The following is a 72089-nucleotide window of genomic DNA, read 5'->3' on the forward strand; positions in this document are numbered from 1 at the left end:
TAATGACAAGTATTTCCGGACGGAGAAATACTTTCAGGCACAGCCGAAACGTGCTTAATTACAGCTCACTTGTTTTGGCCCAATTGGCGCCATATAGCCCCGGTTATTTAAACGACGTACTGTGTCGTTTCCGAATCACAATGACAAATCAATAATAATAATAATAATAATCTCGGTCCCTCCTCACTTTTTTTCAAAAGAAATTGCTCAATTACCGCACGTTGTAATCTATAAGCCATGACTTTGCCTGCATGAGAGCCCAGCTAGCTAGCTCTAAGGCCTTGTACAATGGAAGGTGTTTAGAGAGATGCTTAGAAAAATAAACCGGGTTTTTTTGAAGCACCGGTGCCTATTTCTACAGGATAGACGCTTAACTAAGTGTCTATCTTGTACAAATAGGCACCGGTGCTTAAAGAAAGTTTGATTTATTTTTCTAAGCACCTCCCCTAAGCACCTCCCATTGTACAAGGCCTTATGCGAAAGTTAGCGATGCTACGCCTCCAGAAGCAGAGCGGGCATGCGTACGCGTGCTTGCTTGGTTGCGTGTATATGTACGTGTATTTCAAGGTGCATGAAACAAATCTCCTGCATACATATGTACATCTTTGTTATGTACGCCAACGGTTTCTAGAACGGCGTTGAATCAAGCCCATCGCACTAGCGTTTTTCGTGTGGAGTTTCTTCAGCCATCACTTTGTGAAGCCCTTGCTTGTGACCAGTGGCGTAGCCAGAAAACCTGAATGGACAGGGCCAAGAGCTGCTAAACTAGCTTGGGAAGGGTCAGACCAACAAAATACAGAGATAATACACTGTTTTAGCAGAAATACTCAGTTTCCTAGTGGAAATATTTGCATGTTGGCATGGGCCTGTCTCCGCCACTGCTTGTGACGGTCTGAACCTATTTCATTTTTCCCTGACCTTAATGGAAAAGACATGCAACCCTCTTGCATGTTCTTGTTATTTTTCTAAGCTCGTCTGAGGAAGGTAAGAAAAATTAGCCTAGAGGCATAGTGTCCTTGCTAATTACATGTTGGGTCTATCTGGATGGGACTCACAATCGTGTGCATGGTCATTTCCTTTTGAAGAGAAAAGTATATTTTCATCCAGCAAAGTTTGCAAATGGACCATCAAGTTCAACTGGATATTTTACATCCATCACTTGCCTTGAGTGGTTTTGCGCCAACGTGGCATGTTTTTGACTGCTAATCTCGTCGCCTCATCGTCCACCTCACCTCACCTCCCTGTCTCCGTCTCGTCGGAGGAGACATACCAAGCAACCTGAGGGTTGAAACTCATCCGTCGACATCAGTTTGGGGGACTAAGTTTTTCTTATTTTGAAGTTGAGGGACTATTTCTAAATAATTGGTAAAATCAATAGATGAAATATACTTTTGAATTCTCTTTTTGAAGGCATTATTCTTGAGTATTATGTTTTGTGGCTAGTGGATTTGCTCCGCAACATTAGTTTGATGGTAAATTGTGGCAAATATAAGTATTGCAGGGACAATCTATTGAAGACGTCATCTGTTTTTCTATTCTGGAAGACAAAGTTCTTGATTTTTTATGTTTGACTGTGCCTTAGTATATGTTAAGAAAAAAACCTGGTTTTCACCAGCTGTTAGTTTTGGGAACTAGGCAATAATCTGATGGTAGGGTCGCAGTGACACATCCCAATCAACTAGGGTTTAACTCTTGTTGGGGAGAATTTCCAACACCTCATCTAGGTGTGCTTTGACTTACTAAATTTCACATTGCTTCCTTGTTGCTGGATTTGTTCTTTATTTTGTGTAGTTTTTTTCATAAAGAAACTGAAAAATAAGGGGGTGATTTCACTCGTTTAACAACAAAAACACTCCCCATCATTGCAAATCCACCTACACACGCAATGGTTGTAGGCCTTGGGCGCTCACATAACAGTTAATGAATTGTAGACGTTTATAAATTTTAGTACCACATGGCTTAGAGACACTGAAAGGGATCTTTCCTCCGATTTCATTAAGGAAACCAATAGTCTTATACAACCAAAATGCAACCTGCCACCACAAGAAACTGTCTGGGAGAACAACTTACTCACACTCATCCCCTACTTTCCATCTAATCACAAGGTAGAGAAGTTGGACAAAACACATATGCAATTCCTCCTCAAGTCAGCCACCCTCCAGCCTCGGGATCCAAGGCGCCCAAGCTCCTCCATGCTTGGAAGAATTCATTTGCCACTCGATCCAGCAGTTTTGTGCACCGCCGCAGCCCCAACTTTGCGTCCTTGTTCACATGCAAAGAACTCCATTCATTAGCCTTTTTGGGAAAATCCAACGTGACATTCTGAAAAAAAAACACTAGGATCAGATGGCCAAAATTTCTGGAAGCAAGCTGAATTTCTAGCTTTCTAGTTACTCCAAAAGATAGCAGCAACTCCTACTGGGACTAATATCCCTTTCCCAGCCCCCATCCCACCTAGCCAGACATTAAAGCATGTTTTTACTGATACTGAAGATATGCTACTCCCTCCATCCCATAATGTAATAAGTTTTTTTGATACTACACTAGTGTCAAAAAACATCTTACATTACGGGACGAAAGGAATAGTTTATATGTTTTCTTCCATGGGCTTAGTGTAAAGCGATGATGATAGGTGCCTGTGCCGGTTGGGTCAGGTACTTTCTCCTGTATCTCAAGGATGAATTGGCGCCTCGCTGAGTTTTGTTGCGTGTTTTTTCTCTCTTTCTTGCCGTTGCCGTAATGGACACGAGTTTCGCAAAATGCACAGTGAATGCGATGATAGCGAATATAGAACAGAGTCTAGGTTAAGATGAGCAGGGTATCAAAGCAGAGCATGGTGGTAGATTAGTGGAGTATGCGTGGTAAGAAGTCGAAGCTTGTTCAATTCCTAGTAGCAATTCGTACAATTAGTTGACGATTGACTGCAAAATTGCTAACACCCACGAATTCATTACATCGATGGACTAACTACAGGGGCATGCATGAACTGTACGAGATACAGAGGACACGGGCTCGCTAGTCCGTAGTACTATAGTAATCAACTACTCGGCGTGTCTAACTAATCGAGGTATCCTTGAGACCAGGCCTATCGAAGGCTTGGGGCAAGAACCGCCGCTCTCGTGCTCCTGCTGCTGCTGCCGTGGGTGCTGGGCGAGCCGGCGGGGACTTGGGCGTCGTCGGCATCGGAGTCCTCCTCCTCGGTGATTGGGTCGAGGCAGCCCGTGGCCGCGCGACGGAGGCGCAGCCGCTGCAGCCGCATGACGTGGAAGGCTTCCGGCGGGGCCGCCTCGTCGGCAGCGAAGTGGACGACTGCGTAGGTTCTCGCGGCGGAGGCCATGGATCAGCGACGGGTGGCGTCTCTAGCTTGCTAAGCTTGGATCGGGCGCCTGATTGCTTGCCGTGCTTGTGGACTGTGGCGATGCGAGGGAGACGCAGGCAGCTTGGTTCGTTTATATAAAGCCGGCGATGGAGCGGTGGAGCACGCGACCGGCCGGCCACTGGCCGCCCGCGTACGTAGACATGGGTAGCTTCCTTCTTCCTTCCTTGCAGGTATGCGGTTAGTTGTTGGGTTGCCTTCACTTTTCACTCACTTTCGCTTGCTCCACGAGCAAAGCAACACCCACAGCTTCGGTGGTGCCACCTCCGCCCGTTCCTGTCTTTCTCCATCGTGCCACGCATTTTGCTCAGCCGGCCAATCTAGGCATCCCGCGATCTTGCTGCCTACTTCTGCACCTTCATTTCCGGCACGAGCAGAACGTGCTTGAATAATTAATTATTGGTTCGTTCATTACTTGGCCGGCCTGCAAAGCACTGTCACATACTACATGCACATGGTGGAGCTCCTTGTTTTTGTATGCATGCCACAACGTCGCCGTCAAATCAACTGAAATCTCGGCCGTCGTTGTTCTATGAGGTACCTGGCTGAACTACACGTCCTATTCGATGGGGCCGGGTGTGTATATGTCTGACGTGCACATGATGCAACAAAGCAAATTTATCATTGAAAGCCCGTGTTAATCATCGTTTGGAACACGGGTATGCAAAATAAGTTGGGAAGCGTTAAACCCTTTTCTCGGGCCGCATTGTATATATATGGAAGATGCCATGGCTTTTTTTTTAGCATCAGTACAGACACAAGCACTCATATGCACACGCATACACTCACCCCTATGAACGCACACACGCACACCCTACCCCTATGAGCACCTCCGAGAGACTGAGCCGGCATATCATCTTAAGATTTACGAAGTCACCGTAGGCGCCTCGTCATCGACGGGAACGTCTCCTCCCACTGAAAGCGCATCGTCGGAAATCCTGAAATAAATTCAGGAATAATGCAAGCACCAGGATTTGAACCCTGATGGGTTGGGGATACCACTGTCCACCTAACCAACTCAACCACAGGTTGATTCGCGAAGATGCCATGGCTTACAAGCTGAAGTTCAGTCGTACAGAGATTGTCCAAAGAAGGTCGGTAATGAGAATTAGGAGAGGGAACAGAAGAAGAGATAGAAAAGGAGTACAAGTTAAAAGCTAGTCCTATCCCTATTCAATTCTTCTAACACTCCCCCTCAATCTAAACCTTAAGAAACATCAAGGTTTAGATTATACTTAAACTCGTTAAGCCTTCTCATGGCAAGAGGCTTTGTGAAGCCATCAGCTAGTTGATCACCAGTTGGTATGAATCTTATGGTAGCTATTCTTCCTCTGACAAAATGGAAATCAACCTCAACATGCTTTGTACGTGCATGAAAAACATGATTAGCTCAAAGATAGGTTGCACCAATATTATCACACCATAACCTTGCAGCTTGTGGAGTATTAATTCCTAGCTCATAAACCAAAGTCTGAATCCACACAACTTGATCTGTAGCATTTGCTAGAGCTTTATACTCAGCCTCGGTGCTTGACCTTGAGACTATGGCCTGTTTTCTTGCACTCCATGATATAAGATTTGTTCCCATGAATACAACAAACCCACCTATGGATCTTCTGTCATCAGCACATCCTGCCCAATCTGCATCAGAATAGGCAGACACAAGCATAGAAGAAGACTTGACAATTTTTAGTCCAAATCCTTCTGACAATTTGAGATAGCTCACAATTCTTTTGACTACTGTCCAGCGATTAGTGGTAGGTGCATATAAGTACTGACACACTTTGTCCACAGAATAAGAAATATCAGGACGACTAAGAGTCAAATATTCCAATGCACCTACAACACTTATTTAGTTTATTGCATCCTCAGGTCCAAGTGCTTCTCCACTATCAATTGTAAGTTTTTCTAAAGTTGAAATTTGTGTACTTATATGCTTCCAATTTTCCAATCCTACTCTCTTCAGAATGTCATTAGCATAATTTTCTTGTGAAAGAATTATACCATCCTTTACCTTCTAGACTTCTATACCCAGAAAGACAGATGTTGGCCTTCAAAGACACCTTGGAGATATGTGAGTTGTTAGATTTAGGTTTTTTAGGTGTGACTTTTACCTCTGGTATTGAACATGAATATATTTGCGAGTAGTTACTTTTTTTCTTGAGCACATGGGAGAAGTCCGGTAATAAGTAATCATGTGAATTTGGTATTCATTCGATATTTTGACGATATGTACGTATGTTGTGATTCCCTTAGTGGTATTATGTGAACGTCGAGTACATGCCACTTCACCATACTTGGGCCTAAGGGAAGGCATTATGGAGTAGTAATTAGATGATGTGTTGTTAGAGTGACAAAAGCTTAAACCCTAGTTTATGTGCTATTCCGTAAGGGGCTGATTTGCAACCATATGCTTCAAGATATGGTTAGATTTATCTTAATTCTTCTTTCGTACTTGCGGATGCTTGCGAGAGGGGTTAATCATAAGTGTGAGGCTTGTTCAAGTAAGAATAGCACCCAAGCACCGGTCCACCCACATATCAAATTATAGTAACGAACACAAATCAAATAAACATGATGAAAGTGACTAAATGGATTCCCATGTGTCCTCAAGAACGCTTTACTTGCTATAAGAGAAAGTTGCACTGGTAGAAAAAGGGCCTATAGTCCCGGTTCGTAAGGGCCTTTAGTCCCGGTTCTTGAACCGGGACTAAAGGGTCGGTACTAATGCCCTGACCCTTTAGTCCCGGTTCAATCCAGAACCGGGACTAAAGGCCCTCCACGTGGCCGGTCCACCTTTAGTCCCAGTTGGTAACACCAACCGGTACTAAAGGAAACTTTCTGATTTTTTTTTTGAATTTTTTTTTGAATTTTTTTGAATTTTTTTTATTTTCAAATTTCTGAATTTTTTTAATCTCTAATCTCTAATCACCCCTCATCACTGCTCAATTTAATCTCTAATCACCCCTCATCATTCCAAATCATCTAACTTCCCGGACGGTCACGCATCCTCCCACTCCCCCAGCCCGAGCACGCTTAACTTCCGGGTTCTATGCTCCCTCGTTTCCAAGTCTGCACTCGTTGTTTTCCTGACAATAGTAAGATGTCAATCCTATTAACCCTCAGGAGTTTAGCTTGAGCATGAAGTCACATTTCACTGTTTGAGTTTGAAATTATTGTTCTAAAAAACAATAATTTTTTAGTAACACTAATAATTCTTGAATAAGTAGTTTGACCATTGTTTGACCACAGTTTGACCATAGTTTGACCAGATTTGACCAAAATTCAAAAAAGCTGAAATAATTATTTAATAACACTAATATTCTTGAATAATTATTTAGTAACACTAATACTTCTTGAATAAGTAGTTTTACCATAGTTTGACCAGATTTAATGAAAATTTAAAAAAACTGAAATTTGAGCATAACTTTTTTTCCTTTTGAAATTTGAGGATTCTACAAATTTGCAAACAGGCCGTAGGCTGTCTCCATCAACTGTCACCCATAAATTTTCGAGTAGATGATTTTTCATATAAAAAACTTTTTAATCCGAGTTCGTATGCAAAAGTTATGCCCATTTTACAAATTCCAGAGAGATTTTGTAAATAAAGTCGAAATTCATATTTGTAAATTTTCCCAACAACTAGACCACATATCACATGGGAAACTTATTTTATTTTATTTTTTGACATTTCCATCATTTTCTTTTGTTTTTTCTAAAACTGAAAAGGCGGTCCACAGGGGGGGGGGAGTTTGAAAATGGGACCTTTAGTACCGGTTCGTGCCATGAACTGGTACTAATGCCTGAAAGCCCATTAGCAACCGGGACTAAAGGTCTAACCTTTAGTACCGGTTGGTGCCACCAACCGGGACTAATCGGCATCGCACCCTTTAGTCCCGGTTCGTGGCACGAACCGGGACTAAAGGGCCCAGGTGAACCGGGACTAATGCCTTAGCCGCACGAACCGGGATAAATGCACCCATTGGTCCCGGTTCTGGACTGAACCGGGACTAATGGGCTTACCCGACCTGGACCAAAGCCCCCTTTTCTACTGGTGTTGCGACCTGTCCTTTGATGCAAAAAGGATTGGGCTACCTTGCTGCACCCTTGCTACTATTGTTACATGTTACTTGTTACAAATTACGTTGCTACCAAACTATCTGTTATTGATAATTTCAGTGCTTGTAGAAAATACCTTGCTGAAAATCGCTTGTCATTTCCTTCTGCTCGTCGTTGGGTTCGACACTCTTACTTATCAAAAGTAGTACGATTGATCCCCTATACTTGTGGGTCAGCAGCCCCGAATTGGCTTTAGGCCAACTAGCTGATTAAGTGCCCCTTCCCAATTCTATAATGGTTGGCTATCGACATACGACTAGGCAAAGAGTGGATAGGAGTGCATCTTCTTCCTCCTCCCCTCCTTCTCTCGAGTTGTAATTCGTATTCTTGGTGAACTCTATGGAGAAATGGATCGAGGATATCCATCATAAGTCGGTATCAGGATAGATAATAATTCAAATTTCACAATATCGATCCATCTAATCACGCAGAACATGACCGATGAGTCTCTGTTGCAATAACACAATTGTGACAGTATGAAGACCTATTTTAAATAACAAAAACTATATTACGAACACTGGAACAAAGAAAATTATTACCAACAATTTCTTTATAATGTTGTCTTGTTAAGAGTGTGCATCAGTAGTTTGTATGGTGCAGAACTTGGTGCATGTGCATATTTGCCCAGAAGCAAGTTAACACAGTTAGCAAAACTGATGAAAAACCACATCTCTTTCCATGTACATGTGGTTCCGGCAGTATAGTAAGTTCCATGATGTCTACTCTTTCTTGTGTTTCTTCTTACATAGTATAGTAAGCTGGGTAGATATGGACAAGATTTATACCATGTGTAGATATACATATGCAGGATTTAACAGATGCTCAAAATTTTATTCTTTGTTATGATGAATGTCAGAGGATTGGTAATATTGGTACACATTAGGAAATGTGTATGAACTATTCTTTAGAAGTTACACCACTTGATGCATGAGGTTTTGATTATATCAGACCTTTTCTTAGTTCTCATGGATATACTCATATTTTAGCCATTTAGTGTATGGCTTTATGTCACCTTCATTTTTTAGGTACATTTATCTCCATGGTGTTCTAGGGCATTGTGTCGCTCACATTCAAAAATATGGCACTACAGAGCTTAAATATGAAGTCTAACAAGAATGTACTATATTATGTCCTCTATCTGGAGAGAAAGGCCCTAGATCTTATCGGCAAGCACACGAAGTGGTGAGCTAGCGAGCTAGTATTCGAGCTTGACCTCTACCTATATTAATAATATTCTTAGTTCCTCCTAGGAACAACTCGGTATGACTTCTAATAGGATATTTCAATTGTATGCCTGCTCATTATATAGATAACGGGCTTGCATGTATTCTGGTGGGTCCTTTGTTAGGGTAGTGATAGAATATTCTACCAAGATATTTAGGTATTTGGATGCCACTACATATAAATTCTTATATCATATTAAGTTCGCAACTGAATTTATCTGTGAATATGGTCCATCATATGTACATATGTTTAGGGAAATGATATTATATGTTATGTTTGATCCCTCCAATCTTGGGACAATTTTCGACCAAGATATTGAGATATTTCGATGTCACAACATATAGATATATCATAATACATTTAGCAATACAAGTTAATTTATTAATCAATTCAAGTTTTGAATTTTCTAAGGACCAGGGAAAGAAATTACGTAATATATCAAACTAAAATCACCATAGAAAATATGTCTTCTACTTTTACCTTAACACAAAATGAGCATTTGTATGATAAATTGCATCCTTTGTACTTTTGAGAACTTCTTTGTTCACATGTTGGAGAGTGCTTAGCACTATCTTAGAAATGCTTTTTTTCTTGAACTTTCAAAAACAACAACAAAATAAAAATTAAAAAATTATATACATATCAGATGTGTTAATAAAAATAATATACAATTTGTGGTAACTAATTAATTATTAAAAGTAAAAGAGTTTAATATAAACAATAAATATGTGAAAACATTTTTACATTTGTATCACAAATGACCTGTTAATATTTTCAACGTTTATTTTGAAATAAAAAGGTAATAAAATTGGCTTTATTCTTCTGGTTTATACAATTTTATCAGCCTTCGTTTGTCCATACAATTTTCAGTGAACAATACATTCTTCTGGGCTCTGAATTACTATTGCAATGTCGCCCCCTATACCCATCAAAACTACAAGGTCTGGTCAAGTCATACTATTCTCCACCGAAACACAATATCCATCAATGCATGCTTGGCCCGGCTATACATCCCCGGCCGGCCACGTACTCAGTAACAACGACGTAGGTCTCGGTGTTTGTAGCAACATGCATCTTGGCATTTCTCTTGCGCCAGGTCAGCAACTAATTGTGATTAGGCCGATGCATGGGTCAGGCCAGCAACGATAGAGATTTTGTGTTTCTCTGTTCGGTAGAAACGTCACGGTTCGTGGTATTGCTAAAAAGGGTCAAATCGTGAAATAAAATCTGAGAGAGTTTATTTCATGCTAAAGTTTACTGAGAAGCTCAAAATAGTGATTTTGGCCACACTGGTGGGTGTCTTCTTGGGCGATCAATCATCGTTGCAGCAATGCAGAGAGGTTTCTTCGCCTGCCGCAGCTGTGCAGTGGTGGTGGTGCACGATGGGTTAAGCGGAGGAGAGCAGCTCTGTTTGTTTATATAAAGCCGGTGAGGCGGGCCGGAGACTGAGCAGATGGGCACCAGCATTGGCGCGTGCGCACGTTTGGTTGGGTCACTCTCACTTGCACCATGGACAAAGCAACCGAATATCTCGGCTGTGCCACGTAAGTCATTTCTCTGCAAGTATCTTCTTTGTTCTTTGTTCTACACAGTCCCACACCTTAATCATATGCACGTGGACGTAATACACATAGACATTACGTGGCCTAACTCGCCAGTTTCTAGCACGGGCATGCAAAACATGCTCAGTTACTCGCTCTTAGTCATGTGCGTGCTTGCGTATAGCTTCACCTGTTTTGGCCTCATTGGCGGGTCCGAATCACAGTCACAATCACAAATAAATAATCTTGGTCCTTCCTCACTTGTTTTGCAAGGTATGTACGTGAACCAAATCCCCTATGTGCGTATGTGTATCTTTGTTAGGTATGCCAACGGTTTCCGGTACGCCGAGCAATCCCATGTTCTTTCATGCCATGGGGTTGAATCTGAACTCGTGGCCTTGACAATTCTATGTTGTACTCCCTTCATCCCATACTAAAGTTGTGACACTTATTTTGAAACGGATGGAGTATAATCTTGTGTGGAGCTTGGGCAATCTGGTCAGAGAGGAAGCGCAAGAACACATGGAGAGACCACCCGATCTACTAAACAGTCTGTCAAGTGGGCTTTGGATGAACCTACTCATTCGTAGGAATCAAGTAAAAAATATGGTTCTAAAGCCTGTAGAAGACCCGGTCAAATAGCAGCCACCTGATGGATAAAGATTAATGTTGATGCCTCCTATAGTGAACCTGATCATCACGGTGGAACTGGACTAGGGGTTCAAGACCATGCAGGAAAGCTGATTCGGGCACAAGCGATCTGGTATGTATTTGGAATGTCTGCAGTGGCCATGGAGGAATTTGCTCTGCGTGATGAAGTTCAACTTGCATCTGACCTGAGTTATAGAAGGGTTATTATTGAAACTGATGCCTTCTTTAGTAGTTTGCCAATGGAATACTCCAAGTGCAGATCGCTTGAAGATTGCTACTACTCTTAAGGAAACCCAAGAGCTTTGCGGGAATTTTGAAGAGTTTCGGCTTGTTTTTATGGCCAAGAGAAGCTAATGAGCTTGCACATCTTTGTGCTACACAATGTAGCTCCTTTAAGACGTACTAGATGTCTTTGGATTAGTTACATTCCGTCTTTGCTCACGGATTGTATGAGTAAGTAGTGTATTCCCGCTGATTAATTAATAAAGCTTTCTTTTTTTGTACCATTGTCGCAATGGATATGATTGCTCAAGTGATGGGGAATACGTCTTCATGCACACGAGGAACAGAGTCACAGGTTAAGACGAGCAGGGTATAAAAGCAGAGCAAGGGGATTTTTTTACCTAGATGCCATGTTAGTGGAGTATGCGTGCTAAGAAGTCGAAGCTTGTTCGATTCCCTGTGCAATTTGTATATTTTTCTCGCCGATTCGCAGCGAATTAGCTAACTCGCATGAATTAATGCATGGACTAATTACAGAGGAATACATGAATTGGACGGGAGTACCCGAAAGCGCGCCTAGCTCTAACTGAGATGGACTTGCTAGTCCGAACTCGGTGCATCTAATCAATCCAGCATCAAGACCGGGCCTGTCGAAGGATCGGGCCAAGAACGGCCGCTCTAGTGCTGCTGCTGCTGCTGCTGCGGGCGCTGGGCGAGCCGGCGGGGACTTGGGCGTCGTCGGCATCGGAGTCCTCCTCCTCGGCGATGGGCTCCAGGCACCCTTCCGCCGCCCGGCGGAGGCGCAGCCGCTGCAGGTGCATGACTTGGATGGTCTCCGGCGGGGCCACCTCGTCCGGGGCGAAGTGGGCGACGGCGCAGGATCTCGCGGCGGAGGCCATGGATCAGCGGTGGGTGGCGTCTTCTTAGCCAAGCTTGGATCGAGAGCTTGCTTGCTTGCTCACTGTGTTTGTATGCTGGGCGGTGGACTGTGGTGGAGGGAGACCGCAGCGGGCCTGGTTTCTTTATATAATCAAAACCGGCGACGAACTGGAATGGTGGAGCACGTCACCGGCCGGCCACATGTGCGCCGCCCGCGTTAGACACCGCGTACGTAGACGTAGACAGATGTAGCTTCTTTCCTTCCTTGCTTCCAAGCTTCCTTTTTCAGTCACTTTCGCGTGCCATGAGTACGTTCTTTACTGTCCTTTTCAACGGTGCCACGCATTTTGTTCATTCTGCCACTCTTCTTTACACCAATCATACAAACGTGCACGTGGATGCACACACATGCTTACGTGGCCTGCTAGCTAATTTGTCACGTTATTTTCGGGCACGAACAAAACGCGCTCGATTACTTAGTTCGACTATTAATTGGCCGGCCTGCATAACACTGTCAGCTCTCACTTGTTTTGTGACGTTAATTGATTATTCATACATGTATGCTACAACGTAGGCTCTCGAATCAAATAGAATCCACATGTTCTATACTCTTACTCAACATTCTCTGTTTCCCAATATGTACAATTCACTACCAATTTTTTTCAATAAATTATATTTTGCGTTAGGATTTGTGTTGTTACAGAAAGTATATGGGTTGGGCGCTTGGAGCATGTGTCTGTAGTTTATTCTTCACATTTTTGGTAGAGGTGGCATTCTTCTAAAATTTAATACATAAGTTCTTCTCTTTTTGTGCATCATCTTGTTATACTCTTCTTTTTTAAATAGTGTAAATCAAACACTCTTACATTTACTTTCCATTTAATTTTAGTTGTTTTAAGCACTTATTGATGTGTGTCTTATAACAAGTTTACCCCATCAACACACAAAGAGTGTCCTCCAATTTATATTAAGTTTAAGAGTATCTGTGGTTTGGTGATGCAACTCTCGATAACATTGATCAGGTGCGATCGCATATATGATATACAAGGGGTGCACACGTCCTCATCTATAGATGGAATATGAGGCGTGGCAGTTAGAGCAACTCCAGCAGGTCGACCCAAACGGACATCGTTTTTGTCCGCTTTTTGTCCGTTTGGGTCGGCCGCCCGCCCGCGGTCTGGCCTCTTTTAGATTTGGGTCGGAAGTGTGCCCAACGGGCCGACCCATTTCATGATCGCGCGTGCTTTAGATCGTGTCAGTGGCCATGTCGTCGCCCTAGTTTTGGCGCTCCAGCACGCGGGAAAGGTACGCGCGCGGGGGGGGGGGGGGGGGGGGAAGCGGCCTAGCGCGCGCTGGTTTTGGCGCACTGCGTTGGATTTCCTTGAAGAGGAAAGGATAATGTAGCAAAGTAGCGTAAGTATTTCCCTCGGTTTTTAAGAACCAAGGTATCAATCCAGTAAGAGGCTGCGCGCGAGTCCCTCGTACCTGCACAAAACAAATAACTCCTTGCAACCAACGCGATAAGGGGTTGTCAATCCCTTCACGGTCACTTACGAGAGTGAGATCTGATAGATATGATAAGATAATATTTTTGGTATTTTTGTGATAAAGATGCAAAGTAAAATAAAAGCAAAGGAAATAACTAAGTATTGGAAGATTAATATGATGAAGATAGACCCGGGGGGCATAGGTTTCACTAGTGGCTTCTCTCAAGAGCATAAGTATTTTACGGTGGGTGAACGAATTACTGTTGAGCAATTGACAGAATTGAGCATAGTTATGAGAATATCTAGGTATGATCATGTATATAGGCATCACATCCGAGACAAGTAGACCGATTCCTTCCTGCATCTACTACTATTACTCCACTCATCGACCGCTATCCAGCATGCATCTAGAGTATTAAGTTCATGAAAACAGAGTAACGCCTTAAGCAAGATGACATGATGTAGAGGGATAAATTCATGCAATATGATAAAAACCCCATCTTGTTATCATTGATGGCAACAATACAATACGTGCCTTGCTGCCCCTACTGTCACTGGGAAAGGACACCGCAATATTGAACTCAAAGCTAAGCACTTCTCCCATTGCAAGAAAGATCAATCTAGTAGGCCAAACCAAACTGATAATTCGAAGATACTTACAAAGATAACCAATCATACATAAAAGAATTTAGAGAAATTCAAATATTGTTCATAGATAATCTTGATCATAAAACCCACAATTCATCGGTCTCAACAAACACACCGCAAAAAGAAGATTACATCGAATAGATCACCATAAGAGAGGGGGAGAACATTGTATTGAGATCCAAGAAAAGAGAAGAAGTCATCTAGCTAATAACTATGGACCCGAAGGTCTGAGGTAAACTACTCACACTTCATCGGAGAGGCTATGGTGTTGATGTAGAAGCCCTCCGTGATGGATGCCCCCTCCGGCGGAGCTCCGGAACAGGCCCAAGATGGGATCTCGTGAATACAGAAAGTTACGGCGGTGAAATTAGGGTTTTGGCTCCGTCTCTGATCGTTTGGGGGTACGTAGGTATATATAGGAAGAAGAAGTACGTCGGTGGAGCAACAGGGGGCCCACGAGGGTGGAGGGCGCGCCTGGGGGTTAAGCGCGCCCCCTACCTCGTGGCCTCCCTGTTGGTTGCTTGACGTAGGGTCCAAGTCTCCTGGGTCTTGTTCGGTGAGAAAATCACGTTCCCGAAGGTTTCATTCCGTTTGGACTCCGTTTGATATTCCTTATCTTCGAAACCCTAAAATAGGCAAAAAAAACAACAATTCTGGGATGGGCCTCCGGTTAATAGGTTAGTCCCAAAAATAATATAAAAGTGGATAATATAGCCCAATAATGTCCAAAACAGTAGATGATATAGCATAGAGCAATCAAAAATTATAGATACGTTGGAGACATATCAAGCATCCCCAAGCTTAATTCCTGCTCGTCCTCGAGTAGCTAAATGATAAAAACAGAAATTTTTGATGTGGAATGCTACTTGGCATAATTTTAATGTAATTCTTCTTAATTGTGGTATGAATATTCAGATCCGAAAGATTCAAGATAAAAGTTCATATTGACATAAAAATAATAATACTTCAAGCACACTAACTAAGCAATTATGTCTTCTCAAAATAACATGGCCAAAGAAAGTTCATCCCTACAAAATCATATAGTTTAGTCATGCTCCATTTTCGGCACACAAGAATGCTCTCATCATGCACAACCCCGATGACAAGCCAAGCAATTGTTTCATACTTTAGTAATCTCAAACCTATAAAATTTCACACAATATATAAGCGCGAGCCATGAACATAGCACTATGGGTGGAATAGAATATGATGATGGGGTTATGTGGAGAAGACAAAAAAGGAGAAAGTCTCACACCAACGAGGCTAATCAATGGGCTATGGAGATGCCCATCGATTGATGTTAATGCAAGGAGTAGGGATTTCCATGCAACGGATGCATTAGAGCTATAAATGTATGAAAGCTCAACAAAAGAAACTAAGTGGGTGTGCATCCAACTTGCTTGCTCACGAAGACCTAGGGCACTTGAGGAAGCCCATTGTTGGAATATACAAGCCAAGTTCTATAATGAAAAATTCCCACTAGTATATGAAAGTGACAAAACAAAAGACTCTCTATCATGAAGATTATGGTGCTACTTTGAAGCACAAGTGTGACAAAGGATAGTAGCATTGTCCCTTCTCTCTTTTTCCCTCTTCTTTTTTTAATTCCTTACTTGGGACAATGCTCTAGAAAATGATGATCATCACACTTTTATTTATTTACAACTGAATGATTACAACTCGATGCTAGAACAAAAGATGACTCTATATGAATGCCTCCGACGGTATACCGAGATATGCAATGAACCAAGAGTGACATGTATGAAAGAATTATGAACGGTGGCTTTGCCACAAATACCATGTCAACTACATGATCATGCTAAGCAATATGACAATGATGAAGTGTGTCATAATAACAAAACGGTGGAAAGTTGCATGGCAATATATCTCGGAATGGCTATGGAAATGCCATAATAGGTAGGTATGGTGGCTGTTTTGAGGAAGATATAAGGAGGTTTATGTGTGAAAGAGAGTATCATATCACGGGGTTTGGATGCACCGGCGAAGTTTGCACCAACTCTCAATGTGAGAAAGGGCAACGCACGGTATCGAAGAGGCTAGCAATGATGGAAGGGTGAGAGTGTGTATAATCCATAGACTCAACATTAGTCATAAAGAACTCACATATTTATTGCAAAAATCTAAAAGTCATCAAAAACCAAGCATGACGCGCATGCTCCTAAGGGGATAGATTGATAGGAAAAGACCATCGCTCGTCCCCGACCACCACTCATAAGGAAGACAATCAAAGAACACCTCATGTTTCAAATTTGTTACATAACGTTTACCATACGTGCATTCTACGGGACTTGCAAACTTCAACACAAGCATTTCTCAAATTCACAACTACTCAACTAGCACTACTTTGATATTATTACCTACATATCTCAAAACAATCATCAAGCATCAAACTTCTCTTAGTATTCAAAACACTCATAAAAAGATTTTTACTAATCTTGAATACCTAGCATATTATGATTATTTAAGCAAATTACCATGCTATTTAAGACTCTCAAAATAATATAAGTGAAGCATGAGAGATCAATAGTTTCTATAAAACAAATCCACCACCGTGCTCTAAAAGATATAAGTGAAGTACTCGAGCAAAACTATATAACTCAAAAGATATAAGCGAAGCACATAGAGTATTCTAACAAATCATGTATGGCTCTCTCAAAAGGTGTGTACAGCAAGGATGATTATGGTAAACAAAAAATCAAAGACTCAAATCATACAAGACGCTCCAAGCAAAACACATATCATATAATGAATAAAAATATAGCTCCAAGTAAAGTTACCGATAGAAGTAGACGAAAGAGGGGATGCCTTCCGGGGCATCCCCAAGCTTAGCCTCTTCCCACTCCTTGTTCCATAATCCATTAAATCTTTACCCAAAAACTTGAAAACTTCACAACACAAAACTCAAAGTAGAAAATCTCGTGAGCTCCGTTAGCGAAAGAAAACAAAAGACCACTTCAAGGTATTGTAATGAACTCATTCTTTATTTATGTTGGTGTTAAACCTACTGTATTCCAACTTCTCTATGGTTTATAAACTATTTTACTAGCCATAGATTCATCAAAATAAGCAAACAGCACACGAAAAACAGAATCTGTCAAAAACAGAATAGTCTGTAGTACTCCCTCCGTTTTTATTTACTCTGCATATTAGGGTTGACTGAAGTCAAACTTCATAAAGTTTGACCAAGTTTATAAAAAACAATATAGACATTTATCATAATAAATCTATACGATGTGAAAGTATATTTAATAATAAATCTAATGTTGTTGATTTGTTATTGTATATCTTAATATTTTTGTATATAAACTTGGTCAAAGTTTGTAAAGCTTGACTTTGACCAAAGCTAATATGCGAACTAAATAAAAACGGAGGGAGTAATATGTAACTAGCGCAAGATATGGAACCCAAAAATTCTAAAATAAATTGCTGGACATGAGTAATTTATTTATTTATTATCTGCAAAAAGAATTAACTAAATAGCACTTTCTAAATAAAAATGGCAGCAGTTCTCGTGAGCGCTAAAGTTTCTGCTTTTTACAGCAAGATAACAAGACTTTTCCCAAGTCTTCCCAACGGTTCTACTTGGCACAAATACTAATTAAACACAAAAAAACACAATCAAAAAAGAGGCTAGGTAAATTATTTATTACTAATCAGGAGCAAAAAGTAAGGAAAAAATAAAATTGGGTTGCCTCCCAACAAGCGCTATCGTTTAACGCCTCTAGCTAGGCATAAAAAGTAAGGATAGATCTAAGTATTGCCATCTTTGGTAGGCAATCCATAAGTGGCTCTCATAATAGATTCATAAGGTAATTTAATTTTCTTTGTGCCTCACATACTATCCAATAGTTTTGTATCCAAGTATCATTTGCATTTTACTTTGCTTAGACACATTTTTTTTGTTGCTGGAGTGTGTCTAGTGATAGCTAATATTGGTAAATAATTGCACGCGCCAAGAAGACGAATTTGATAATCTGACTACTCTAAAATATGAAATGAAATGCATTGCTACAAAACATATTCATATTGAAATTTAAGAATGCGAACAAGATTAATCATGTATAATAAAATGGTTGGCTTTTAGCTTGCATTTATATATATTATGCAATGACAAAATCATTGGTTATATTAGGAAATTATATTGTTCTATTAGCAAAAAATGATCAGTGTTGCGAAAATATATACCTAGAGAATTAAACCCAACCCCTCCATGTCCCCTCTGCCACTAGGCGAAAGTAGATCCGCTAGTCGTCGTTGCCAGGCCCGTGATAACTATCACTGTTTATGGATGCTTGACGAAGCGTTGACAGTCCCAAGCTTTCGAACAATTGCAGCGCATGTACCCTAGCGCGGTGTCACATCACAAATCACGCAATCAAAATAATTAAAATTTGATGTAGAAGTTCAACATCATACAAGATGAGAATTGAGAGAGATTAGTTCGTCGTAGCAGCCTGAAGAATTGGTGATTGCCGCAGCATGTGGCGCCATATGAATCAGATTTTAAAATGGGAGAGTAGAGACAGGCAGATGGCAGTGGCGGACGAGACTTGCCTGCTCCCTTCCCATGCTTCCACATACGTGACTTAATTTAATTAGAACAAAATAAAGCCCGGCTCCACCCCTTAAAATCAGGGGAGGAGAGGGGAGGAATGATTAAATTAGAAAGGAAAAAAGGAAAAAAAATAGCCGTAGGATGAAGTGGGAGCACGGATGAGAATATAGGAAGGGAACACGCAAGCCGAATCCGGCAGCGGCACATCGCTAATCCACGCACGCGGTAATCACCGGAGATAATGCCTAAGCCTAACGCTAGGAGATTTGGAGGAGGCCAATCGTTTATTTGGACTTAGAAAACGACTATCCAATGGGCCTGTACGTGGGCCTTTTTCGTTCCTTCAGGATTCTGTGGTAACGGCACTAGCGGTGATGGTGCATGCACTGGATGAAGTGAACGGTAAGACGCGATGGGTGGAGAGAGATGGTCGGTGCTTGGATGATCGTGTCTTGTTGAGTTCCTAGGGTTCCCCGGAAGCTTCGCCATGGATGCTACTCAGCTAGGCATGGATGGCGGGTGTGCCTACTTTGTCTTCCATCATCGCGTGTTCAAGCACAACCTCGTCGACGGTCAAACCAAAGCAGTAGAGTCACCACATATCGGATGGATTTTCCCGGATGTACACGTATGGCTCCGTCCCCAAAAACCTGCGGTTGCTCCAATCCAACATATTGGATAATCATTCTTGAAGCTCGAGCTACATGAAAGCCAAACTTTCTCTTTAATAGTGCTACAACTTTTATATGAAACTGCTTCAAAATGGATTTAGTGGAGTGAAATTTATTTTTCTGAAGTGGAAGACAGAATAATTTTTATATGTCTACTTGTTGATCATGTCCAATATGTAGCAATGGGTATAAGTGCGAGTGCCGGATGGGTCTGACACAGTCCTGACCCAAGGATAAATTGACGCGTCAGTTAGCTCTGTTATTTTGCTTTATATTTATCTTTTTTTAGGGAAGCTTTATTTATCTTTTTGCATGTCATCATATATATGCAAGAACGATCGATCCTGCAATTAATTGTGGATTCAATGACTAATATTACTTATTAACTCGCAGTATTAACAGAGACTAAATTGAAAATTAAATACGGAGGTCGTCGTTCCCCAGATTAGCCTCTCAGTAGAATATTATATTCCATTTAAATCTTGGTGATTGCGATCCCAGCCTATACATGCATGGAAAGAAAGCCTTGATTATTTGCCAATTAAGATCTGTTAACGGATGGTATCCCGCATATACGCGCGCTGTCCCGGCCTATATATGTAAGCATGCACAGCGGCAGCTTAGCAAGCAGTACTTCTCCAACGCAGCACATCAACCGACCCATTGCAGGTACTAGGACAATGTCACAGTATGAGTACGTTGGATCCGGTCGCGACACGTGCATCATGGTCATCTTCGTAACCTTCGTCCTAGCGTTGGTCATCGGCTTCCTTATCGTGTGGAAGACTCAGCCGTTCCCGGCCACGGGGACGATGCTTTTTTTTTCGATCGAAGGGGCCACATGGCCCTCATTTTCATTAAGAAAATAGAGTTGTTTATAAGGCATCAACCCAACATTACATCACTGATCTAGAAGCCACAGGGACGATGCTTCGACGACCTCATCGAGCATATACTATATTTTTTGTCTAGAATAATAGTCAACATGTCCAAACATGTCTTTTGTTTTATGTCAAGGTAATAAATCTATCCATATCAGGGCCACCGAGGAAAATATTATATTCTTCTTCTTTTGTGTTTATTTAGTTTCTTTGAGAGGCAAATCATCCTCTCTCTCTCTCTCTCTTGTTGTCTTATTATCATCACGTGACTATCGATTTTGAAGAAATGTGCTGATTTTGAGAATACATATGCTACTAATTCAAGAATATATAATATACTACTAATACTACTAGTAAGATACACGTGCATTGCACGCATGAGATTTGGTAACCAAATTATGAATAGATACCACATTATATCATGTAAGCTTTGAGTCATATACGTATGATGTAGATGTTCATTTAATTCTTATAGTTCATCTAATTCAAAATCAATTAGTTTTATAAAAAAAACTATTCTAAGATTTCATAAAATTGTGCATTGTAAAGCATAAAGTAAAAATAAATAGTGACAATTCATTTAGAAAAAAAAGTTTGGGCAATTAAGATATGAAAGATTCTAGAACAAAGGAGAAGTGTTTGTGTTTTGAGGTTTGTGCATTATGCTTAAGTTCAATCATGGAGTCTTCTAGATTGTACATGTTACAGAATCTGGTGGCATGTAGATGATATCCAACGGCCAGTAGTGCTCGGATTTGCCATCTCTGTACCGTCGGATTGGCTTTATCCAACGACCAACTTTGAAAGTTATTCACACACTATATAAGGGTATATACTATTTGCTCGAGAAAATAAACTGCAATTCGTGTTGTTTCCAAAATTTCGTAGATGTTTTTTTTGTCGGACAGCAGTTTTGTCTAACCTTTGTACTTCTCCCGGTTCATCACAATATAAGTATGTTAGATTTTGGACATATTTTTTATTAGAGATAATATATGTGGGTTCAAACAGGAATTCAAGAATGTTTCAAAAATTACAATATCAACATGATATTGTCTAAGTTGGCAATTTATTTAAAATTACTTGACCTGACACATATTCCACAGCTGATTTTCTGCACAACTACAGCACACCCGACCAGTTTTTCCCTGGAAAAAATGGATCGGCCCATGCGTTCTCTCTGGACTACACAGGCGGTGGCCCTTCTCCTCCATCCCCGACTGGCGTTCAGCCTTCTCCCCTCGCCACTGCTGAGCCGGCAAAATCCGAGGCCCTGTACCAGAATCTAAAACGGGCCTTACCTCACTAGAAAAGAGAGAGAGAAATATAGGTAGAACTATAATAATATATAAATCATATCTTACACAACAATGTCAAATATAAAGAATCATACTGAATCTTGGTAGCTATAGTCTTCATTTAAATAAAATCATTATTTTAGTGTTCTTTGAAATAAAATCTTCATAATATTCTCATAATCAATCTTCACTCGATTTCTAATTTTTCTTACAGTTTTGGTAACTCTTGAAACACTAAACGTCAGTAGATGAAAAGACTAATACATTAGCTACAATATTTTAACAAAGCTGAACAATAGTCAGAAAGCGCTACTTCGAGAGTCACAATCAAGGCCTCGCCCTCACGGGATCACCGGTTATTGATGCCTGAGCGATGGCCCGAACTTTCCCTGCCTTCATGCCCTCCTGAGCAAAGCCAAAGCCCGAAGAATCAATCAAATTTGCGTCGATGGCCGCTAGACAAAGAAAGGAAAAGACGCGTACGCTAGGGCCCGAAAAAAATCAATGCAATCGCTGCCCAGCTAAACAAAAAGGATCCACAAGCTGCTTCACCAGTCCATTCAATCAAGCAACACATACTGAACCTCAAGACCAGCTCTTCCAATATTACATACTTATTTTGCAATATAGATACTTTTTCGATGAGTACACAAGAGGGGAAGATGAAGGTTAGATCTACCTCTCTTGATCTCCTCCTCCCTTCATTAGGACCTACATACCTTGTCCTATTATTATTAGTATATACATGATTCTATATGATCAACAACAAAAGGAAAATCGACATCCATCAGATACACCAAGCTAAGACGATGGATGGATGGATGAACACAAGCAGCAGAGATTATTGATGGATAAAATTGTAATTCGCAACCTTCCATGAAGGGTGCTTGATTAGTTTAGGAGCATCCTTCATTAAGACCTAGCTTGTACTCCCTCCATTCCAAATTATTTGTCGTGGTTTTAGTTCAAAAAGCAGTACGTTAGTTACATTGTTCTATATATATGATCCAGAACAGAAAATTACAGCCCTCCATGGGATATATATGCTACGGTGGATGGGTGGAAAGCAGCAGCAGAGACTATTGATGGATGGAAGCAGTTGCCTTGGCAATTAAGGCAGGCTAGCTAGGAGGGTACTTGTGATTATTTCAGGGGCACTTGGGTTTGCCGTTCTTGGTGTTTTATATGTTGGCGTAGCAGGGGCACTCGTTGCGGGTGTCCTCGCCGGTGCGGGAGGCGACGCAGTTGCATTTGCTACAGCAGATGTTTTATTTCCGTTTACTTTTGTCATTTCTTTTTTATGTTTTCCTTTTTTTTTTCCAAAATACATGTTGAATTTTGTAATACACATTATACATTTTTCATATACACGCGGCATATTCTTTGATACACGTTGAACATTGTTCACATATATGATGAACATTGTTTGAAATACGTAAGTGAATATATTTTTAATACATGTTAAACAATTTTCACATACACGTTGACATTTTGGGAATGGTATGAAATATTTAAAAAAAGTTATCTGAAAAACTTTTTTACATTGTACAAACAATTTAAAAAAATATTACAAACATTTTATTAAAACACGTGACTTTTTATAAATGACATGAACATTGTTTAAATGGTATGAAACATTTTGTACAATTACAAATGTTTTTAAATATTCAAAAAAATACTTGGAATTTTTAAAAAAACTGGGTGAATAATTTTTTAAAACACTTGAAATTTTAAAAAACTGGGAGAACACGTTTGTAAAACACTTCGAATTTTTAAAATGTCGCAAACAGTATTTTGAATGGTGTAGACATTTTTATAAAAACTGGGTGAATAGATTTTTTTTACAATGCACTGCCATTTCACACTACGCGATGAACATTTTCAAAATCTTAAGTAAAGTAATTTTAAAATACATATATGGAAAAGGTTTTGAAATATAAAAAAATGAAAAATGGAATAAACAAAAATGAAGAAACTGAACTAATATTCATACCAACTAATGAGCCGGCCAACTACAGTGTCGCTCGAGGCGAGTGCTACCTTTGCCTCACAGTAGGCGAACCACAGACGCTCCCTTCCATGTTTACCAACACTTGAACCTCTTCCTTTTCTAATATATGAGTTTCCAATGCATGGACCATGTAACTGCTTCCCACCTTCCAGCCCGTGCAGCGATCACTTAGCTTATAGCTTTAGTAAAACAATCAAATGGATCGACAAAATAAAAACTAAATTTTATAAACTAAATGTATGTAAAGTATTTTTTGGAATACATGTATAGAAAAGTTTTTGAAATATAAACAAAAATTAAAAATAGAAGAAAAAGGAATAGACAAAATGAACAAACTAAGCTAACATTTGTAGGAACAAATGATCCGACCTACTACAACGTAGCTCGAGGCAAGTAGGCGACCCATATACTCCATCCGCTCTAATAATATATATACCCGTAGCTCGAGGGAGTTTCCATTAGATGGGCCAGGGGAGAGTTTCCAATGCATGGCCCGCGTAAGTGCCTTCCAATTTGCAGCCCATGCAGCAATCACGCAGCCTATAGCTTTTCTGAAAAATCAAATCGATCGACCTCCAAAATCAATCTAAAACTTTTGTGAAAAATAAAATCGGTCGACCTCCAAAATCAATCTAAAACTTAAAAAAGTGGAGATGGGAGGTATCGATCCCCTTGCCTTTCAGGATGCGTCTTAAATGCTCTACCATTTGAGCTACATCCCCTTGATATTAGCTATATATATATTTGTTTCATAATTAATATAACAATTTATACTGTAATCCGTGAAAAAGAGAACACGTCTGGGCTAAAAGAAGAAAGAAAATTTTATAATGCCAGCTTACCCGAAAAAACGATATGCTGAAACAAATTAACATACACGCCTAATAGGTATATTGGGGCATTGAATGCCACCCAAAATACATGCTGGTTGAGAAAACTGAAACCAACCACATTGATATGAAAATATGAAGCCAGAACAACACTGGAATCCAGTATCTAAATGCAGCTCACATTTTGGGGCTCTACAGATATGCAAAGTGCCAAAGTCAGCCATGAGTACACAACCTCGCAACCTTTAGCTGCAGGCCCAAATTTCCTGGAGGTTAGATTAGGGTAGGATTAGTTGCCTGGACAGCAGAGAACAGTCGTACCAATGTCCAAGATCGTAGAAGTCAGAGGCGGCGAGGCGCATGACAGGGGGGAGGGCTCAGGGGGGTCGGCGGTGGCGCAGCGCGGTGCTACGGCAAACCGGGGAAGAAGATGAAACTTCTCAGCGGGAGAATGTACACCGTAACAAGGTGCAGCCGAAGCAGAGGAAGCAGAGCACTCACAGTCCATTTTCATTTAGGAGCTGCATTCTAACCGGTCCAAGAACTGCTCCTAATACATTTCATTCTAGTATTAGAATTAAAGCCACGCAGTTTCAGACTTAAGTGTCAGCCATGCAGTCCCTGGCTTGGGTTGAAACCAATGGTGTGTGCTGAGAAAACAGGACAATCTCGAGCATGCCGTCCTCACGTTCATCGCCATGGAGCGCGTTCTCCTGCAGGTTGGAGAGCATGACGTCTACGTGGTCTCTCCCCTGCCAAAGTGGAGCGCGAGCCCGGCATCCGTGACACCGAGCAGGCGAGGGAGGGCGCCGCCAAGAAAGAAGATGGCTCTGCGGCCAGGCAGTAGGCGCCAAGAGCTTTTACTGCAAGATTAAGCATCGTTAAGGTATCACATGTAATACAAGATTGAAATAACTCATCAAAACATCAGTTTGGAAGAAGAAATGGAACTATGCAACATCGAAAACAAGCAATGGCAATACCTGGAGAGTAGAATCTTGTGTAAGGAAAAATGGGAAACCCAATATCAAGTTCATTCCACCGCTCAATCTTCATCATGGACTTGAGATGGATCTTGTAGACGCTAGTATACGCACGAATGAAGATCACATCAGCATCTTCCGCATAGCCAACAAGCAACGGATGACAAAGCGATGTTTCCGGCCCAAGAAGCTCTTCCAAGTCAATGATGCGACGTGTCCATGGTACCCCCCCATCAATGCTACCTACCCTTGACCACAAATGGAGACTCGAATCATCAACCCCAGCAAAACCAACAACTCCATCCTCCGCGCGCATGATGATAACCTGCTTCCAGTAGCTATGTGGCACCTCCTCAATTAAATCCAATCTATGCTTATCCAAATCAAACTGAATGATGCGATCGTTGTCCAACAGCCAGTACAGTGTGTTTCCAACCAGAACCGTCGGCAATGGGACGACAAATGAATCAGGCATATGAATCGAAGTGATCTCACCCCAGACGCCAGTCTCGGACGAGTACACGCAGCCCGCGGTGATGAAATCAACCTTGTTACTGAACACTAGCACCACAAGGACCGGGCACGAATGACAGTTGTCGTGGCCAGCAACGCAGAGAACCGCGCCATTGTATGTGGCCTGCTTGGGGAGCTGCGTGGGATACGGCAGCCAGATCGTGTCACCGGTCACAAGGTCCAGGACGAGCAGCTCATTGCAGCACTTACATTCCAGGAGGGCACGACCGTGGCGACAGTCCAAGACCGACAAATAGTCGTGGTCAATCTTGCCAACAGCGGAGCCCGCGAAGGTGTTGGTGATGGAAAAGAAGAACGGAAGCGATGGCTGGTTGCTGAAGAAGCCGAGCACGGGAGGAGTCCCCCGGTGGAACTCGTGGAAGCGGAAGAGGAAGCGGGCGTCGTGGATGAGGCTGCGCCAGTGCTTGCAGACATGGGAAGCACAGAAGAGATTGATGGGCTCAGGCGGAAGGCGCATGAGAATCTCCACAAGGAGGTCGTCTGGGAGAATCTGTATATGAAAGGGCAGCCATTCAAAGGTGAGTGAACTTGTCATGAACATATTCAGAAGGATATGCACTTCTTAGTATAATATGAAAATCCGATATGAATTTCTTTAGCGTAATTTTGACAGGTGTGGAGTGCATATTCAAAAGAATTAGCACTTTTTTTGAATGGGAACTTTGGTAGTGCATATTCAAAAGGATATGCACTCCTTTTGAACTTATTTAGTGTAATTTTGACAAGTATCTCAAACACTAAGCTTATAGCTTAATGATCTTCATTGGAATACATGCATGTGAACAATTTTGATCTGCTTTTTTCAACATTATCCCCTCCCCCAGATTGTACAAATTCTGACATGGCAAACCATCTATCCATCAGCAATCAAATTGCAAAGTCAATATAAGTATAAATCAAATTGCACGGAACTTATACATAATCATAAGTTATATAACATATAAATGGAATTTACACGTACTTGATAGTTTACTGAAAGCTATCTAACATATGTGCTACAGGCCCTTCCAACGTATGCAATGGGCATTTTCAAGTTCTCGGCGGGGATGTGTGATGACTTAATGCAAATTATACGGAATTTCTAGTGGGGCAATGAGGAGAATACAAGGAAGATTCATTGGATTTCCTGGGAGAAGATGATTGTGTCTAAGAGTCAAGGAGGTGTGGGTTTCCGGGACCTCATAGCTTCTCGACAATCATGGTGTTTCATCAAGGCCCCGGATAGTCTGTGTACCCGCTTGCTAACAGCTTCATGGACTCTTGCGGCACTAACAGCTTCGTGGATCAAGTTATGGTCAGTCAACTTGGCCTACTGCATGAAAAGACCTCTCTACTCAAGGTGCAGCTTGCTAATGGCCAGAAAACCGTGACGACACTTACTCAAATCCAGTTAAACGACGGTCATGATGGAAGAGGACCTCTGGAGTGAAGAGCAATGGCTGAGATGACCCTTTCTGCTGCTGTAACTGAAATTTGGGAGACAGGATGGCATTGTCCTTCGTACCGCTGTAACTGAAGCTCGTTGCCTTCACTTTATTTCTGCAACAGAGGTATTGTTGCAGAAAAACTTTGCAACTGAGGTGATGTTGCAATTTTTTTCTTTGTCTTCTCCTTTATGCGGTGGTATAGAAGAAAATTTTGCAACATGACGTATGTTGCGGAAATCTTCTTTGCAACATATCGAATGTTGCAAAAAAAAAAGAACACCATTGTCGTTTGTCACGAGCTTCCGCCAAACGGTGGTGGTGGCGAGCGGCACCACCCGTCCCCGCATCGCGGTGCCTCATCACCATCCTCCTCACCAGCGAGATGTACATCATTCACAGAAACGGGAAATAGAAGTTGGAAAGAGATAAGATGAGAGAGAGAGACGAAGAGATAAGATGAGGAAGAAAAACGTCGGTGGTCCAGTGGGCCGCGTGTCAAACGAAGCAAGCGGCGGATGCGGTCGTGTAACCATCCGGCGGATGGGGATCTTTTCCTATGATATAGTACTATCATGGAGTTAATTCTGTGATTCAATGACCGATATTACTACTTATTAACCCATGGTATTAATAGGGGAAACATGTTCCAGAACAACCAAGTATGGAAGTCATCATGTTCTAGATTCGGCAGCATATGCGCTTTTAACTCCGGGTGATTGATTACGATCCCGGCCCATACATGCATGCAAGGAAAACCCATTATTATCTCCAAATTGAGATCCGTTTAACGGATGGTTAATTCCATATATACGTACGTGCAGCCGGGTCTATATATACTCGTGCATACCACGACCTACTGCTCGTGCACTTTGGGGGCAATGGGATGGGAGTACACAGGAACCCCTCACGACACGTGCGTCATGCTGATATTCGTAGCCACCGTCGTAGGGGCTGCCGCCCTCATCTATCTGTCGCTCAGGCACGAGACGACGGGCGGCCAATAGGCCGGGGAAGTCGAAGGCCGGTGGAGCTAGCTCGATCAGCCGGCCGGGTCTTGTCTTCCTCCGGCGACCTCGCTCATCGGCCATATTTTACTTACAATAATGTAGCAGCATAATTTTTGTTTTATGCATGTCAGATAATTTCTATATCACGGCCACAAGGAAACCATTATTCTGCTTGTTCCTTTTGTGTTTGTTTAGTTTTTTCGAGAGGCATCTTGCTCTCCTTTTTATCGCGACCAAGATTTGTATTTTGTTTTTTCGAGGGAGAATATATATGCTACCAATTCGAGAATATATACTGCCAGTTTGAGTCGTTTCCAGAATTTCAGAGATGTTCGCCCAGATCACACCGCTTGTGCTTTGCGTGCTCCCAGCAGATCGGCACCAACATAAATACACGACGGTCGTCCTTGATGCCGCAGCAGCGCCGGTGGCCATGGACACGGCACAGCGCACACGACTGCCAGAGTCCACACCAAAGGTAGGCTTGGGTGGCTGGCTCGAACGCGAAACAATATAATGACTAATTTGCCCACAGCTGTAATTTATCACTTTTTCCTTGCGAGGAAAGCATATAAGCACACCTCCTTTTTTTTCCAAGGGCATAGAAGTACACCTCTTAGAAAAATTATCACGGTATCAATCTGATACTACCTCCGTAACTAAATATAAGATGGTATATTTAGTTACGGAGGTAGTACTGTTATCTAACTTGGCAATTCATTTTAAAAAAATTGACCGGGCTCATATTCTACAACTGATTAATCATGGATTAAATAGGGTAAATATTGTGTTTGTTCTATCTGTATGAAATGGCAGAGGTTGTCTTGATTGACAGAGAAAATTATGTGCAGTCTTCTTAGGGCAAGTAAATAAATATCAATAAGCCACTCAATTTTCTCTGAGCATTCTAAAAAGAAACTTTCTTCGTTTAGCGACTCGTAGACTACTTCCTCCGTCGGCTTGAAAATGATCTTATATTGTGAGAGGGAGGGAGTATGTGCCAAAGGGGCCTGAGGAATTTACCACTTTCGGTCCAAGGATAGGGGTACAAGCCCACACAGCTAGTGCCACTGGGCTTTGACTGTAAAGCTACATTAGCCCCAACAATCACTATAGATATTATTATTTTTTGCGGAGGAACAATCACTAAGGAGAGAGAGGGGGGCCGGCCCCTTCTCCTAGTCCTACTAGGACTTGGGGAAGGGGGGGGCGCGCGGCCAGCTGTGGGCTTCCCCTTTTCTCTTTTCCACTAAGGCCCAATAGGCCCATTAGTCTCCCGGGGGGTTCCGGTAACCCTCCCGGTATTCCGGTAAAATCCCGATTTCACCCGGAACACTTCCTATGTCCAAACATAGGCTTCCAATATATCAATCTTTACGTCTCGACCATTTCGAGACTCCTCGTCATGTCCGTGATCTCATCCGGGACTCCGAACAACCTTCGGTACATCAAAATGCATAAACTCATAATAACTGTCATCGTAACGTTAAGCGTGCGGACCCTACGGTTCGAGAACAATGTAGACATGACCGAGACATGTCTCCGGTCAATAACCAATAGCGGGACCTGGATGCCCATATTGGCTCCTACATATTCTACGAAGATCTTTATCGGTCAGACCGCATAACAACATACGTTGTTCCCTTTGTCATCGGTATGTTACTTGCCCGAGATTCGATCGTCGGTATCCAATACCTAGTTCAATCTCGTTACCGGCAAGTCTCTTTACTCGTTCCGTAATACATCATCTCACAACTAACATATTAGTTGCAGTGCTTGCAAGGCTTATGTGATGTGCATTACCGAAAGGGCCCAGAGATACCTCTCCGACAATCGGAGTGACAAACCCTAATCTCGAAATACGCCAACCCAACATCTACCATTGGAGACACCTGTAGTACTCCTTTATAATCACCCATTTACGTTGTGACGTTTGGTAGTACCCAAAGTGTTCCTCCGGTAAACGGGAGTTGCATAATCTCATAGTTATAGGAACATGTATAAGTCATGAAGAAAGCAATAGCAACATACTAAACGATCGGGTGCTAAGCTAATGGAATGGGTCATGTCAATCAGATCATTCAACTAATGATGTGACCTCGTTAATCAAATAACAACTCTTTGTTCATGGTTAGGAAACATAACCATCTTTGATTAACGAGCTAGTCAAGTAGAGGCATACTAGTGACACTCTGTTGGTCTATGTATTCACACAAGTATTATGTTTCCGGTTAATACAATTCTAGCATGAATAATAAACATTTATCATGATATAAGGAAATAAATAATAACTTTATTATTGCCTCTAGGGCATATTTCCTTCAGTCTCCCACTTGCACTAGAGTCAATAATCTAGATTACACAGTAATGATTCTAACACCCATGGAGCCTTGGTGCTGATCATGTTTTGCTCGTGGAAGAGGCTTAGTCAACGGGTCTGCAACATTCAGATCCGTATGTATCTTGCAAATCTCTATGTCTCCCACCTGGACTAAATCCCGGATGAAGTTGAAGCGTCTCTTGATGTGTTTGGTCCTTTTGTGAAATCTGGATTCCTTTGCCAAGGCAATTGCACCAGTATTGTCACAGAAGATTTTCATTGGACCCGATGCACTAGGTATGACACCTAGATCGGATATGAACTCCTTCATCCAGACTCCTTCGTTTGCTGCTTCCGAAGCAGCTATGTACTCCGCTTCACATGTAGATCCCGCTACGACGCTTTGTTTAGAACTGCACCAACTGACAGCTCCACCGTTTAAAGTAAACACGTATCCGGTTTGTGATTTAGAATCGTCCGGATCAGTGTCAAAGCTTGCATCAACGTAACCTCTTACGGTGAGCTCTTTGTCACCTCCATATACGAGAAACATATCCTTAGTCCTTTTCAGGTATTTCAGGATGTTCTTGACCGCTGTCCAGTGATTCATTCCTGGATTACTTTGGTACCTCCCTGCTAAACTTATAGCAAGGCACACATCAGGTCTGGTACACAGCATTGCATACATGATAGAGCCTATGGCTGAAGCATAGGGAACATCTTTCATTTTCTCTCTATCTTTTGTAGTGGTCGGGCATTGAGTCTGACTCACACCTTGTAACACAGGCAAGAACCCTTTCTTTGCTTGATCCATTTTGAACTTCTTCAAAATCTTGTCAAGGTATGTGCTCTGTGAAAGTCCAATTAAGCGTTTTGATCTATCTCTATAGATCTTTATGCCTAATATGTAAGCAGCTTCCCCGAGGTCTTTCATCGAATTTTTTTTATTCAAGTATCCCTTTATGCTATCCAGAAATTCTATATCATTTCCAATCAGCAATATGTCATCCACATATAATATTAGAAATGCTACAGAGCTCCCACTCACTTTCTTGTAAATACAGGCTTCTCCAAAAGTCTGTATAAAGCCAAATGCTTTGATCACACTATGAAAGCGTTTATTCCAACTCCGAGATGCTTGCACCAGTCCATAAATGGATCGCTGGAGTTTGCATACTTTGTTAGCTCCCTTTGGATCAACAAAACCTTCTGGTTGTATCATATACAACTCTTCTTCCAGAAATCCATTCAGGAATGCAGTTTTGACATCCATCTGCCATATTTCATAATCATAAAATGCGGCAATTGCTAACATAATTCTGACGGACTTAAGCATCGCTACGGGTGAGAAGGTCTCATCGTAGTCAACCCCTTGAACTTGTCGAAAACCTTTCGCGACAAGTCGAGCTTTATAGACAGTAATATTACCGTCAGCGTCAGTCTTTTTCTTGAAGATCCATTTATTCTCAATTGCTTGCCGATCATCGGGCAAGTCAACCAAAGTCCATACTTTGTTTTCATACATGGATCCCATCTCAGATTTCATGGCCTCAAGCCACTTTGCGGTATCTGGGCTCACCATCGCTTCTTCATAGTTCGTAGGTTCATCATGATCTAGTAGCATGACTTCCAGAACTGGATTACCGTACCACTCTGGTGTGGATCTCACTCTGGTTGATCTACGTGGTTCAGTAGTATCTTGTCCTGAAGCTTCATGATCATCATCATTAGCTTCCTCACTGATTGGTATAGGTGTCGCAGAAACAGTTTTCTGTTATGTACTATTTTCCAATAAGGGAGTAGGTACAGTTACCTCGTCAAGTTCTACTTTCCTCCCACTCACTTCTTTCGAGAGAAACTCCTTCTCTAGAAAGTTTCCGAATTTAGCAACAAAAGTCTTGCCTTCGGATCTGTGATAGAAGGTGTATCCAATAGATTCCTTTGGATATCCTATGAAGACACATTTCTCCGATTTGGGTTCGAGCTTATCAGGTTGAAGTTTTTTCACATAAGCATCGCAGCCCCAAACTTTAAGAAACGACAACTTTGGTTTCTTGCCAAACCATAGTTCATAAGGTGTCGTCTCAACGGATTTTGATGGTGCCCTATTTAACGTGAATGCGGCCGTCTCTAAAGCATAACCCCAAAACGATAGCGGTAAATCAGTAAGAGACATCATAGATCGCATCATATCTAGTAAAGTACGATTACGATGTTCGGACACACCATTACGCTGTGGTGTTCCGGGTGGCGTGAGTTGCGAAACTATTCCACAATTTTTCAAATATACACCAAACTCGTAACTCAAATATTCTCCTCCACGATCAGAACGTAGAAACTTTATTTTCTTGTTACGATGATTTTCAACCTCACTCTGAAATTCTTTGAACTTTTCAAATGTTTCAGACTTATGTTTCATTAAGTAGATATACCCATATCTGCTTAAATCATCTGTGAAGGTGAGAAAATAACGATATCCGCCACGAGCCTCAATATTCATCGGACCACATACATCGGTATGTATGATTTCCAATAAATCTGTTGCTCTCTCCATAGTACCGGAGAACGGTGTTTTAGTCATCTTGCCTATGAGGCACGGTTCGCAAGTACCAAGTGATTCATAATCAAGTGGTTCCAAAAGCCCATCAGTATGGAGTTTCTTCATGCGCTTTACACCGATATGACCTAAACGGCAGTGCCACAAATAAGTTGCACTATCATTATTAACTTTGCATCTTTTGGCTTCTACATTATGAATATGTGTATCACTATCATCGAGATTCAACAAGAATAGACCACTCTTCAAAGGTGCATGACCATAAAAGATATTACTCATATAAATAGAACAACCATTATTCTCTTATTTAAATGAATAACCGTCTCGCATCAAACAAGATCCAGATATAATGTTCATGCTCAACGCTGGCACCAAATAACAATTATTTAGGTCTAATATTAATCCCGAAGGTAGATGTAGAGGTAGCGTGCCGACCGCGATCACATCGACTTTGGAACCGTTTCCCACGCGCATCGTCACCTCGTCCTTTGCTAGCGTCCGCTTATTCCGTAGTCCCTGTTTCGAGTTGCAAATATTAGCAATAGAACCAGTATCAAATACCCAGGTGCTACTGCGAGCTCTAGTAAGGTACACATCAATAACATGTATATCACATATACCTTTGTTCACTTTGCCATCCTTCTTATCCGCCAAATACTTGGGGCAGTTCCGCTTCCAGTGACCAGTCTGCTTGCAGTAGAAGCACTCAGTTTCAGGCTTAGGTCCAGACTTGGGTTTCTTCTCCTGAGCAGCAACTTGCTTGCTGTTCTTCTTAAAGTTTCCCTTCTTCTTCCCTTTGCCCTTTTTCTTGAAACTAGTGGTTTTACTAACCATCAACACTTGATGCTCCTTCTTGATTTCTACCTCCGCAGCTTTCAGCATTGCGAAGAGCTCGGGAATAGTCTTGTTCATCCCTTGCATATTATAGTTCATCACGAAGCTCTTGTAGCTTGGTGGCAGTGATTGGAGAATTCTGTCAATGACGCAGTCATCTGGAAGATTAACTCCCATCTGAATCAAGTGATTATTATACCCAGACATTTTGAGTATATGCTCACTGACAGAACTGTTCTCCTCCATCTTGCAGCTATAGAACTTATTGGAGACTTCATATCTCTCAATTCGGGCATTTGCTTGAAATATTAACTTCAACTCCTGGAACATCTCATATGCTCCATGACGTTCAAAACGTCGTTGAAGTCCCGATTCTAAGCCGTAAAGCATGGCACACTGAACTATTGAGTAGTCATCAGCTTTGCTCTGCCAGACGTTCATAACATCTGGCGTTGCTCCAGCAGCAGGCCTGTCACCCAGCGGTGCTTCCAGGACGTAATTCTTCTGTGCAGCAATGAGGATAATCCTCAGGTTACGGACCCAGTCCGTGTAATTGCTACCATCATCTTTCAACTTTGCTTTCTCAAGGAACGCATTAAAATTTAACGGAACAACAGCACGAGCCATCTATCTACAATCAACATAAACAAGCAAGATACTATCAGGTACTAAGTTCATGATAAGTTTAAGTTCAGTTAATCAAATTACTTAGGAACTCCCACTTAGATAGACATCCCTCTAATCTTCTAAGTGATCACGTGATCCAAATCAACTAAACCATAACCGATCATCACGTGAGATGGAGTAGTTTTCAATGGTGAACATCGTTATGTTGATCATATCTACTATATGATTCACGCTCGACCTTTCGGTCTCCGTGTTCCGAGGCCATATCTGTATATGCTTGGCTCGTCAAGTATAACCTGAGTATTCTGCGTGTGCAACTGTTTTGCACCCGTTGTATTTGGACGTAGAGCTTATCACACCCGATCATCACGTGGTGTCTGGGCACGACGAACTTTGGCAACGGTGCATACTCAGGGAGAACACTTCTTGATAATTTTAGTGAGAGATCATCTTATAATGTTACCGTCAATCAAAGCAAGATAAGATGCATAAAAGGATAAACATCACATGCAATCAATATAAGTGATATGATATGGCCATCATCATCTTGTGCTTGTGATCTCCATCTCCGAAGCACCGTCATGATCACCATCGTCACCGGCGCGACACCTTGATCTCCATCGTAGCATCATTGTCGTCTCGCCAATCTTATGCTTCCACGACTATCACTACCGCTTAGTAATAAAGTAAAGCATTACATCGCGATTGCATTGCATACAATAAAGCGACAACCATATGGCTCCTGCCAGTTGCCGATAACTCGGTTACAAAACATGATCATCTCATACAATAAAATCAGCATCATGCCTTGACCATATCACATCACAACATGCCCTGCAAAAACAAGTTAGACGTCCTCTACTTTGTTGTTGCAAGTTTTACGTGGCTGCTACGGGCTTAAGTAAGAACTCATCTCACCTACGCATCAAAACCACAACAATAGTTCGTCAAATAGACTCCGTTTTAACCTTCTCAAGGACCGGGCGTAGTCACACTTGGTTCAACTAAAGTTGGAGAGACAGTCTTCCGCAAGCCATCTATGTGCAAAGCACGTCGAGGGAACCGGTCTCGCGTAAGAGTACGCGTAAGGTTGGTCCGGATCGTCTCGTCCAACAATGCCGCCGAACCAAAGTATGACATGCTGGTAGGCAGTATGACTTGTATCGCCCACAACTCACTTGTGTTCTACTCGTGCAAATAACATCAAACCATAAAACCTAGGCTCGGATACCACTGTTGGGGAACGTAGTAATTTCGAAAATTTTCCTACGCACACGCAAGATCATGGTGATGCACAGCAACGAGAGGGGAGAGTGTTGTCTACGTACCAACGCAGACCGACTGCGGAAGCGATCACACAACGTAGAGGAAGTAGTCGTACGTCTTCTTCCCGATCCGACCGATCCAAGCACCGTTACTCCGGCACCTCCGAGTTCTTAGCACACGTTCAGCTCGATGACGATCCTCGGGCTCCGATCCAGCAAAGCGTCGAGGAAGAGTTCCGTCAGCACGACGACGTGGTGACGATCTTGATGTACTACCGACGCAGGGCTTCGCCTAAGCACTACAACGGTATGATCGAGGTGGAATATGGTGGCAGGGGGCACCGCACACGGCTAAGGAACGATCTCAAGGATCAACTTGTGTGTCTTGGGGTGTCCCCTGCCCCCGTATATAAAGGTTGGAGGAGGGGGGCTGGCCGGCCAGAGAGAGGGAGGTGCAGGGGGACTCCTACTCCTACCGGGAGTAGGACTCCCCCCTCCAATCCTATTCCAACTAGGACTCTCAAGGGGGAAAGGAGAGAGAGGGGGGCCGGCCCCTTCTCCTAGTCCTACTAGGACTTGGGGAAGGGGGGGCGCGCGGCCAGCTGTGGGCTTCCCCTTTTCTCTTTTCCACTAAGGCCCAATAGGCCCATTAGTCTCCCGGGGGGTTCCGGTAACCCTCCCGGTATTCCGGTAAAATCCCGATTTCACCCGGAACACTTCCTATGTCCAAACATAGGCTTCCAATATATCAATCTTTACGTCTCGACCATTTCGAGACTCCTCGTCATGTCCGTGATCTCATCCGGGACTCCGAACAACCTTCGGTACATCAAAATGCATAAACTCATAATAACTGTCATCGTAACGTTAAGCGTGCGGACCCTACGGTTCGAGAACAATGTAGACATGACCGAGACATGTCTCCGGTCAATAACCAATAGCGGGACCTGGATGCCCATATTGGCTCCTACATATTCTACGAAGATCTTTATCGGTCAGACCGCATAACAACATACGTTGTTCCCTTTGTCATCGGTATGTTACTTGCCCGAGATTCGATCGTCGGTATCCAATACCTAGTTCAATCTCGTTACCGGCAAGTCTCTTTACTCGTTCCGTAATACATCATCTCACAACTAACATATTAGTTGCAGTGCTTGCAAGGCTTATGTGATGTGCATTACCGAGAGGGCCCAGTGATACCTCTCCGACAATCGGAGTGACAAACCCTAATCTCGAAATACGCCAACCCAACATCTACCATTGGAGACACCTGTAGTACTCCTTTATAATCACCCATTTACGTTGTGACGTTTGGTAGTACCCAAAGTGTTCCTCCGGTAAACGGGAGTTGCATAATCTCATAGTTATATGAACATGTATAAGTCATGAAGAAAGCAATAGCAACATACTAAACGATCGGGTGCTAAGCTAATGGAATGGGTCATGTCAATCAGATCATTCAACTAATGATGTGACCTCGTTAATCAAATAACAACTCTTTGTTCATGGTTAGGAAACATAACCATCTTTGATTAACGAGCTAGTCAAGTAGAGGCATACTAGTGACACTCTGTTGGTCTATGTATTCACACAAGTATTATGTTTCCGGTTAATACAATTCTAGCATGAATAATAAACATTTATCATGATATAAGGAAATAAATAATAACTTTATTATTGCCTCTAGGGCATATTTCCTTTAAACGTCTCCTCCCACTGAATGAACATCGCTGAAAAGCCTGAAATAAATCCAGAAAAATAAGAGCGCCAGCTAGTGCCAATTATAGGACTTGAACCCTGGTAGACATTGGGGTAACCTCTACAATGGGTACCCATAACTAGTGATTTCGGGCATGTTTGGTTCATAGCTGGACTTCACCACACATTTCTTACTAAGATGTGGCATGCCACAAAAGGTGCGTTGAACAAATTGGTCTTTTAATTGTAGCGAGATTTGGCAATGTTATGTGCATATGATAGTATACGATGACCATATTTTAAACACAAACTAAACTTTCTTGTGAATATATTATGAACATTTTTTATATAAGATGAATATTTTCTTAAAACAAACCAAACAAATTACTAGATCTAATTTTTTTGTGAATTACCTTATCTATTTTCTTTGGCCATTTGTTTTCTGTAATAAAAATCGAACCAATAAAGAACAACAAAAAATCAAAGACTAGAGATAGGGTACCAATCCCCCTACCACTCAAATGCATTCTAAGTGATCTACCATTTGAGCTACATCCCCTTTTATTATCTTGATATATTATCCCCAATTAACTATTATATTGAATTACATGTTTAAACGGGGGATATTTTTTCTTACGGGCGTTTAAATAGGAGATGATACAAAAATAGTGCTACCTAGAGGATCCACAAGATGTTGCCCCATTATTCAATCAAGCAATGCCGAACCTCAAGACATGCACATATTTGCTTTCCTTCCCCGCAAAAAAAAATATTTGCTTTCCTTCCAATACTACATATTTTGCAATACTGATACATAATCGATGAATACACAAGAGGGGAAGATGGAGCTTAGATCCTCTCTTGATCTCCTCCCTTCATTAGGACCCAAATAGCTTGTACTATTATTATTGGCATATCATATATGATCCACAACGGAAGGAAAATCGACATCGGTCAGATATACGAACGCTAAGATGAATAATGGATGGATGAACACCAACTAGCCGCATAGATTATTGATGGATAAACTTATAATTCACATTCCACCTTGCATGACGGGTGCTTGATTAGTTTAGGTAATGAGCATTTGGGTTTGCCGTTCTTGGAGTTTTTCATCTTGGCACAGCAGGGGCACTACTCGTTGCGCGTGAGATGGCCGGTGCCGGAGGGGACGCAGGTGCACTTGCCGCAACAGATATTTATTTCTTTTTGTGTTTTACTTTTCCTTTTCTTTTTTTCTTTTCCTTAATACAGGTTGACTTTTTAATACACCTTGTACGTTTTTCGTATATGCACGGAATATTTTATTAATACGCATCGAACAATTTTCACATATATGATGAACATTGTTTTAATACATGTTTGAACATTATTTTGAGTAAATGTTAATCAGTTTTCAAATACACGCTACATTTTTTGGAGTGGTAGAAACATTTTGTAAAATTATACACACAATTATTTTACATTGTAAAAACATTTTCTTAAATTTTACAAACATTTTATCGATAGACATTTCATTTTTAGGTATCAAGATTTTTTTTTAATTTTATTTAACATTATTCAAAATTACGCAAAAAGATTTACATTCTGTAAAAAATTTCTTAAAATGTCATGAACATTTGTTTGAAACTTATGAAATTTTAAAATGTACCAAACATGTTTGTGAATAGTACAAACATTTTTAGCAATTGCGTGAACAAAATGTTTACGCTGCATTCACATTTTAAAACTACACGATGAACATTGTAAAAAAATGTGAAGTAATTTTTGTAGTATGTATATTGGAAAGTTTTTGAAATATAAAAATGGAAAAAAGGAATAGACAAAATGAATAAACTACCATGCAAAAAAGACAATGAATAAACTAAGCTAACATTTGTAGGTACAAATGAGCCGGCCTACTGGAGTGTCGCTCGAGGCAAGTGCTCAATAGACTCTCCCCTCGATGTTTACCAACACTTGAACTTCTTCTTTTTACTAATACTCGCACAATGCACGTGCGTTGCGTCGAAACCATAAAAAAAGGTGATGAGATACTACTGGCTTAAGAGATCATCAAAAGATGATGGTGTCACACGACTATTGCAGAGTTTATGATTAAAAAGAAGGCGTAAATATAACGGAAGGTCGTGTTGTAGTCATTGAGGAATTTTAAGCTACCATTGTACTTTTTTTGCAAGATTTACAGTGAGGTAATTGAGAATGGATATGAGTAATTTGAGCGCACAAGATTATGGATTTGGTAGGAGGACAACGTCAATGACCAGGTTAAAATTGCAATGTGTTTGATCTCTTCTGCTATACTATAGAATTGGAAGGATTGGTTGGACAGAGGAATTAAAATCAAGACCATAATTTTGAATTGGAGTCATATGCATTTATAATATGTGTTTAAGAGTGTTATTCTCATACTCCCTCTCTCAGTGTAAAGTTGAGTCACTTATTTTGGCACGGAGGAAGTATTTGGGTAGCGGAAAAAATCAAATCGATCGACAAAATAAATCTAAATCTAAAAATTAGAAACTAGAGATGGGAGGTATCGACCTCAGTGTAAAGTTGAGTCACTTATTTTGGCACGGAGGGAGTATTTGGGTAGCGGAAAAAATCAAATCGATCAACAAAATAAATCTAAATCTAAAAATTAGAAACTAGAGATGGGAGGTATCAACCCCCCTGCCTCTTAAATGCATTCTAAGTGCTCTACCGTTTGAGCTACATCCCCTATTTTATCTCCAAATATTATTTCCTAATTAAAACTTCTAATGACTTACTGCATGTTTAAACAGGAGGATTTTTTTTACAGACGTTTAAATAGGAAGACGGTAGAAAATAGTGCTGCCCAGCTAGACAAAAAGGATCCACAAGACGCTGCCCCAGTCATTCAATGGAGCAGCACATACTGAACCTCAAGACCAAACGTACTCTTCCAACCAGACTGCTTCCAACACTAGATATTTTGCAATACAGATACATAATGGACGATGAGTACATAAGAGAGGAGAAGATGGAGCTTAGGTCTACCTCTCTTTGACCTCCTCCTCCCTTCATTAGGAGTAGGACCTAAACAGCTTATACTAACAGTATTAGCACATTAGCATACACGATTCTATATGATCCACAACAAAAGGAAAGGGAAATGGCAGGCTAAGATGAACACGAGCGTCGAGCGGCGGAGATTATTGATGGATGGGATCATAATTTTTAGCCCGCCTTGCATGCTTGCCTTGGCTAGTTTAGTTTAGCTTAGGTTTAGGGGCATTTGGGCTTGCCGTTCTTGGTGTTCTTCATGTTGGCGTAGCAGGGGCACTCGTTGCGGGTGTCCTGGCCGGTGCCGGAGGGGACGCAGCTGCACTTGCCGCAGCAGATGTTGCACATCTTGTTGCACATCTCGTTCTTCCAGTTCTTCCCGCACCGCGCCTCGCACGCCTTGGGGCAGTCTATGGCCAGCAGCGTCCTCCCACCGCCGCCCGCCGCCTGCACGCATATATACAACAATTTCATCAATCATATTCATATTGATCATGCAATGGCTGCACAACATATGAAATCGAGCACCATATATAGATTTGTTCAGAGTCTGAGACCGTGTGGAAATTCAAGGTTGATGATTCGGAAGAAGAAGAGGAAAACAACAGAGGTGGGAATGTTGATTTATTTGTTTACCGAGGAGAAACCGTCGGTGGCCTGCTGCGCGTCGACGGTGGCCACGAGGAGGGCGACGACGGCGAGGGCGAGGAGGAGAGGCTTCTCGGAGAGCGCCATGGATGACGGATAGGATAGGGTGACGGAGGGAGATGGAGAACATGCGTGAAGCAAAGCGTATATAGCAGGCATTAATAGAAGCAAGTCTGTCCGGCCCCTTCGGACGGGCGCGCGCGTATCTTTCTCTGCCTCACGTCTATTTATATATGATGATCAACAACTGGATCATCCTTTTTATTATTATTACAGAGAGAGGCTTAGCCTAGATTGTATACTTGTAACCGGTGGCTACTGATTAATTACGCGGCACAACAAGGCATGAAGAGATTGGGATTCACCTCACTGGTGAGGCGAGAAAAGTTTGGTCAATTACCGTGAGCTGACGATCGTCATCATCGCCACCCGGAGCCGGATGATGCGCGTCCACGGCCGCCGTCGCCACCGCCAGGGCCACCGCGACCAAGAGGAGGAGAGGGGGAGTGCTGGAGGCGGACGCCATTGCCAGGGAGATGGAGATGGAGATAGAGGATGGGGAGGGAGAGGAGAGGATGCAGAGTAGTAGCAAGTAGATAGTGTCGGTTAACAGTGTGTCACGCCAAGGGTGCCAGCCCTGCCTTTTCAACCTGCCCTCCAGTGACAATGTAGACAGTGATGGCGTCGGTCCAGCACGGACGCAGCTAGCTGGTAGTACGATGGTGCACAGAGTGCAGTTAGCGTGCTGCTCCGGTGGGTGGGTGACAGCCGCACGCAACACTGAACCAACTGAGGTGCAGTGCAGGAATAGAAGGGGAACAGCAACAGAGTGCACCCACCACCATGACCGGCACCCCAACATGGTGACATGGTGGAGAGGCTCATCAATAAGGGCCTCAACTGAACACGCACAGACATACCCCCTCCGTTCACTTTTATAAGTCGTTTCAGACAATTGAAAATAAGCTATTTTGCATCCTGTCTAAAATGTCTTCAAGGCCTTATAAAAATGAACATAGGGAGTAGTAAAAAGAAGAGGTGATTGATTTCGCACCCTTTCTGAATCATATCTGCTCAAGGTCAGAGCAGCTCATCAGGAGGGTTTTTTGCTAGAAAAAAATTAGCTTCGTCCAACCATGCTGGCTTTACAGCTACCATCAACAACCAAGCTATCAAGACCTCCTCTAATTGTAGCAGGAGCACATCTGACATGCTACGACCTCCGTCTCAAAATATAAGACGCCTTTTAGGCTAAACTATTTCTAAATACAAGACGTTTTGCCAGTTTAAATTGAACTGGCAAAATGTCTCGCAGTATTTAGAAACAGAGGGTGTACCGCTAGCTTACATATCATATAGTAGACCCATGCGGGTTTTTTACAGCGCCATAAAGCCAACAGTTATTATAGCCAATAGGTTGGAGAGCAGGACAGCACAGCAGGTAGCAACTTCCATCACCTTTTAGTTAGGGATTGCATTTACTAGGAAAGGCGGTTTTGCTTAGTAACAATTTTGCCTTTCAGCTGACCATAAATACAAATGTTTTAACAAGCCCTACTAGTAATAGTACTATTATCTGGTAAAACCCATCTCAGCGTTTAGACAGGCGATGGCTCATGGCACTCACAACGTGCCTAAATTGTTGTCAGCATGTAAACGGACAGTGCAACAATGCAGAACGAGTGCACATATCAACATTACACCACTAGATGCAGAGTGAAATACAACACATCTAAAGTACGATGCCACTGCCGTCATATATAACAGGTTAGACCCCAAAAAAATAGCAGGTGCACAAGAGAATCCTGACAGGAACCCATGGTGATAACACAATGCACCACAAATCCATCGGTACATTTGTGCTGCTTAGCTGCTCCGAGAGTCTGAGCTAACTACAGATGCGAAAACAGCTGAATGGGAAGACCAGCAATCAACTGCCTTCCCAGATACACAGCGTGAGGCTGAGACGTGTTTCTGGTTCTCATTTTCGTGGAGAGCGTACATCAGAATAATCACATACTGTAGTAAAATGCACAACAATGTGTTCTACAACAATGCTATACCCCCTGTTTCCTTGATTTATCACCGGGGACAGAATGAGGAACACCGCAAGGAAAAGCCCAGGAAATAAACCTGCTAGACAACAGCACAACTAATCAGTTAGTATGTGGCTTCAATACTTATGATGAGTAGAGACGAAACTCAGAAAAGCACAAATTATTATCGGAGAAAAAGAACTTACAGACGTTTATTCTGCAGCACACTGCATTTAGCATATGGCAAGATTGAAACAACATGTCTGTCCTTGTGTCACTAGTCACAAAAATGTACTGGCTCTATCAGAGCTATCAAAATCCTATAGAAAAGAAGAACTGGCATATCGTGCGTGATGTATCTGTATCATGATGCGAGTCGCCCCAACAAAATTCCACTGGACACCAAAGCTCCAAACCACTTATTGGATACAAACCTGCAGATTAGGAATTAAACAAGTCAGGTTTAATTATTTAAGCACTTCAAGGTTTTGTAACTAAACAATGGATACATAATTTCTTTTAAATCTCAAAATGAAGAGTGAGGATTCAATGTAAAGGAACATACTTCCTGTTGCAATCTGCACGGTCAGATAAGTCAACGGTTGAAATCTGCCATGCCAAATGTGCAGCTGCAGCTGTCAGAAGAGGGTAGTAGGGCCACGCTGTCGAACATGATCAAAGCATTGTAGTCAATATTACGTTAGAAACAATATACTCTTCGTAGAACGTGACATTCTGAGTAATGAGCACCAACCAAGTTCAGCATTGTAGCCACTGAGCGCTAAGCTGCCAATAGATGCAGCGCCAAAGGCACTGATCCATTGCTTGGTCAAATCCCCAAACCTTAATGCTGTGGACTTGACACCTACTTTGAGGTCATCTTCTTTGTCCTGACATATAACGGATATGATCATAAGAAACCACGACAATCCCAATAAGTTGCTTTTGCACAGTTTAGATATGAAAGAATGCCACCAGTAAAATACCTGATGTGCATATATGGTATCATACACCAATGTCCAACATATACCAGCAGTATACAGTGGAAGGATGACTGCAGGGTCTAAGCTCCCTCTGATAGCAGCCCATCCTAACAAAGCTCCCCAGTTGAAGGTTAAGCCGAGATATGCCTGAGGCTGTCAAAAAATGCACCAGAAGTATTTAAGTGACCACTCTCTGTAAGCAATATGATGATAGTACAACCTAGCATTTGTGTATTACATACCCAAAATGTGAACCTCTTCATCAGGGGATAAGAAAACACCAGAAGAAGAGAAGATGCCCCAAGAACACGGCTACATGGACAAGTAGACAAATTTAGAGGTGAACATTACAATAATGATGGAAGGAAATGCATCTGACAAGCTCTCAATCCTTTGGAGTTTGTGAGAACTGTAAGTCTATAACTAAAAACGAATCAACAGGCACGTATTAGATTTTAAAAGATACATTATGTGGATTCCACAAAATGTCAATTACTATACAGTTTGTTTGGAAGAACTTTGGAGCATCCAAAACAGGCAAACTGCACAATCCAGTCACACAAGCAAAAGAACATGCAATTTACCTGAAGTTGTTAAGTTGGAGAAGAATGCCCAATCCCAGCAGTAGCTGAGCTCCAAGGAAGGCCACTCCTTGAGAAGGGGTTAGAGCGCCTGATGCAAAGGGCCTGCTTTTGGTGCGCTCAACCTACACGAGGAACATATCCATCATCAATTCACCGCATGATGCACTTGAGTGAAGTAATGCAGCAGTAGTAGAACACATAGATCTGCGAGTACAACATACATCAAACTTGTCTGTAACCTCAGTTACCATATTTTTCTCTCCATGGTTTCACTGTGCTGTTAGTGTTAGCTGCCACTGATATACTATGGTCAGGACAGTCAACACTTAATTTTGCTACATTGCAGCTAAGCTGTGAGCATAGAACACACTGACAGATTTAATCATTTAAAATTGCGGCCGATCCCTTTTCATATTCACGGTTGCAAGAATCTGAAGGGCATTTTCACCAACACGCAAGATCTGAAGTGTTTTTCTGCAACCAGGAAAAAAAAAAGCAGAATCACCTTGTTATCAATGTCGCGGTCGAGAAGATCATTCACCGTGCAACCAGCTCCCCTGAGGAGGACAGCCCCGCATCCGAAGAGCGCCAGCATTTTCAAGTCGGGGAGCTCCCCCGGCATCGCTGCTATCGTGATTGACCTATGAAGCAAAGGTCACAGGGAGCTCTTTAGGTAAGCTGGAGTACTTGGTAATGCATAACAGGGTAAGAGAAGCTGCTCTCTTGCTGACAAACATGCGATGTTTTCTTCCTAAAGCCAAAGATCGAGCATGGACTCAAAATTTTCAAAATTGACTAAATTTATTAACTAAAAATCTGTTTGTGCAGACAGCAAATCTGACAATGTGAGCTCGGGCTGCTCTCTACTAATCTCTTGTTGAGCTGATCCTGCTGATCTACGCAATGGTGGCGAGACATGGTGATGTCAGTAGAAGTAGCTAGAAAGCATACCACATGCAGGGCCAGGCGAGGAGCCAGGTGCCGATGGGCTTGTCGAGCCGGGCGAGCATCGCGTACGGCCGCGCCGCCTCCGGGAGCCACCTCTCCACCCACGACGCCGGCGCCGGCGGCGGGATGTTGTCCTCCTTGTCCTTGTCCGTGTCCTTGTCCCGGGAGGAGGTCGAGAGCGGGTGCGAGAAGCTGCTGGGCAGCAAGATCCTGTCGATGTAGAACGAGGACGCCGCCGCGGAGGCGGAGGGTGGGTGAAGGCATGGGCTGCGGCGGCTTAGGGTGATTAGGTGGCGCCGGGCGGGGGGGTTGGGGGCGGGACTGGGGGAGGGAGAGGAGGAGTGGGTGTGGGGGAAGGGGGAGATGGCCGGGAGAGCGGCGACGCGGGCGCGGCGGCGGAGGGCGGCGGCGGCAGCGCGGAGCAGAGCCATGGATGGAAGCTCCAGCTGATGGCTCGGCCGTGCTCCTCAGTTTGGGCTTTGGGCTACCTGATGACACTTGTATCCATCAGGCCGGTCAACTTTGCGTGGGCCTAGCAAGGCTGTAAAATTAAGTTGGTACAATCTTATTAAAGAATATTTATACAATGTACTACTAGTACGTAAAAATGAATGTCTGCACAATTTTTAAAAGATTATTTCGTCTCATTCGAGAATATGTACATTACATTTCAAAAAAAATCGAATGTTTCAAAAAAAATGTACGTGACAATTTAAAAAAATGTTTATACAATGTGAAAAAATGTCTGTGTGCTATAAAAAATGCACGTGACATTTTAAATAAATATTCATAATTTCTATGTAGACTGTGGTCCTTTTAGCAAAAAACATATTCAAGCGTTTTGGAAAAAAAATTATGGCACTTTAAAAAATTGTTCACGTAGTTTTTTAAAAATATTTCTTGCCATTAAAAAAATTCAATGTGTATTTAAAAAATATTTAGCATGTGTTTGAAATAATTTCAAGACAAGCATTTGAAAAAATAGTATATAGTGTATTCGAAAAACGTTCAGCGTGTATCAATAAAATGTTCCACATTTGTACCAAGATGAACAATGTGTAATGAAAAAAGGTAGACATGTGTTGAAAAAAAGGAAAAGAAAATAAAAAACCTGAAGAAAAACATGCATTGTATTTTAGCATTTTCTATTAATGAGCGGAAATGTCGGGAAAAATGTAGATTCTTCAAGTTGGGTGATTCCTGCAGATGATGGCAGGGACGGCTTCGTCGGTATTCTACCCATCTCCTTTCACCAGTCAGTCAATATTGTTATCGCCTCAACATTACTACGTACAGAAATCCAACCGACCTCTAGCTACCACTATCTTGGCTTGTACTTCAAGATGGTTGTCGAGCTCTATCCAGGCCAACTTCTAGTCGACTGGAAGTTAGCGATAGATCTGAACGACTCGCTATCATCCCACGCTCGCTTCCACTGATTTTTTTTCTTCTCTCAAAAACCGTAGTAAATCGCTAGTAGTTTTTTCTGGTTTTTCGCTACATAATATGAAAAGAAAATAAAAGTGCTTAAAAGAGGATTCAAACCCAGGTCTGTGCAATAGTTGTTGAGCCTAATAACCAACTAAGCCACCTTTTGTTGTTGTCTATTGTAGATAAACAATGTTATTTGAACCTGTCTTATTTTTGCCATATCAGAAAAAAATATAAAGTTTGGCTTCGTAACTTTGACATGACCAGCGTGATAACTATGGTATGAGCAACATGATAACTATACCATGATATGGCTGGTAACTACAGTACGAGAAGGTTAAAGCATGAGGAAGTATGATAATTTAACACAGAAATTACCAGTGAAATGTTTCAAAAAACTTTTTCCTCCTGGATGAAAGATATCATGGTGTTTAAACGTAAGATATTAGTTATCAAGTCTGCGATGTATACATTATCATGCTATTTACACAGAAATTACCGGGTGTATGTTTTTCAACAAAAACAATTCAGGTCGAAAGTTACAATGGCGTTTGTATGGGAGTTATCAACTATGTATGTGTCTATTACCATAGAAATTACCGGGGCATCAACCCCCGCCTCGCCACAGTTGCCACATTTACCAGGATCGGATAAATAAGTTATCAAGTCTGCGATGTGTGAATTATCATGTTATTTGCATAAGACTTATCATGGTATGGTTCAACAACTCCTCCCACCCCTACCCCGCCGACAAAGTTACCAGGATTTGGTACATAATTTATCATATCTACGATATGTGAGTTATCATGTTATTTGCATAGAAGTTACCGTGGTATGTTTGAACGAACCCCCCCCCCCACCCCCACCCTGCCCCTGCCGATAAAGTTATCAGGACTGGGTACATAATTTATCATGTCTATGATGTGTGAGTTATCTTGTTATTTGCATAGAAGTTACCGTGGTATGTTTGAACGACTCCCCCACCCCTACCCCCGCCGACAAAGTTAATTACCAGGACTGGGTACATAATTTATCATGTCTACGATGTGTGAGTTATCATGTTATTTGCATAGAAGTTACCGTGGTATGTTTCAACGACTCCCCCACCCCGACCCCTCCAACAAAGTTACCAGGAACCAAGAGGAAGAACAGGAAGCAACTAGGAGCATTGGACGAGAAGGCGATGAATCAGACCAAGATAAAGAGTTGCCAGAAAGCTACAGCTCTCGGACGTCCAACAGCCACCGGACGACCGGGCCTTATTGGACGTCCGACGCCTGGAGGTCCAGTCTGCCAGTACAACAATGAAGGCCAAGTCTACAGCGACCAGACGATCGACCCAGACCGGACGCCTGACACTCCCCAGCGCTCGGACGACCGCCAGCCTCCGGATATCTGAGAACGCCGAACCAGAGCCAAAACGACGGAAGTCTGACGACTTCCGGACATTCGGACACCCACGAGCCATCGGACGACCGGAACCCACCGGACGTCCGGCACCTATCTGCGCACAGTTTGTTGGGCCGAAGCCCATGTACTCCTCACTTACCCCTTCGTGGCCCTAGACTATATATATTGCTCCACCTTCCTCATTTTAGGGTTAGCATTGATTTAGCTCATTTTAGAGATAGAGCTTGGCTCATCCTTGTGGTTCTACTCCATCGAGAGACTGCAGCTTCTACAGAGAATATCCACGCTTGGATTCAAGACACCTCAAGGGAAGATCCCTCGCGGATTCAATGCCTCCTCACGGAGATGAACTAGTTACCTTTATATCTTTCCTTTCTTGTTTTTGGATCGTGTATCTCGTTGTGTGTTCAGATCTAGCAAAATGTGTGATCGTTTCTTGTTGATTTGAGTGTTCCCTCTAGTTTCCCTCGTGTTCTTCGCGTTCTTTGTGAGAATCATCTCTAATCATGAAAAATCAGCCTTAGGGTTTCCACCCTACATCAGGTGGTGGGTTCGGATTCATCCAAACTAGGCTGCGAGAGGCGGCCCAAACTGGAGCAGCAGCCCCTTAGACAGTTGGGACATTAATCTCCACAATTAGCCCAGACGAAAGTGCACTCAGATCTAACGGGCAGAAACTTCTAGATCGCCAAAATGGATGGCCAGAGATGCAAATCGCTGTGAGGGCAGGGATTAGGCGTGGTTATACTGTCCTTAATGTCTCATTGATTTGATATTGAAGCCAATTCAATTCCAAGGCCTTGAATGTCTACATCCAAACAGAGTGTTATTCGTTTATTCATTATTTGTATTAAACTATTTTATTTTTTAACTTAGTTATTTTACCATAAAATATATTGTATTTGCTTATTAATACATCTTATAAGTATATACATGTTTTTTTATTTTGCTTTTTGCTGTTTCTCAAAGTACTCGACATAAACTACGTCCAAGATAATGCTAAATACTCTCCAATATCTGAATATAGCGGTTCTCACAAATACAAAGGATAAAAATTATATATCTTTACAAATGCTCTTGTCTGTATTAAACTAAAGAGTGGAGACATATTTTGTATGGTGATTTTGGTTTGAGATATTAAGAAATCCATTTCCCTAACTCTTAGCAAATTCAAAGTACCACATTCATCGATAAATTAAGCTGCGTAGTTGAATATATTATGATGATTCTATATGTAGTGACATTCAAATGTACATATTTATCGTTAGAATATTGTACCAAGATTAGAGAGATCACACATATCAAATATATAAATATAGTTTCCCTGAGTGTAAGCAAATATAATGGGCCATATTCACCAATAAATTCAGGTTTGACACTTAATATAATATACAAAATGTAGTGGCATCCAAATAGCTAAATATCTCGGCAAATATTCTATAGCTACCCTGACAGCGGACCCACTAGAATACATGCAAGATCGTTATCTATATAATGAGTGGATCTAACAATACAAATACACTTTTTCTATGTTTTTTCCATCTGTTTTTCATTTTTCCTTCAGGTTATCTTTTGTGGCCGCATGTTCTGCATGAATCTTGATGCTCGAGGGGTCTAGTATCCCCGTGTGTGAATCTGTTGCTTTTTGCTGCTGGGCGCCTGAGGCGAGTGAATCATACACTCTTTCTGTGCAGAGCAACTAAAACAGAGTCATGTCAATCATGTGATATTTTAGTTGCACGGCACAAGACATACTTACCAAAAAGTGTTTCGTGCAGTACACTACAAGTTCACAATAGCAACGATATGTGTAGAAAACTCTGGTTGCACAAAATAAGTATAATTAGTTTAATGAGTTAATTCCATCTCTTTCTCTCTTTTGGCACCACGTATTGAGCATGGGGATCACTCTTTCTCTCATGTGCGGCCGACGTATGTACTACGTACTAGTAAGATACTCCTTCTGTTATGGAGAGCTTGGTGGTCTCTCTGAACTGAAGAAGCTATCCTGGACAGACTGCTCTAGTGTACAAGCTATCCTGGACAACAAATCGAGAAACCAATCTTTGCTCTTTCCCCTGGTCACGGACACATGGTATCTCATGGAACAGTTCAAGGAGATTTCCATACAAGCCGTGAAGAGAACCAGGAACAAGATGGCGCATGAACTATCACCTCTAGCTAGAAGGAACGGTGACCACATTACGTTAGGAGATGTTCCCTCTCCCTTAAGGATTATTTTACTTAAGGAGGATTGTAAAATCTCTCTGGGATTATGTAATACTAATGGCTTGCTGAGCCTTTTCTCAAAAAAAGAAAGAAAGAAGAAAGACTGACAACTGCTAACTCAACGACGAAAAACACTGATGGCCTAACAAGGCTCGAAGAGTGCCGCCTAATACGTCAGATATTCTTGACTATTGACGATCAACTATCAACTATCGACTATGGTAGAATATGTATATGCTCTCATAGCAATGCACGAGCAATGAATTAGTGTTTTTAAATATGTTTAGTCCACGCAAACAAAGGTTACTACACGTGCATCGGCCCTGACTGTGCCCAAGTCACTACTCTTGGTGTAAGACTCGAGCGAACATGGATTACCACATGATCGGTGCTAGTATCTTCAAACGATTTGGCCCCACGCGAATCAACCTGTGGTTGAGTTGGTTAGGTGGACAGTGGTATCCCCAACCCACCAGGGTTCAAATCCTGATACTCGTATTATTCCTGGATTTATTTCAGGATTTCCGGCGATGCGCTTTCAGTGGGAGGAGACGTTCCCCTCGACGACGAGGCGCCTACGGTGACTTCGTAAATCTCAAGATGATATGCCGGCTCAGTCTCTCGGAGGTGCTCATAGGTGTAGGGTGTGCGTGTGTGCGTTCATAGGGGTGAGTGTATGCGCGTGTATATGAGCACTTGTGTCTATACTGATGCTAAAAAAAATGATTTGGCCCCACCAGTGGTCGTGTAGTTTTACATGTGTTTTTACTCTGAAAGAAAGAAGAAAGGAAAGAAAGAAAGAAAAACATAAAAGCGACATTGCACAAGCCTTGGATGGATGGATGGAGCTTGACGGCGCAACAACCTGAACGCCTTTTGTCCCTGGAAGAGTACGATAGATGGACGTGGCGCCATGCCATTGCCAGCTAGCAGACACCCTCTCGTGCCACCGGCCACTTCTTTTTACTAGCTACTCCCTCCGTCACAAAATATAAAAACATTTTTGACACTATAATAATATAAAAACGTTCTTATATTTTGAGACAGAGGGAGTATTACGTATATCTCATCCTACGTAGATACTTTCTACTACACCATTAGCTAGCCTAGCTGGAATGCTGGATGAGGTAGATTAGACGTACAGTTTGATCTTGACGCGCGCGTTTGGCTTACTTCATTTGCCAACATGTACCGTTCCCGAGATTCCAGCTCTCTCCTTAACTGACACATACCTACAACCAGGTAGCTTAATTATCAATGAAGCTAACACACACCATCATGGCATATCATATTATCATTTCGTACATATAACACCATCATGTCATATCATATTATCATGTCGTACATGACACCATCAGGATATATATAATTAACCTTTTTTACGGGAAGCCATTGTTATTCATTAATGAATAACCAAGGTTACATCAGTCATAAGAATCGTTGATTAGGAGGACTCTAGGACACTCTAGGGGGTTCATCGACCCAAGTCCTACAAGATTCTTAAAGAAGAAGACACATATCTATGTTGGCCATTTGCCAAGGAACTGTTTTGTTGTGTTTTAGCGGTTATATTGCTGAATGCCTGATCCATGCACGCGTGTGTTTGGGAGTTATGCTACCGCAGCTACTTTTGGTTGCCAACGAGAGTTGTGAATTGTCTATGTTGGTTTCTGTCTTGGCTTAATAAAGTTGAAACCCCTATGTTTTTTTTAAAAAAGACGCAGATCTAGCTACCTCATGCATGTGTGCAACCATATTAGCCCTTGGACAATGCTCAAAGACAATTTCGTCGAAAATATTGGCCCTCGTCGAGCTTAGCTGCTAGCTCTATCACTGACCCCGCCTTTGTATCCAGTGGCGGATCTAGGCCCCAAGCCGGGGGGGGGGGGGGGGGGGGGGGGGCAGGCCCGGGGCGTGAGGCCCATTTCCTTCAGGGACTGTAGCGAAAATACTGTAGCAATTGCTACAGTATACGAAGGGGGCCCAGGGCGCTGGGCTGGGCTGGATCCGCCCCTGTTTGCATCGACGAAAAAGGGTTTCCCTCTGCCTTTGTATCTACTCCCTTCGGTTTACTTTGCATATTATATGTTTCTAAAGTTAAACTTTATAAAGTTTGACCAAGTTTATAGCAAACAAATGTCAACATATACACAGCCAAATCAATACCATTGGATTCACCATTGAATGTTGATATTATTTCTTATAAATTTGGTCAATCTTCATAAATTTTGACTTTAGTCAAAGCTAATTTAGAGAGGCCGAGGTAGTGAGCGAATGTTTCTTTTGGCGGCCCCAGTAAGGCCATTGCGCTAGTGGGCCGTAAACTTAAACCACTGCAGCCTTGATGAAAAACAAAAATTGAGTTGGTGCAACTACTCAAGGGGAAAAAATGGTTCTAAAAAAACTCAGGGGGAAAATGGTGCAATAGCCACCCTTATTGTACATGGTGCACATTTTGTTCATGACAATAAACATTTTTAAAAGTTACACAATCATTTCTTTATATTGTACTCCCTCCGTAAAGAAATATATTAGTGATCTAAACGCTCTTATATTTCTTTACAGAGGGAGTATAAACATTTTTCAAAAATCACGAACGTTTTTTGGACACACATGAATATTTATTTAAAATTTCATGTACATTTTTAGTGGAAATGAACATATTTTTAAGCTATTGAATGTTGTGCATTGTATAATCATTTTCAAAATTTCATGAACATTTTGTTGAACCACTGGAATTTTTCTTCCAAATGTTTTGTACATTTACTTAATGGTATGAAACATTTTCTACATTATATGTAATTTTCTGATAATGTCTCAAACACATTTTTGAAACTCTTGACATTTTCTAAAATTGAACGTACATTTTCTGAATGTATGAAGTATTTTATTGGTTTACATGAACATTTTTATATATTGTATAGACATTTTTGTTAAAATGCATGAGCATTTTTTAACACGTGGCTTTTTTGAAATGTAATAAACAATTTTGGTACAAATGATTAACATTTTTTCTACACACGTTTAACATTTTCCAATGCATGATTAAGATTTTTCAAAGTAATTTATTTTAATACATATTTACAATATTTCGAATATAAGCAATAAAAGAAAAACAAAAAACAAAAGCTAAAATGTGCAGATAAAGAAAAAAATGGTTGTTTTAGACAAAGCAAGAAAGAAAGCATAGGTGAAGTCATAGTGATGTCAACCTGACGCGGCCACGTTCTTACCAGTCTGGCCCAGCAACGCCTCCCTATTGACAACCCTGCGTTAGGAGTCGTTGCAGGCAACACATAGCCGCGCCCCTGGCTGCGCTTCTGCTTCTAGTCTTCGACGCCCCCTCCTCGCTGCTATGACCCCCTTATGGGCACGGAGTAGTCTTCTCTTGCCCACGGCGTCACCTGCCCGACCCCCTACCCTAGTTCCGTCTCCCTCCCATTAACCATCTTCCATGTTCCCCCACTACCCCTCCCCCGTCGACAGTCACCGATTGTAACTTAGTCTTCCAGAAGCCTAAAAAATGTTGTTTTTCTACGCGAAAGAAGAAAAACACACTACACACAAAGGATGCAGCTATGGATGGAGCCTGATGTCGCAACAACCTGAACACCTTTTGTCTCTGGATGGATGGTATGATGGATGGACGTGGCGCCGTGCCAGTGCTGGTGTGGTGCCACCAATCCATGGACGACCAATCGCGCGCTTTCAGAATCCAGACAACCTCTCGTGCTACTGCCCACTTCTTCCTAGCTACGTAGATCTCATCCTACGCACTCCATAGCTAAGCTGGCTATCAACTAATTTTCCACGGGTACACCATTTAGCCAGTAGCTAGCCTAGCTGGATGAGCTAGCTTAGACGTACAGTGTTCGATCTTGACGTGTTTGGCCTCCTTCAATTGCCAATATCATACGGTTCCCGAGATTCCAGCTCTCTCCTTAACTGACACATAGCTACAACTTGCTAGCTAGCTGAATTATCAATCTAAGCTAACACACACCATCACGTCATATCATATTATCATGTCGTACGTAACACCGTCAGGTTATATTATCACTAACCAAGGTCACATCGTTCATAACTAAGAAGCGTTAATTGGGAGGACCCTAGGGGTTCGTCGACCCAAGTACAAGATTCATCAGAAAGAAACTGACACTTTCCCTAAAAAAAACACTGATCTAGCTTCCCTAGGGCAATGCTCAAACACAATTTCGTCGAAAATACCTTCCCTCATCGAGCTTAGTTGCTGGACAATTTTATCACGGACCGCACCTTCGATATCTACTTCTACTCACCTCAGCTCTGTCTGTGTGGTGGCCATGAGCCATGACAGATCTAACTGCATGTGTACAGCAACAAAACATACAGAAAAGCTTGCACTGCGTGCGTGCATGGCAAACTAATTAAAGCTGCCGTCTCCTTGCTTTGCTTTGCCTTGCTTTATGCATGCATGGCTATGCTGTGTGTGGTGGCCACCACTGCTCAGCTCACTCACACTAGAGTCCGGCCGCATGCAGTAATAACAAAAATGAAATCAGAGTGGAAGTAAAACTGTTGAGCATGGATGCATATGCATCATCATCATCTTCTAGATAGATAATCTTAAGCTTTCCCCTCCCGCCGCTCCCGGCCTCCCGGGCCACACAACAACAACAACACAACATTCTCTTGGGCTTTTGGTGCAAATCTTTTCGAAGCCCCTTTTCCGAGCCCGGCAACCGCCTGCGGCATCACTGCAGATTGACTGAAAGAAAGGAAGGCACCCAGCACCTGCAGGCGCCTAGAAAGATGAGTGCTCGCCATCATTCGTATCCATCCATCATTCACTCACTGCACCTGCGCCTAGTAGCCAATTATTAATCCATTCATCACATTGTCATGTCAACATCATCATCACAATTCACACCACACACTAGCTAGCCAGGAGTAATTATTTGTGCTTGCCACTGACAGTTAATCATCCCAGGTGTACGTATAATTGAGTGAGTCACCGTGCTCATGCATGTACCCTAGCCTTAGTGCACGTTTCTGCTAATTAAAGAGTGACGATGAATAATTAGTGGCATGATTAAAGCGTGTGGTGTCGATCGACCATCTAGAAGTAATCTTTATCTTTAAAGTGGTAGTAGCAAAATTACTGACGAGTGATCAGCCTGAGAGAGTTAGCAAGCATTACAATTGTCCCTCGCACCATCGCAAGATCAGCATCTCACACACCCCAGGTAAATAATGGAGTGTAACAGGATTCATGCACGCGCGCGGTGCAAGAAAACAGAGACATGAAAATTCTCTCTGCGCGCGTACGTTACGATCCATCCATCACTGTTCACTGCCGCTAGCTGCTGGGAAGGTGGTGAAAGCAAAGCAAAGCAAAGGTTGCATTATTATTCTGACGCCGCAGAGCATAGCAGAGCAGACTGCAGGGCTTAGCTTGTGTCACTTCGTACGTACGTCGTCTCCAGCTGCAGTCTGCCTGCAAATTCGATCTACACGCACTCAGATGCAGAATTGCAGGCGCGGCAGAGCCTTTGCTTCCTGCTGCTGCTGCTGCTCTGAGCTCCTGCTGATTGTGCCTGTGCAGTGACATGATATGGAGTGAGTGGTCGAGCTGCCGCAGCTGCTTTACCTCCATGATTACTACAGTGAGTGACTGCCGCCCAAATGAACAGTGCGGCGGTTTCCGAATTAGGCAACAACACTGCCGCAATTATTCCCCACTGACACGCCCTCACGTTTCCACATATAGAAGCTAGCACGTACGGCAGTGATCAGTCAATCCATCTACATTCTACAATACCGATCTACATGCAGCACTGCTGCCCTCTACTGTATAATTCAATGTATGCATACATACAACTGTAGAGCAAAGGAGCTCCACGACAGGTATATTCTCGTGCCAGCCATGCTTGCTTTCTCAGCACGACTACAGTGGCAGCTAGACCTAGACTAGGTAGCTAGTCAGATGGATGCAGAGAAAATTCAGGGTTGCTTGGTTGGTTAGATTGGATGCGACGGGTCAGGTCGGCACCCACCTGCACCCATGGAACAAAATAAAGCTCCGGCCGATCGATCGCTGCCATTCCACTGCTCATCCGCTCGTGCACGCACGCCACCGTCAGCATGGGCACCACCAATCGCTTCTCACCTTTGTTTTCCTCTCATGAGGTTTTTCAGACCGCTCGTTGTTGCCGTTTCCAAGCACGCATGTACAATAATTATTATGGATCAAAAGACAAGGTTAAATTGTTGAATCATGGTGCACAATCCAATGCCCGAGCGTTCGAGACACTGAGCGCCACTTTGAAAAAACAAATGGAGGGAAAGAAAAGACAGCTAATAATCCCAACCATTTAGTAAATCATAGGTTTGCAGTAACACCACAGGATTTTACAAGATTAGAAATTTGCCTACAAATTTTGGCGCAAATGTGGAGTGTTTCTTCCTCGATCCGTGCATTTATACCTTTGTGGAATTCAACATGCGATACCACGGTAATTAGCATCATGTATTTTTTTTCTGTTATCACTTTTCATAATTCTGTGTGTCAAAACGGCCCTTAGCATCATGCAGCGACCGGCTTAATCCCATTTCACTTTCATATCTTGAACAAGTACTCTTACACAAAAAAAAGAACCAAGTACTCTGGGAAAAAAATTATACACGTCTGAAATGTCACAAATAGGCGGTAAACTGTAAATGAACCATGAATTTCGGTTCTATGAGATGGACATAAACTCTATTATATGATTATAAAATAAGCAATTCATTCATGGCATTGATCGGAGCAAGGTACCCCTTTTTTCTATTTAGTTTGGTGATTATCATCAAAATTCAGCGAAAGGGAGAAAGGGGAAGAGAGGGCAGACTACAATCTAGACCATGCATACGGAATTCTCTCATTACCTACCTAATTAACAATCACAAGGATTCGTATCTCCATCTCCATCTCTATCTCTCTGTAAAAAAGGATGGAATTACAGAAAATAAGATTTAATAAGATAGACGAATATACGGAAAGCTTAAATTGAGTAATTGGAATTTAATAGGAAGCTTAAGTTGGTTGGGCCAATAAATAACCTTTACTGAAAAATTACATGACACGAAAAGCACATCGATCTACACAAGGACAATTCAGAAAAGATAAGATCTGTCCTGTATTTAAGAGCAAATAAGTGGCAGAAAGTAGATCAACCGACTGATTGTAGCAAATTATTTCACCTGATTGAAGATTAGATCGGCCTCAGCTAGCCATGATGGATCTGGATCCGGATCCGCATACGATAAGAAGTATACTACTGTAGTTCATTCACACCTAAGCACGCGGTAAGATATATAGATCTAAAGGTAATTGTGTCGTTGGGAAGGCATATGATTAACTCGCAATCATTGGAGCAAAGACAAGAAGAAAAATCAACCGGCCGGCCGCGGTAGATGCTTGCGTATCATGGCCGGCCGCCAGATTGATTGCAATCAGGGAGAAAGAGTCAATTAGTTACCTGTAATGGATGACCCGTACGTGCGTACAGATGGATCGAATTGCGCGCGAACGCGCGCGATGGCCGGCCTCCATGGAGCATGCGGGCATAGATGGGAAGAAACCCGTGGAGGGAGGCGGGGAGAGGCGGGCATGGTTTCCAAGGACTTTCTTGAACCATCAACAAGGCAGGCAGAGATCGAGACATGCAAGAGCATATGCGATCGAGTTGGGCGGCAAAGGAAAGCCATGGCTGGCCGGCGCGCGCGTGTTGACAGTTCAAGAAAGCCTGTGGAGAGCATGGCCGCGATCTGGATCTCGCTCGATCTCAAGAGGGAGGTTGAGGACGGAGAGGGGGGTGGAGATTGGCGAGTTTTGGGGGAGGAGGAACGGGCCGTATAAATAGAGCTTTGTGAGGCGAGGGAGGCGTAGAAACCAACCAAAAGGAATGAACTTTCACCTGCGCCGGCCGCACGCACGCACGCACGCACCAAGGTAGAGGTAGGTGCGGCGAGGCCACACGCGCGGTCCGATATAACTTCCACACGACCACACTACACGTGCACCCTCGCCCCACCGGATGCCCACTGCCAGTGTCCTTTCCACGCCGCCCACACCACAATGCATTACTGCGCCACCAGCACCAGCTAGTGCACGTACGTGTACGCTACGTGCGTGCGCTGGCCATGCCGTCCACCCGTGCGTGCACCAGCTAAGCCACCATTACTACGCACGCATGCATGCCCATCCATCACCAGCCTGCTAATTAACAGCATGATACAACAAATCCGATCCCTCAAACATCCTCGCGAATTAACGTTTACACAACCAGATGCCTCAATCACGAATCCTCAAATCCAAACAATCACATGCACGTGCAACCCAGACCCTAATAGAGTAGGACATGGGGCACACACCGGCTAAAGGGACTCAACACGCCGTTGTTTCCCAGGCCCTACTCTTCCTCGTCGGAGCTCGTCATATGCACGTCACCTGTCGAAGTGAGGTCGACGATGGATCCGTCGTGGTCGGAGGCCGACACGTCCACCACAGCGCGATTTGCGGCTCCTGAGTTTGTCGGCCACCCAAATCGGCGCGAAAAGTGCAACTCTGCCTCACCGACGTCCATCGCAAGGGCTGCCACGGCCTCCCGCGCCTTTTCTCGCACGGCGGGCATGCCGCACCATATTAGCCTCCGACGCAGACGGACTGCAGAAAGCCTCGTCCTCAGTGTGCTAACGAAGGGGTTGCACGTCTGCAGCACTTGGATTCCAAACGGAGCGCACCGCCTCCGCTGAGGCAGTGGCGACGTGCCTCGCGCTGGATCCAAGCACCATTTGGGCGGACGCTATGGAGTCACGTCGGATTGAGTCCGACCACTATCTGGCGGGCGCGGCAGAGCGCAATGCGGACGACCATCTTCTCCTTCGGCCCAATTGAGATGAGATCCTAATTCACAGACCAGGTGATGGAGGACTCAGATCCGCTGCCTGACATGTCGGAGGAGGCTGGAGATCACCCTAAATAAGCTAGGGGGAGGGGGAGGGGAAGGGAGTGGAGTAGGTAGAGTTTGGTCTGGCAAACAGATGGGGACGAATACATGTGGGGTCGGGGTGCGCCATCGTAGGCTGGATCTAACGTGACGGACGCAACCGGGCCTCGCAATATTCTTCCTAGATTTGGGATGATATAAGAGGTGACGGTCAGTACGGACATCTAGAGCCGGTATGAGGAGCCTGGCTGAGACTTTTTTTTTGACCAGTCAGTGATCGAGCCGTTCTTCTGAGCATTTGAGGCAATATGAGATATCCGGATGTAGATGCTCTAAGACGATGACGGTAACTCCTTGGCTATAGTGTTTAACATGAGAAAATGGTCTTATGGTCGAAGCAGCAGCGGTGCTCGTGGGTTAAAAATCGGATATTTCACGCGCGGGCGGGGATGCATATACGTACGTGCGTACGTACGTACGTCCAGATGGATGGGTCCGTCACATGACATGACTACTGTTTACACTTTTCACGTGCATTCCACAATCACAATGACTCCATCGCCGCCCAGCGCCCAGTGCTACGTCCCCAGCCCTAGCTCTAGCCGGTCGATCCATCCATCCATCCATCCATGGATTCCCGTGGAGCCCGTAAAGATTACCGATTCCTCCAGATCCATTATGCGTGCGTGTCAATGCATGCAAGTGTTTTTTCACACCAAACCATCGATCATCTCCTACCTACCTAATAAAGATGAGTCTACATGAACAGTAGTACGATCTATGATTGTCTATGCGGCATAGCTTAGCTAGCTCTAGGATTAATCACAGTCGTCCTGCTGATCTACGCACACCTGGATCCACTCAGATCCGTCCTCTGCCTGACCAAGAACAAAACCTAGTACCACTCCACCAACCAACCAGGGTGGCACGCGCGATTCACGGCAGCGGAGAAAAAAAAAGGTGGCACGATTCATTGCTCCCCAAACTTCCATTCAGGCTATGACATCTGATTTTACAAGGAAAATTCATGAATTATGCTCCATGCAAAGTTTACCGTTTGAAACATTGTATTTGGGGTATATAACATGGGTGTGGCTACGTCTCAATCGGCTGAGACTTAACCTAGTCTCAGTCAAGTGATGACATGTACTCCCTCCGTTCGGAATTACTTGTCGCAGAAATGGATATATCTAGATATATTTTAGTTCTAGATACATCTATATCCGAGACAAGTAATTCCGAACGGAGGGAGTAAGAAAGAAGAAGAAATGACCGAAAAGAAAAATGTATATGGATCTCAGTGTAAGATTTCATGAATATAGCATTGACTGAAACATAACTAAGTTGTAGTTGACTGAGAATTAGCAATACTAATATAACATGTATTTGTTGTACTACCTATAAATTAGTGGTCAAAGTTTGACTCAAAAGAGGAGAGATCATGTATACTAGACCCCCCCTCCCCCCCCCTCCCCCCCCCCCCCCCCCCCCCCCCGTGTTCGCTAAATCTCACGAACCTGTCTAGTGAGGTTTAGAGGGATGGCTGCGGGGGAGGGCGGGGTGGCTGAGGCCGGCAGATCAGACAGTGGTGCGTCGGACGGATCACACTGATTTACAACCCGTGGCTGATAAAATCGACTGACTATTTTTTTCAAGCACCTCCATCCTGGTTTACAAGTCCCCTTGTATTTTTTTCATATCTGATCATGATTTTATAACTAATAAAATATAAGTTATATGTGGCAAAAGTAATATAATTGAAACCACATTCAAATACGAATCCAACAGTATATTTATTTAACGGCAGGCATTAATATTTTGTTAGTTAAACATATAGTCAAAAGTTAATCCAAATTATAATTAAGGGGACTAGTAAACCAGGACAAATGTACTACTCCTAAGTGGAAATAATACTCGCAATATAAGTAGATAGGGCCTCCTATCTTCAGGTGGCACATGTCTATTCTCGCAATAGTGAAAAACTATACAAACTCTGTGATGCAGATAGGGACTTTAATGGAGCATAGGTGGAAGAGACCAGAGCCAAGGTTCATAAAACTTAATGTTGATGCTTCATTCCATGCGGGCGAGGGAGCAGGCTCTGTTGCAGGTGTGCTACGAGATGATAGAGGGAATTTCATTGCAGGATTTTGTAAATATATAGCACTGGCAGCAGATGTTGTGACTATTGAAGCAATGGCATTGCGGGATGGATTAATTCTGGCGAACTCCTTGGGTTTCAACAGAGTAGAAGCGGAGTCAGACTCGTTGAACGTCATCAAATGTTGTCGAGGACAAGATCAATGGTGGGATGCAGCTGCAGCGATCTTCGCCGAGTGCATAGACTTATCAACGTCAATAGGAAAGGTCATCTTCTCTCATTGCTTTCGTGAAGCAAATTCAGTTGCGCATGAGCTAGCAAAATTTAGTTTTTGTAATAAATGTGATGACAATTGGACTAACGAACCTCCTGAGTTATTAGTTAGCCAATTGGTGAACGATGTAACTATTGTTTAAGGTCAATAAAGCTAGCCATGATGGCCTTTCTCCAAAAAAAAAAGATAGGCGCCGTAGGGGGTAGGGTCCATGTAATGAGATCTGAATCACGGCCGACCGACCGATAGTACAATACACCTGGCGGATGGAAGGTATGCATGCATGCGACACCCACTTTTCCGGCCTTTCTACTCTACCTTTGTTCATATGCATGCATGTCTCACGCATTATACAAGCAATCGCCACAGGCCTGTGTCACTTTGATGTTACAGCCCTACGACCAAAAGTCACTCCACATTTTGTTGCCATGCATGCATTCGACAGCACACACGACACCGCCTAAATTCCAAAGCATATACGTACTTTGGTTATTTTACACACCGTCTCAGTGTCTCACTGTCTCAGTGCTGGCATGTCTCCGGCTTATATGATCGGTCTATGCTGTGTGTGCTGTTAATTAATCCATCCATCCATCTTTCTACACAGGCATGGGGATATGTTATGTATTGCCGCCTTGGTTTACTTTGGAGCTAGGGGCTAGGACGATGTGAACAGGTGTCTATGGTTGCATGTAGTGCAGGCAGGAAACCGAGCAGAGCAGCTGGTCGATCGACAGCTCTGCAAAGAAAATTCCGTGCATCTTACACCATGTTGCCTGCCGTCGTCTTCTTCCTCTTCCTCCTTTTCCGTTTCATGTTTCATGCATGGCCCCATGCAGGCATGTGCTGCATGGCCTTTTTCCTATGGTTCGATTTGTTAATTTGGCTGGTTGAATTTCAGGAACTTGCCGGCTGGATTAATATTTGCTCACATCCCATGCATGCATGGTCGTTCTGGATCGTCCAATGACCAGCAAGGATCCATGTATGGATCGACCGACAGAGAATTCTTTTGCTTTTTTGTAATTGCTAGGGCATCTTCAACGCTGACTCGTCAACGGGCAGGGTTTTTGTCCGGAAAACGGTCCAGGCACATCCTTCCAATCCTATATCTCAAATATTTGTCCGCCTTTCAGCAAACAAACAACACTTGAAAAAAAATATAGTGCAAACAACATGCAGGCAACCTTACCTTCTGCCAACAATATGCATGCATGTTAAACCTTCCGCCAAACAACATTGCTACCCGATCACTTCCCACCAAAGCAACATGCATCAACCAAATAGCAGTGCGGCCTTCCGCCATCCGGTCAGGGAGGAGAGGGTCCGTGGTGGTTTTTATTCACTAGACAGATGTCCAGACTCCCACAAAACATCCTTAATTTTTTGGATTCCGAATTGTGGGAAAATGGACGTCCAGATGCGTCGACGCATCGATACGAGTCTGTGTTGGATGACAAACTGTATCCGGACAACGCGGTCCGAACACTTGCGGAATGCATGCATGGTCGTTAAATTCCAGGAACTTGCCGGTTGATTTAATATTTGATCCTAGCATCTCATGCACGGTTGATCTGGATCGTCCAATGAGCAGCAGGGATCGAGCTCTCTTGTTTTGTACTCGTAATAAGGTAGCCCCGGCCCCGGCCCCGGCAGGGCGCATGCCCAGCTAAGCTAGATGATGTAGCTAGGGCTAGCTCATCTGATGCATGTGTTAGGTGACGATGGATGGACACATGCATGCGTGCAGCTATATTATAGCAAGCGACATGGACGGATCACTACAATTATCAGCTCCTTTCCAGATCACTCGCCCGTACGTACGTACGCTCATCTCGATCTGATTGGATCGGACCAGCTATGCTAGCTACCAACACCAAACAAAACAAAACAAAACCTGCAAATTAATGTCTGTCCCTCTGTCGACCGATCTGTCTCACCGCACCTACGCAGTAGTACGTAGACCGTAGGAGTTCATTTCAGCAGGGGTACAAAGTGAGATGCCGAAGATGGTCGTGCGATACGACATGGACGGCGAGATGCCGAGTACCGCGTGAAGTTCATGGCCGTGTGAGAAGGCACTGCATGAAGAAGTCCCGAGGCCAACCATATGTATGGGTGCTAGGTTCTCCCTCCGGTCCTTTTTAGTTTACATATAAATTTTGTCCGAAATCAAAATATTTCTACTTTGATCAAACTTATAAAGAAAATATCAACATTCACAATGTCAAATCAATATTATTGGATTCTTTATGAAATGTAGTTTCACAGTGTACATATTTTATATTGTTGATTTGATATTATTTTGATACAAATTTGGTCAAAGTTTGCAAAATTTGACTTGACGCAAATTTAATACGCGGAGTAAAAAAGACCGAAGAGAATGCGTACGTACGTTTTGACTGTGCGTACAGACAGAGGCATCGACCGACCGCCGATCCTTCAGTAGCAGCACTGACGCAACGTAGGCATGCATGATTAGTGTCATATGAACACCACTGACTAATAATCACAGTCCGAAATTCTTGTGTCTGGTTAAATTGCCATGTGTCAGACCGACACGGGATGTTAATTTTGGAAGGTAATACGTACACATGTGGTGGTTGGTCCACCGGCAGGCCAGCAGAGTGGACAGGGTATGCTACAAACGCTTTTCACGATTCTAGATCTGTGCTTGCTGTGCGCGTGCAACAACGACGTACTACTAGCTGCCAACCTCTAGTGCGTCCATGAGTACGTACGTACATATGTCGTAGAAACAGTCACCTAGGACTGTACCGTGCGTGCCTAGCTGGCTGGCTGGCCAGCTGCATGTAAATGTGTCTAAAACGAGAGGTTGACAATGTGGGAAATCTTATTCTGAACGAGCATGACGTTTCTGTATACGAACCCATATGCTCCGGCATGAACAGATAATTCGAAAGCAATACAAATAGAAAACTCTAATTACTTGGCATGAAAAATGATTGACCTTTTTTTCCTCGTGCGTGAAAAGAGAATGCTTCGGTGTTCTAGATGCGTGCAAAATTTCATTGAGAGATTACACCCGAAGAGCTCTAAAAAAATGCCCCAGAATGTCTTTTTTTGAGCTGTTGGGAGCGCCGGTTTTTCCTCTTGTGTCTAAAGCTCCTGAGAGTCATTTATGAAATTTTACACGCACTTGAAACATCTAGGCATCCTCCTTAATCATAGAAAGAAATTATTTGATGTCTAATGTCTTTTCAGATTTACTGTTGGTGGGGGGCATGTGAGCTCTGGCTCCGGAAGCAATTTTCGCCTACTAACCTGGCTATCGATTAATTGCGACCATGGCAAAAAGAAAAAGAAAAAAAAACTATTATAAAGGGACCTAACACTAGTAGAAAACAGGGCTTTGGTTGAGGCCAGGATAAGGGCATTAATCCCGGTTCACTTACAAACCGGAATCAAAGAGTGCATCAGTCCCGGTTCATGAGGTCAGGGCGCCAGCCGCGCATCGGGGGCCATTGGTCCCGGTTCGTTTGACACCTTTGGTCCCGGTTCCAGACATGAACGGGGATCAATGGGCCTCGCTCTTGGCCCAACACCTTTAGTCCCGGTTGGTGGCTGGAACCGGGATCAAAGTTCATGTTGGGGAACGTAGTAATTTCAAAAAAAATTCCTACGCACACGCAAGATCATGGTGATGCATAGCAACAAGAGGGGAGAGTGTTGTCTACGTACCAATGCAGACCGACTGCGGAAGCGATTACACAACGTAGAGGAAGTAGTCGTACGTCTTCCCGATCCAACCGATCCAAGCACCGTTACTCCGGCACCTCCGAGTTCTTAGCACACGTTCAGCTCGATGACGATCCTCGGGCTCCGATCCAGCAAAGCGTCGAGGAAGAGTTCCGTCAGCACGACGGCGTGGTGACGATCTTGATGTACTACCGACGCAGGGCTTCGCCTAAGCACTACAACGGTATGATCGAGGTGGAATTTGGTGGCAGGGGGCACCGCACACGGCTAAGGAACGATCTCAAGGATCAACTTGTGTGTCTAGAGGTGCCCCCTGCCCCCGTATATAAAGGATGAAGGGGGGGAGGCTGGCCGGCCAAGCTAGGAGGCGCAGGAGGAGTCCTACTCCTACCGGGAGTAGGACTCCCCCCCCAATCCTATTCCTAATAGGATTCCCCAAAGGGGAAGAGAAAGAGAGAGGTGGCCGGCCCCTCTCCTAGTCCTAATAGGACTAGGGAGAGGGGGGGAGGCGCAGCCCTATGTGGGCTGCCCTCTCACCTTTCCACTAAGGCCCATGTTGGCCCATTTGGCTCCCGGGGGGTTCCGGTAACCCTCCCGGTAATCCGGTAAAATCCCGATTTCACCCGGAACACTTCTGATATTCAAAGATAGGCTTCCAATATATCAATCTTTACGTCTCGACCATTTCGAGACTCCTCGTCATGTCCGTGATCACATCCGGGACTCCGAACAACCTTCGGTACATCAAAATGCATAAACTCATAATAACTGTCATCGTAACGTTAAGCGTGCGGACCCTACGGTTCGAGAACAATGTAGACATGACCGAGACACGTCTCCGGTCAATAACCAATAGCGGGACCTGGATGCCCATATTGGCTCCTACATATTCTACGAAGATCTTTATCGGTCAGACCGCATAACAACATACGTTATTCCCTTTGTCATCGGTATGTTACTTGCCCGAGATTCGATCGTCGGTATCCAATACCTAGTTCAATCTCGTTACTGGCAAGTCTCTTTACTCGTTCCGTAATACATCATATCACAACTAACATCTTAGTTATAATGCTTGCAAGGCTTATGTGATGTGTATTACCGAGAGGGCCTAGAGATACCTCTCCGACACTCGGAGTGACAAACCCTAATCTCGAAATACGCCAACCCAACATCTACCATTGGAGACACCTGTAGTACTCCTTTATAATCACCCAGTTACGTTGTGACGTTTGGTAGTACCCAAAGTGTTCCTCCGGTAAACGGGAGTTGCATAATCTCATAGTTATAGGAACATGTATAAGTCATGAAGAAAGCAATAGCAACATACTAAACGATCGGATGCTAAGCTAATGGAATGGGTCATGTCAATCAGATCATTCTACTAATGATGTGACCTCGTTAATCAAATAACAACTCTTTGTTCATGGTTAGGAAACATAACCATCTTTGATTAACGAGCTAGTCAAGTAGAGGCATACTAGTGACACTCTGTTTGTCTATGTATTCACACATGTATTATGTTTCCGGTTAATACAATTCTAGCATGAATAATAAACATTTATCATGATATAAGGAAATAAATAATAACTTTATTATTGCCTCTAGGGCATATTTCCTTCAGTCTCCCACTTGCACTAGAGTCAATAATCTAGTTCACATCGCCATGTGATTTAACAGCAATAGTTCACATCACCATGTGATTAACACCCATAGTTCACATCGTCATGTGACCAATACCCAAAGGGTTTACTAGATTCAGTAATCTAGTTCACATCGCTATGTGATTAACACCCAAAGAGTACTAAGGTGTGATCATGTTTTGCTTGTGAGAGAATTTTAGTCAACGGGTCTTCCACATTCAGATCTACATGTATTTTGCAAATTTCTATGTCAACAATGCTCTGCATGGAGCTACTCTAGCTAATTGCTCCCACTTTCAATATGTATCTAGACCGAGACTTAGAGTCATCTAGATTAGTGTCAAAACTTGCATCGGCGTAACCTTTTACGACGAACCTTTTTATCACGTCCATAATCGAGAAACATATCCTTATTTCACTAAGGATAATTCTGACCGCTGTCTAGTGATATACTCCTAGATCACTATTGTACTCCCTTGCCAAATCAGTGCAGGGTATACAATAGATCTGGTATACAGCATGACATACTTTATAGAACCTATGGCCAAGGCATAGGGAATGACTTTCATTCTCTTTCTATCTTCTGCCGTGGTCGGGCTTTGAGTCTTACTCAACTTCACACCTTATAATGCAGGCAAGAACTCTTTCTTTGACTGCTCCATTTTGAACTACTTCAAAATCTTGTCAAGGTATGTACTCATTGAAAAAACTTATCAAGCGTCTTGATCTATCTCTATAGATTTTGAAGCTCAATATGTAAGCAGCTTCACCCAAGTCTTTCTTTGAAAATCTCCTTTCAAACACTCCTTTATGCTTTACAGAATAATTCTACATTATTTCCGATCAACAATATGTCATTCACATATACTTATCAGAAATGTTGTAGTGCTCCCACTCACTTTCTTGTAAATATAGGCTTCACCGCAAGTCTATATAAAACTATATGCTTTGATCAACTCATCAAAGCGTATATTCCAACTCCGAGATGCTTGCACCAGTCCACAGATGGATCGCTGGAGCTTGCACATTTTGTTAGCACCTTTCGGATTGACAAAACCTTCTGTTGCATCATATACAACTCTTCTTTAATAAATCCATTAAGAAATGCAGTTTTGTTTATCCATTTGCCAGATTTCATAAAATGCGGCAATTACTAACATGATTCGGACAGACTCAAGCATAGATACGAGTGAGAAGCTCTCATCGTAGTCAACACCTTGAACTTGTCAAAAACCTTTTGCGACAATTCTAGCTTTGTAGATAGTAACACTACTATCAGCGTCCGTCTTCCTCTTGAAGATCCATTTATTCTCAATTGCTTGCCGATCATCGGGCAAGTCAACCAAAGTCCAAACTTTGTTCTCATACATGGATCATATCTCAGATTTCATGGCCTCAAACCATTTCGCGGAATCTGGGCTCATCATCGCTTCCTCATAGTTCGTAGGTTCGTCATGGTCAAGTAACATGACCTCCAGAACAGGATTACCGTACCACTCTGGTGCGGATCTCACTCTGGTTTACCTACGAGATTTGGTAGTAACTTGATCTGAAGTTACATGATCATCATCATTAGCTTCCTCACTAATTGGTGTAGTAGTCACAAGAACAGATTTTTGTGATGAACTACTTTCCAATAAGGTAGAAGGTACAATTACCTTATCAAGTTTTCTACTTTCCTCCCACTCACTTCTTTCAAGAGAAACTCCTTCTCTAGAAAGGATCCATTATAAGCAACGAATGTCTTGCCTTAGGATCTGTGATAGAAGGTGTACCCAACAGTCTCCTTTGGGTATCCTATGAAGACATATTTCTCCGATTTGGGTTTGAGCTTATCAGGATGAAACTTTTTCTCATAAGCATCGCAACCCCAAACTTCAAGAAACGACAACTTTGGTTTCTTGCCAAACCATAGTTCATAAGGCGTCGTCTCGACGGATATAGATGGTGCCCCCTTTTTTTAACGTGAATGCAGCTGTCTCTAATGCATAACCCCAAAACGATAGTGGTAAATCGGTAAGAGACATCATAGATCACACTATATCTAATAAAGTACGGTTATGTGTTCGGACACACCATTACACTATGGTGTTCCATGTGGCGTGAGTAGTGAAACTATTTCACATTGTTTTTAACTGAAGGCCAAACTCGTAACTCAAATACTCTTCTCTACGATCAGATCATAGAAGCTTTATTTTCTTGTTACGATGATTTTTCACTTCACTCTGAAATTCTTTGAACTTTTCAAATGTTTCAGACTTATGTTTCATCAAGTAGATATACTCATATCTGCTCAAATCATCTGTGAAGGTCAGAAAATAATGATACCCGCTGCAAGCCTTAAATATTCATCGGACCACATATATCAGTATGTATGATTTCCAACAAATCTGTTGCTTGCTCCATTATTCCAGAGAGCGGCGTTTTTGTCATCTTGCCCAAAAGGCATGGTTCACAAGCATCAACTGATTCATAATCAAGTGATTCCAAAAGCCCATCAGCATGGAGTTTCTTCATGCGCTTTACACCAATATGACCTAAACGGCAGTGCCACAAATAAGTTGCACTATCATTATTAACTTTGCATCTTTTGGTTTCAATATTATGATTATGTGTATCACTACGATCGAGATCCAACGAACTATTTTCATTGCGTGTGTAACCATATAAGGTTTTTTTCATGTAAACAGAACAACAATTTATTCTTTTACTTAAATGAATAACCGTATTACAATAAACATGATCAAATCATATTCATGCTCAACGCAAACACCAAATAACACTTATTTAGGTTCAACACTAATCCCGAAAGTATAGGGAGTGTGCGATGATGATCATATCAATCTTGGAACCACTTCCAACACACATCGTCACTTCACCCTTAACTAGTCTCTGTTCATTCTGCAACTCCCGTTTCGAGTTTACTACTCTTAGCAACTGAACTAGCATCAAATACTAAGGGGTTGCTATAAACACTAGTAAAGTACACATCAATAACATGTATAGCAAATATACTTATGTTCACTTTGCCATCCTTCTTATCCGCCAAATACTTGGGGCAGTTCCGCTTCCAGTGACCAGTCCCTTTGCAGTAGAAGCACTCAGTCTCAGGCTTTAGGACCAGACTTGGGCTTCTTCACTTGAGCAGCAACTTGCTTGCCGTTCTTCTTGAAGTTCTCCTTCTTCCCTTTGCCCTTTTCTTGAAACTAGTGGTCTTGTCAACCATTAACACTTGATGTTTTTCTTGATTTCTACCTTCGTTGATTTCAGCATCACGAAGAGCTTGGGAGTTGTTTCCGTTATCCCTTGCATATTATAGTTCATCACGAAGTTCTACTAACTTGGCGATGGTGACTAGAGAATTCTGTCAATCACTATCTTATCTGGAAGATTAACTCCCACTTGATTCAAGCGATTGTAGTACTCAGACAATCTGGGCACATGCTCACTAGTTGAGCGATTCTCCTCCATCTTTCAGCTATAGAACTTGTTGGAGACTTCATATCTCTCAACTCGAGTATTTACATGAAATATTAACTTCAACTCCTGGAACATCTCATATGGTCCATGACGTTCAAAACGTCTTTGAAGTCCCGATTCTAAGCCATTAAGCATGGTGCACTAAACTATCAAGTAGTCATCATATTGAGCTAGCCAAACATTCATAACGTCTGCATCTGCTCCTGCAATAGGTCTGTCACCTAGCGGTGCATCAAGGACATAATTCTTCTGTGCAGCAATGAGGATAAACCTCAGATCACGGATCCAATCCGCATCATTGCTACTAACATCTTTCAACACAATTTTCTCTAGGAACATATCAAAATAAACACAGGGAAGCAACAACGCGAGCTATTGATCTACAACATAATTTGCAAAATACTAACAGGACTAAGTTCATGATAAATTTAAGTTCAATTAATCATATTACTTAAGAACTCCCACTTAGATAGATATCCCTCTAATCCTCTAAGTGATCACGTGATCCAAATCAACTAAACCATAACCGATCATCACGTGAGATGGAGTAGTTTTCAATGGTGAACATCGTCATGTTGATCATATCTACTATATGATTCACGCTCGACCTTTCGGTCTCTGTGTTCCGAGGCCATATCTGCATATGCTAGGCTCGTCAAGTTTAACCTGAGTATTCTGCATGTGCAAAACTGGCTTGCACCCGTTGTAGATGGACGTAGAGCTTATCACACCCGATCATCACGTGGTGTCTGGGCACGACGAACTTTGGCAACGGTGCATACTCAGGGAGAACACTTCTTGATAATTTAGTGAGAGATCATCTTATAATGCTACCGTCAATCAAAGCAAGATAAGATGCATAAAAGATAAACATCACATGCAATCAATATAAGTGATATGATATGGCCATCATCATCTTGTGCTTGTGATCTCCATCTCC

General features: G+C 42.7%; 3 protein-coding genes and 2 long non-coding RNA genes across 7 annotated transcripts; all 5 read right to left on the reverse strand.

Annotated features, from left to right (window-relative positions):
• Positions 1 to 2853: 2853 nt before the first annotated feature.
• LOC123131447 (uncharacterized) lies at positions 2854 to 3434 on the reverse strand. The gene has a single exon (XR_006464178.1). It is a non-coding gene; the product is annotated as an uncharacterized lncRNA (long non-coding RNA).
• Positions 3435 to 25081: 21647 nt separating this feature from the next.
• On the reverse strand, positions 25082 to 26466 carry LOC123129853 (uncharacterized). The gene is made up of 2 exons (XM_044549842.1): positions 25398 to 26466; positions 25082 to 25277 (listed from the first exon to the last, which is right to left on the reverse strand). The coding sequence occupies exons 1-2, from the start codon at positions 26464 to 26466 to the stop codon at positions 25105 to 25107; spliced, it is 1242 nt and encodes a 413-aa protein (XP_044405777.1). The 3' UTR covers positions 25082 to 25104.
• A 14122-nt stretch (positions 26467 to 40588) lies between these two features.
• Positions 40589 to 41985, reverse strand: LOC123129154 (snakin-2). The gene is made up of 3 exons (XM_044549377.1): positions 41745 to 41985; positions 41333 to 41413; positions 40589 to 41143 (listed from the first exon to the last, which is right to left on the reverse strand). Exons 1-3 carry the CDS (start codon positions 41868 to 41870, stop codon positions 40919 to 40921), a joined length of 432 nt encoding a protein of 143 aa, XP_044405312.1. The 5' UTR covers positions 41871 to 41985; the 3' UTR covers positions 40589 to 40918.
• Positions 41986 to 43075: 1090 nt separating this feature from the next.
• LOC123129153 (4-hydroxybenzoate polyprenyltransferase, mitochondrial) lies at positions 43076 to 46347 on the reverse strand. Of its 3 annotated transcripts, XM_044549376.1 has the most exons (9): positions 45899 to 46347; positions 45453 to 45588; positions 44948 to 45069; positions 44606 to 44675; positions 44367 to 44516; positions 44135 to 44270; positions 43946 to 44042; positions 43587 to 43814; positions 43076 to 43477 (listed from the first exon to the last, which is right to left on the reverse strand). In XM_044549376.1, the coding sequence occupies exons 1-8, from the start codon at positions 46324 to 46326 to the stop codon at positions 43745 to 43747; spliced, it is 1209 nt and encodes a 402-aa protein (XP_044405311.1). In that variant the 5' UTR covers positions 46327 to 46347; the 3' UTR covers positions 43076 to 43477; positions 43587 to 43744. The 3 variants fall into 3 exon arrangements, with proteins under 3 accessions (XP_044405311.1, XP_044405309.1, XP_044405310.1); XM_044549374.1 differs by having other exon boundaries at positions 44135 to 44516; XM_044549375.1 differs by having other exon boundaries at positions 43076 to 43480; positions 44135 to 44516.
• A 10856-nt stretch (positions 46348 to 57203) lies between these two features.
• On the reverse strand, positions 57204 to 59085 carry LOC123129155 (uncharacterized). The gene is made up of 2 exons (XR_006463621.1): positions 58465 to 59085; positions 57204 to 57924 (listed from the first exon to the last, which is right to left on the reverse strand). It is a non-coding gene; the product is annotated as an uncharacterized lncRNA (long non-coding RNA).
• Between the last annotated feature and the right edge of the window lie 13004 nt (positions 59086 to 72089).

Source organism: Triticum aestivum, chromosome 6A (assembly GCF_018294505.1).
Source record: "Triticum aestivum cultivar Chinese Spring chromosome 6A, IWGSC CS RefSeq v2.1, whole genome shotgun sequence".
In the NCBI taxonomy this organism is placed as follows: Eukaryota; Viridiplantae; Streptophyta; class Magnoliopsida; order Poales; family Poaceae; genus Triticum; species Triticum aestivum.

Excerpts from the sequence above, each read along its gene's own strand:
- LOC123129853 (XM_044549842.1), bottom strand. The coding sequence starts at position 26,466 with ATGACAAGTTCACTCACCTTTGAATGGCTGCCCTTTCATATACAGATT. Across the intron at positions 25,278-25,397 it reads CACAAGATTCTACTCTCCAG|TAAAAGCTCTTGGCGCCTAC; the intron begins GTATTGCCATTG and ends TTAATCTTGCAG.
- LOC123129153 (XM_044549374.1), bottom strand. The coding sequence starts at position 46,326 with ATGGCTCTGCTCCGCGCTGCCGCCGCCGCCCTCCGCCGCCGCGCCCGC. Across the intron at positions 45,070-45,452 it reads ACCGCGACATTGATAACAAG|GTTGAGCGCACCAAAAGCAG; the intron begins GTGATTCTGCTT and ends TTCCTCGTGTAG. Across the intron at positions 43,815-43,945 it reads CGTGCAGATTGCAACAGGAA|GTTTGTATCCAATAAGTGGT; the intron begins GTATGTTCCTTT and ends CCTAATCTGCAG.
- LOC123129154 (XM_044549377.1), bottom strand. The coding sequence starts at position 41,870 with ATGGCGTCCGCCTCCAGCACTCCCCCTCTCCTCCTCTTGGTCGCGGTG. Across the intron at positions 41,414-41,744 it reads ATGACGATCGTCAGCTCACG|CCTCTCCTCCTCGCCCTCGC; the intron begins GTAATTGACCAA and ends CTCTCCGAGAAG. Across the intron at positions 41,144-41,332 it reads CCACCGACGGTTTCTCCTCG|GCGGCGGGCGGCGGTGGGAG; the intron begins GTAAACAAATAA and ends ATATGCGTGCAG.